Below are 72089 nucleotides of genomic sequence, written 5' to 3'. Positions count from 1 at the left end.
AATCGGGAGACAAATTATATCTAACATCTCGTCTTGCAAGAAGACTTCTCATAGCACTTGCATCTCTAGTAGCATGACATTCTTCAATGAAGTCATCATCAAGTTCAATATAAGTTTCTTCAAGATCATCACTAGGATTCCCCCTAGCTTGAGGTGAACTAACAGGTTTAATAATATTTTCAGCATTTTCAATTTGTTTAGCTCTAGCAATTGTAGTATCAAGGAAAGGACCTAGCGAACCACACTTATCAAGCACAGTAGAAGCATCATCAAAATCATCAGGGGCATTATCAGATTCAGCAGAAGTAGCAGTAGCATGTGGTGGAGTAAGAAGCTTATTCATAACAGATGGCGAATCAAGAGCGACGGAGGTGTTCAGAGTTGTACCTCTTCTTGTAGTGGATGGCAATATAGGAAACTTCGATTTGGGAGCTTTCCCCATAATGAATAAATTGCAGCGAACAATATCACCTTCAAGTGGGCTTGTAAATAAAGCTATGCTCCCCGGAAACGGCGCCAGAAAATAGTCTTGATGACCTACAAGTATAGGGGATCGCAACAGTCTTCGAGGGAAGTAAAACCCAAATTTATTGATTCGACACAAGGGGAGCCAAAGAATATTTATAAGGTTTAACAAGTGAGTTTTCAATTCACCTGTACCTAAAAATAGATTTGCTCACAACAGTTTATCAGTAGTAACATTTTTATGACAGTGGGAGTAGTGAAGTAGCAGCAGTAGCGAAATAAAAATAGCAGTAGCGATGATTGCAGTAGACAGCAGGATTAAAATAATGTAGGCACAGGGATTGATGAACGGGCGTTGCATGAATGAGAGAGTCCATGTAATATCAAGACATAGGCATTGCAAATAATAATGATAAAAGCATCCTAGCATAATATATCCATAGGCGTGTGTTCCTATTTCGTCGTGCGTGCTTGCAATGAGAAACTTGCACGACATATTTTGTCCTACCAGCCCGTTGCAGCGGGGCCTCTAGGGAAACTACTGGTAATTAAGATGCTCCTTTTAGTAGAGTACCGGAGAAAAACATTAACACTCCGTGAACACACGTGATCCTCACATCAGAGCCATCCCCTCCGGTTATCCCAATTCTTGGTCACTTTGGGGCCTCGGGTTCCGGACAACATTATGTGTATACAACTTGCAGATATGATCAAAAACAATAATTATCCTCATGAATCAATAACATGTTCAGATCTGAGATCATGGCACTCCGGTCCAAAGTGACAAGCACTACGCATAGCAAGTTGCAACAATGTCAAAATTACTAACAACAGATACTAGGCACTATGCCCATAACAATCTTATAGCTATTACATGACCAATCTCATCCAATCCCTACCATCCCCTACAGCCTACAGCGGGGAATTAATTGCTCACACATGGATGGAGGAAACATGGATGGTTGATGGAGAGGCGTCGGTGATGGTGATGGCGATGATCTCCTCCAAATTCTCGTCTCGGCAGGGTGCTAGAACGGAACTTCTGGTCCCCGGATTGGGTTTCTGGTGGCGGCGGAGCAGCGGAACTCTTTCTCGTGGCCCCCCTCCATCTCGTCTTCTGGCTCCGGGAGTCTTCAGGTGAAATATTATGTTTTCTATATTTTCTGGCATTTTTGCCGAAAGTTGGATTTCTGCACAAAAACAAGACACCAGAGCAATTCTGCTGAAAACAGTGTTAGCCCACGTTAGTTGTATTCAAAACACACAAGATATAGGGAAAACAACATCAAAAGTGTTCGGGAAAGTAGATACGTTTTGGACGTATCAGAGGTGTACTTATCGCTGAAGGTAGTGGTCATCTTTGGAGAGAAGGTGGAGAAGTGAAAGAGGAGGAGGGGAAGAAGGTGGAGAATGCAAAGAGGAGAATGTGGAAAAGTGGAAGAGATGAGGGGAAAAGGGGATAAAAGGAAGAGGAGGAGGGAGAAGGAGGAGAAGGGGTACAAGAGGATTGATTTTTTTTTGAAATTTTTCAGATTTGGAATCTTTTTGCAGCAAAATCTAAAAATCCCGAAAACTCTATTTTCATTTTCGATTTTTTGGATTCTAAAAAATCAGTAAACGGCCTAATTAAATAGGATGTAAATTTTTATGTAGCTGCATCATATAAAAAACATTTTCATCGGAGGTTGTATGAAAAATCTAGAGCCATTTTACTGAAAGATGCTGCTATTTTGCAAAATAGGTCGGAATTCATGTTTGTTAATTCTCTTAACAACTAGAACACATAACATCTGGCTATCTCGAATGATTTTGAAATTTCTATTATTTCCTATTATTACATTTTAAAAGTGAAAAGGTGACACCGATCCAAGGGGTGCAGATTTCTTTTATTAGTAGTAGGGTGCTGAAAAGAGTCACACTACCAATAAGGGTTAGTAGTAGCGTACGAAATTACACACTACCAATATTTTGGCTCCCCCACACACTGTCAACCAAATATATTAGAAGCGGACTAGCAAAGGGGCACGCGGCCGATATGGACATAGCAGTTGCATGCCTCCATTGGCGCTCGCTGCGGATACTTTCTGGACCCGAGTGCAGCTAGGGCCCACCTAGTATAGTAGTCGTGTGCTCTACTCTCCCTTACACTACCAGTACGAGCACACCAGTCGCGTGCGCGTTTCTGGTCCGCGACAAATAAAAGCAGTCACTTGCGTTCATATGGATGGGCTGCCAGTGAGCGTACCCCTATAACATTTTCCTTACTAGTGATCCCGCTTTGTGCCTCCGCAACTCCGCCTCTATTCCTCTCAAATCAGCCTCCCTTCCGCTCGCTGATAGAGATTGAGCTGCCACTGAGAAGCAGAGGAAGCAACAATTCAGTATGAGCAGCACCTGCAAGTAGTGCAAGGTATGATATTTGTGCCATGGCCTCTACAAAACATCAAATTGCTCTTTTATTTGTGTAATGTGAAAATGTTAATGGTATTGAATTAATTTCTACTAGGTCTAGTGTATATAATTGATAGGTTTTGTTTACAAATGGCAACCGGTTGTTCATATATATGTTTATATTGTACTTGTGGTGTTGATTATGAAGAGGCATGGTGATAGCATGGGGGATAGCCACATTGCGACAATTTTCTGGCAACTTGAAGCAAAGAAGTTGGTTCCTTCATCACCATTGGTGGTAGATGATGAACATAATGATGGCATTGGGCTTATATTGACGTGCATTGATTCCGCACCTGCGGGTCCATACCATCCAATCTGATACTGATAGTGAGATTGAAACTAAAGATGCAACACCACATTTACCATCACCCCAACAGCCATATGCAAGGTCATATGATCTCACTTCCTTCCATATGATCCAGAATAAGGGATTCCTATTTCGAGATATAATGCTAATGATCAAGCTGATGTTCGGAGAGGATATATATTAAAAGTTCCATGCCAACCATGTGAACATGGTTTCCCAACCAAAAAAGTACAGGGTAAAAATAGACACTTCACCCCTACTTGGTTGTATAAGTACAATTGGCTCAAATATACTATTGGAAAGGATGTATCTCAAGCGAGATCCAATGGGGGCCTAGGGGTGATCCCTTTGTTACAGATTGCTTTAGAGATTGGAAAATACCTAAAGCGTTTAAGAAACATGTGGGTGGTGTTAGTAGAATTCACAACGAAGTTCAAGAGAAGTACAACTTATTTGTTGCACACAACACAAAAATTGATAATGTTATTGTGAAGGTGTCTAACAAGGATCTACTTCTCTACAAGACTAGGGTAACCCATTCTCTTTGGTGCTTGAGATTTCTTTTGTACAAATGATTGGCATTCCCTGTGCATGATGAGAGTGAAGAATCAAACAATAGGGGGTATTTTATTGAACTTCTAAAATGTCTTGCGGACGGTATTGAAGAAGTCGGTAATCTTGTCTTGCAGTATGCTCCTGGAAATTGCATCTTTAATAGTCCAAGGATAAAACATGGAATTATTGAATGTTGTGAAACCGAAACTACTAAACTAATCATTGAAGGAATTGAACGTAACCACTATGCAGTTCTAGCTGACGAGTCTAGTGATATGTCTCACAAAGAACAACTTGATCTTTGCTTCCCTTATGTTGATAAATGGGGAAGAACATGTGAGAGGTTCCTTGGAGTAGTACATGTTTCTGATATTACTTCATTGTCTCTTAAGATTGCAATTATATCCTTGCGAGAAGATCATCATTTGTCTCCCACTCATATTCATGGACAAGGATATGATGGGCCTAGCAACACGAAAGGTGAGATTAAGGGGTTGAGAACATTGATCATGAAAGATTCCCCGTCTTATTATTATATCCATTTCTTTGCACATCAACTTCAATTGGTTCTTATTGCAGTGGCAAAGTAAAATGAAGCATGTGTGTGCGCTTTTTTATCATGTTTCTTACTTGTTCAATATTATTGGAGTTTCTTGCAAGCGTCATGACATGCTTTGAGATGTTATAGCTCAAAAGGTTTTAGAAGCAATTGATATGGGTGAAATAGAAAGTGAAAGTGGATTACATCAAGAAATGGGTTTATCAAGACCTGATGATACTCGATGGGGTTCTCATTTCAAAACCATTCTAGACATTGTTGATATGTACCCCACAATACTTGAGGTGCATGCTTGTAAGGATTGGAAAATATCCTTCACAAAAGAGTGAGTGGACAAAAATCCGAGGAGTTTTCGCGGCCTTTGAATCATTTGACTTTGTTTTCAATCTTCACTTGATGTGTGTTGTTCTTGGCTACACGAATGACTTTTCATGTTTGCAAAAGAGGGATCAAGATATTGTCAATGCAATGGGGCTTGTTGTATTGTCAAATAATAAAATGAAAGAATTGAGGTCTCCTGGATGAAAAGGATTTCTTGCAAAGGTTACATTATTTTGCAACAAATATGGCATTCAAGTTCCTTCAGCATATGAAAATTATGTGGCTCATGGAAGATCATAACGGTATCATGAAATACAAACAAATGATGGTCGTTATAGAAGATAAATGTATCTTGGTGTTTTTATCAAATTATTCAAGAGCGTAACAAACGGTTTTATGAGGTTAACATGAAGTTTCTTATTTGCATGGCGGCTTAAAATCCCGTGAAATCATTTGCTTCTTATGATGCACAAAAGGTAACGAGGCTTGCCCAATACGACCCCAATGACATATCAAACTCGGATTTTATAAGACTTGAACTCGAACTTAAAATCTTTATTGATTATCTTGATGAGTTCTCTATTATGCTTGTTGAAACGGAAAAAAAATCATGTTGTTTATGATTTAGTTTACATGCTTCTCAAATTGACATTGCTCTTACCGGTGGCAACGGCGAATGTTGAACGAGTATTTTCCGCAATAAGTCTAGTGAAAAACAAGTTGAGAAATAGTATGGGTGATGAGCTCTTGAACCATTGCTTAGTGAAATTTATCGAGCGAGAGGTGTTCGTGAAAGTGAATGAAGATGACATCGTTGAAACTTTCATGGCAATGCGACATCGTGGAGCGAAGAAATGATGTAATTTTCTATTTATGTTATATTCCATCATGTAACTATTTTTCATGTTTTGAACTACTTGTATTGTAATCGTGCATATTTGGTATTATCTATTGAACTTCAATATTGACAATCGATTGGTCTTATATTTTTTATTTGGCAAACTTTTATCACAATTAGGGAGCGGTAAAAAAATTTAAAGGTGTGCCCACCTTCCAATTTTTTCATCCATCAGCCAGTGTCTATAGGTTTGGGGTGCCTGAAGATATCTTTAAAGGCCTGACTTTAAAGAAAATGGTGTGGATATGAATCTAAATATCCACCAGCCGGTGTCCTTCATCGCCGTATATTGATGTTGTTGCAGATCATGTGAAATAAATGCTATCATGAAGCCTTGCAGAGTTGCGGTTGAATGATCTGGCTGAAGATGTACTCATTATAAGACAGCGTTCGAGGTGAGAAACTTCTCACGGCCGGCTAAAATGGTTGTTTAAAGGCTACAACAAAAACTAATTTACCGAGAGATGAGGTGCTGTGTTGGGTTCCAGTTCCGTGTGTTGGATTGGATACGTGTGGGCGTGGGAGGTACATGGGATTCGTGGTGTTTATCTTGTAGTATGATGTCGATGGTTGTTCCCAAGTGCTCGCTGAGGCTGTTGCTTCCATATTGTGTGATGCATTGTGCGACCCTGGGGCTTGCAGTTGCATTTCGATGATAGTGTGCAGTTTAGTTGTCTCGAGCAATCACGGCCTCTGTTAAGGACACCTGCTGTCCACAACGTTGTGGGACTCTGGATGGAATCGGATTGACGGCGTGGATGGGAGTGAGCTTATATCCTACAGTAGAAGTCATCGCTGTAAGGGATGCTTGAGCTTGAAGTGAAATAAATTAATTCTGAACTACTATCTCGTTTTCCCTCTACTTCCTGATCCCTAATTCTCTTAGCACGTACTAGAACCCTAGCTGGATTCAATGTCACGTCCTGGTGATCCCCGGCAGCAAGGGAGTGGTGCAGCCTCAGTTAACAGCAGCACCTTAGCGGTAAGCAGTTCGCGATGCAACTCATCATAGTCTCCCACCGTGAACTGGTTTACAAAGACAGTTAAGAAATACCCCATTGATACTGTTAGAGTATATATCTGTATATTGTAGTTTCCCCATATGTTAGGGGGCTTCCTACATATTTGCACCTGTACATGTACTATATATTGTGGCATTTGGCCCCCTGGTAATACAACACGCATATTCCTCTAACATGGTATCAGAGCCCCAGGTCTGAAGTTCAAATCCTGGTTTTCACATGGTTTTCGCAATTAAGCCTAAAAATTGCTGTTGCCCCCCTCTATAGCCACCGCTGTTTCGGTGTTCTCTTCTTCCTTCACGTGTTGACTTTCTCTTCTCCCGTCACACGCGAGTGGGGGTGTTGTGAAGTGTACAAGTAGATTGCCTAGCCCTTTCCATAAGTTCGGACTTTTGGTTCAAGTGGCTAGTGCATGAAGCTTAACATGGTATCAGAGCAAAATAATTGATCCTCTAGTCTAGTACGTGTTCCGGCCACGATCTTCTCCGTGCGTGGCCGCCGGCCGCCCGCCGGCCGTCGCCCCTCCTCCGGCCGCCTCCCGCTGCTGGCCGCCCGCTCGTCCCGCGCGTGGAGATCCCGGCTGCCGTCCTCCTGCTGCCTGCTGCAATCTCCCAGCTTCCCGTGCTCTTCCCTGCTTGGCCGCCCGATCCGCGCTCCAACCCGTGATCTCCCAAGGCAGGCAGTCCTGGTTCTGCTCCAGGCCCACCAGATCGCCCCGACGCAGCTTCGCTCCTGTCGTGATCTGAGATTGATCTGACTTCCGTCTGAGGCAAAAGCAAAAGCAAAAGCAAAAAAAAAAAAAAAGCAAAAAAAAAAAAGCTATGTCTTCCGCTGATCCCGCCCCTTTTTTGGGCCCACCTTCGGTACTTGGTATTTATCCGCTGCCTTCGTGCATGACTGCTAGCTATTCTTCGTCGCCGTTTGCGGCCTCTTCACGCGGCTCTGCCCGCGCTTCACCGACTTCGTATATGTCGGCTCGCCGCTCTTCACCGACTTTCGCGGCCTCTTCCCGCGGCTCTGGCCGTGCTTCGCTGATTTTGTCTCCCTCGGCCTGCCGCTCTACATCGACTTTTGCGGCCTCTTCACGCGGCTCTGCCCGCGCTTCGCCGACTTCCTCTATATCGGCCTGCCACTCTACATCGACTTTCGCGGTCTCTTCCCCCGGTTATGGCCGCGCTTCGTCGACTCCGTCTGCGTCGGCCTGCCGCTCTACATCGACTTTTGCGGCCTCTTCATGCGGCTCTGCTCGCGCTTCGCCGACTTCGTCTACGTCGGCCCGCCGCTCTACATCGACTTTTGCGGCCTCTTCCCGCGGTTATGACCGCGCTTCGTCGACTCTGTCTGCGTCGGCCTGCCGCTCTACATCGACTTTCGCGGCCTCTTCACGTGGTTATGACCGCGCTTTGCCGACTCTGTCTTCATCGGCGTGTTGCTCTCCGTCGCCCCCTTTGGTGGCCTCTGTGCGTGTGGATGATAGCTCCTCGTCGGCACCTGATTGTACGTCGACCTCTCCAGTCGCGCCCCTCTCTGCGCATGAGATAGCGCAGCTTCACTGCCTGCTGGATGCTTCGGATTCCAGTTTACGTCAGCAGCCTCGCGGTCCGAGTCTCCGCCGTCGTCCTCATTGCACCTACTGTGGCAAGGTTGGCCACACTTCCTCCACCTGCTGGACGCGGGATCCCAGTTTACGTCAGCAGTTCCAGGATCGTCAGCAGGCTGGCTCTTCAGGATCTTCTGCAGTTGCACTCTCTGATCAGGACATTCTCAGGGGTCTTCGTGGTCTGCTCGCTACTCCAGACTCTTCCTCGCCGGGTGCTGCTGGTTCTGTGACTGGCTCTTCTGGCACTGCGCGACCACCACTTTCTACACAGTCAGGTACGTCCCCGTGGTATCTGGATTCTGGAGCTTCCTTTCATATGACCTCTGAGTCTTCTATCCTGTCTGCTCTTCGGTCTCTTATTTCTCCTGTCCGTGTTGTCACGGCTGATGGTACCTCTATTCCCGTTTCTAGTACAGGCACCCTTTCTACTCCCTCTTTCTCTGTCCCTGATGTTTCTCATGTTCCTCGCCTTCAGATGAACCTTTTCTCTGCTAGCCAGCTCACCGATTCTGGTTGTCGCGTCATTCTTGATGCTGAGTCTTGTGCGGTTCAGGATCGTCGCACACAGGCCCTGGTTGGAGCTGGCCCTCGTAGCCGTCGGTCTCCGGGGCTTTGGGAGTTAGACTGGCTTCGTGTTCCTTCCGCTGCCACTTCATCTGCCAGTTCTCCTCCGGTTGTTGCCTCTGTCACCGGCTCTTTTCAGCAGTGGCATCATCGTCTTGGTCACCTTTGTGACTCTCGCCTGTCGTCTTTGGTTCATCGTGGCCTTCTGGGGTCTGTCTCTGGAGATGGGTCGTTACACTGTCAGGGTTGTAGGTTAGGCAAACAGATTCAGCTTCCTTATCCTACTAGTGTGTCTGTCTCTCAGCGACCGTTCGATTTAGTCCATTCAGATGTTTGGGGTCCGGCTCCCTTCGCTTCGAAAGGGGGCCATCGATACTATATCTTATTCATTGATGATTTTTCACGGTACACCTGGGTGTTTTTCATGCACTCTCGCAGTGAGGTGCTCTCTATTTATCAGCGTTTTGCGGCCATGGTCCGCACTCAGTATTCCTCACCCATTCGCGTGTTCCGTGCTGATTCTGCTGGTGAGTATATCTCTCAGCACCTTCGTGGTGTACTTGCTGAGGAGGGCACCCTCGCTCAGTTTTCTTGTCCCGGCGCGCATGCTCAAAATGGCGTCGCCGAGCGTAAGCATCGTCATCTTCTTGAGACCACCCGTGCTATGATGATTGCCTCTTCTCTTCCGCCACATTTCTGGGCTGAGGCTGTCGCTACGTCGGCCCACCTCATTAACATTCAGCCTTCCGCTGCTCTACAGGGTGGCATTCCTCTCGAGCGTCTCTCTGGTGTTTCTCCAGACTACTCGACTCTCCGTTCATTTGGTTGCGTCTGCTATGTCCTTCTGCCTCCTCGCGAACGCACCAAACTGACCGCTCAGTCTGTTGAGTGTGTTTTTCTCGGATACAGTGATGAGCATAAGGGCTATCGCTGTTGGGACCCCGTTGGTCGTCGGATGCGCATCTCTCGTGACGTCACATTTGATGAGACGCGTCCCTTCTATCCTCGCCCCACCTCGGGTACTTACCCGGTGGATGATATCTCTTTTCTTCTTTTTCCGGATGCACCCCCTGCTGTCCCTCCTTCCCTCCCTCCTACTTCTGATGCGCCCCCTTCGACGCCATCTTCTCGTTCGTCTAGTCCACCTAGTACTCCTCGTTCTCCGGCTTCGGCTCCTTCCGATTCTGTCCCTTCTTCCTCTTCTTCTGATGACTTGTCTTCTGCAGATGACCTTCCCCCTTCTCGGCCTGTTCGTCAGCGTCGTGCTCCAGTTCGTTACTCTCCTAGTCAGTATGGTCTCTCTGTCGTTTCCGAGCCGACTTCTTATCGGGATGCCGAGCGTCATCCTGAATGGCAGCTTGCCATGGCTGAGGAGATCGCTGCGCTTGAGCGCACTGGCACTTGGGATCTTGTTTCTCCCCCTTCTGGTGTTCGTCCCATCACGTGTAAGTGGGTCTATAAAATTAAGACTCGCTCTGATGGATCTCTTGAGCGTTATAAAGCGCGTCTTGTGGCTCGTGGTTTTCAGCAGGAGCACGGCCGTGACTATGATGAGACTTTTGCCCCTGTGGCTCATATGACTACTGTGCGTACCCTTCTTGCTGTTGCCTCTGTTCGCCGCTGGTCTGTCTCCCAGCTTGATGTTCAGAATGCTTTTCTTAATGGCGAGTTGAGTGAGGAGGTTTACATGCAGCCTCCTCCTGGGTATTCTGTTCCCGATGGGATGGTTTGTCGTCTTCGACGTTCTCTCTATGGTCTCAAACAGGCCCCTCGTGCCTGGTTTGAGCGCTTTGCCTCTGTGGTGACTGCTGCTGGTTTCTCTCCTAGTCTTCATGATCCAGCACTTTTCGTTCACACTTCTCCTCGTGGACGCACCCTTCTCCTTCTCTATGTTGATGATATGATCATTACTGGTGATGATCCTGAGTATATTGCCTTTGTAAAGGCTCGTCTTCGTGATTAGTTTCTCATGACTGATCTTGGTCCTCTTCGCTATTTTCTTGGGATTGAGGTTTCCTCCACTTCTGATGGCTTTTCTATCTCTCAGGAGAAGTACATTCAGGATCTTCTTGTTCGTGCTGCTCTTGGGGATGAGCGCACGGTTGATACTCCATGGAGCTTAATGTTAAGCTTCGTCCTACTGATGGTGATCCTCTTCCTGATCCCACACGTTATCGTCATCTTGTTGGGAGTCTTGTTTATCTTGCTGTCACTCGTCCTGATATTTCTTATCCTGTTCATATTCTGAGTCAGTTTGTCTCAGCTCCTACCACTGTTCACTACAGTCATCTCCTCCGTGTTCTTCGTTACCTTCGTGGCACGATCACTCGTCGCCTTTTCTTTCCTCGTTCTAACTCTCTCCAGCTCCAGTGCTACTCGGATGCTACGTGGGCGAGTGATCATATGGATCGTCGTTCACTTTCTGCTTACTGTGTGTTTCTTGGTGGTTCGCTTGTTGCTTGGAAGACGAAGAAACAGGTAGCGGTTTCTCGTTCGAGTGTTGAGGCTGAGCTGCGGGCTATGACTTTGTTGATTGCTGAGGTGACCTGGTTACGGTGGTTGCTTGCAGATTTTGGGGTCTCTATTACGACACCCACTCCACTTTTGTCTGACAGTACAGGTGCTATCAGTATTGCACGTGATCCGGTCAAGCATGAGCTGACCAAGCATATTGGTGTTGATGCTTTTTATACACGTGCTCAGGTGCAGGATGAGGTTGTTGCGGTTCATTATGTGCCTTCAGATTTGCAGTTGGCGGATTTCTTTACAAAGGCACAAACTCGAGCGCAGCATGACTTTTTACTCTCCAAACTCAGTGTTGTGGATCCACCATGAGTTTGCGGGGGGGTGTTAGAGTATATATCTGTATATTGTAGTTTCCCCATATGTTAGGGGGCTTCCTATATATTTGCACCTGTACATGTACTATATATTGTGGCCTTTGGCCCCCTGGTAATACAACACGCATATTCCTCTAACAGATACAATGAGCAAAGAATTGGATTAGTATAAAAATAATGTTTTCTTTGTATAAATGAAGCTTTTAATCACTTCTATGTGAAAAGAAAATAAAACGGAGCACTGCAATAGATGAAACTTGCATATAGTCACGGTACAACAATTAATGATGAACTCCAAGGAAAGACGATTTCTTTCTTTTATTTATCCATATATGTTCTGTTTGATTCAGTCGACCATGTCCCATCTTTACATACCTGTTCAAATCCCTCCCAGAGAACTCTAAGGAAAACTGATTTCTTCCTTTTATTTATCGACGTATGTTTTGTTTGATTCAGTTGACCACATCCCATCATTACATAAAATCCATTCCAGAGAGAAACTAGAGTGATGTATTTTGAGTAAATTCCATTTTTTACCCCCTAGTTTGATTTTTTTGACACTAATTACCCCATTTAGCATTTTTTCCATGGAATCACCCCATTTAGCAAAATCTGTGCCAATTTTTACTCCCTGTAAATGTTCTGGGCGTTTTGACAGGTGGGTCTCGGTCGTCAGGTACAAGTGGCGTGCCACGTTGGCGGTTTTTTTCCCTGGTTGGTTTTCCCTTCCTAATGTTCCCACAACAGGTGAAAAAATGTGGTTTTGTTGTGACGGACGATAAAGTACGTCCTATCCAGTACGTTTAGGCGCGAATCACGGCACTGAATAGTTCAATCGCACATTTTGGAAACCTCTCGCCCTACCCTGAAACGGCCCCGCCATTGTCGCAGAAATCTGAACATCAATTCGTTCGTTCGAAGATCGCGGGATAGACTCGGAAGGCGTGAAGCTGCAGGGGGTTCGGAGGTGATCCGCGGCGATCGTCAGAGCCGGAGGCAGCCGCGGGTATGAAAACGGAATCCAATTCCGTATGTATGATCTACTGCTGTGTTGGTTAGGTTAGTTTTGCTTCATGTCGTCAGTTACGATTCTTTTGAATACAACAACCTTGCCCTGATCCACGTCTAATCTGAAGTGATTGAACTGGATTGGAGTGCATCTGAATGATTCGTGTGCTGCTGCAAGGCGCTGCTTGTGTGTGTCCAATTAATTTTCCTTCCCATGTGTATTACACCTGTTGAATACAGAGTCTATTACGATTGGCACCAGTTGTGTAAAATATAGTAACCTGAAATTAGTAATATTAATACGAATATATTTTTTTCTTCATTGATGTATAACTGCCAAACATGAAAATGTAGAGTACATACTGGACAGCGCACTAAATCAGTTTATGCTCCATTAATTGCATTCAGGCTGCATAGGCAAATTGAGATTGTTGCCACTAACTGATGGTTGTTGTGCACAATACAGATGGCATTCGACATGTGGAGTGTTAGTTACATTTGTCATGACCGTGGACGTAGCAATCCAGAACCAGAGGTGATTGACAGGGACTACATCAGTTATATAGATATAAAGGAGAAGATGAAGCAATTGGGTTTCAACCCTTGGGACACTGTGGAAGGGGGCCAATGGGAACTGCATGGTTGAGCTGACAGATGATTCCTGCGTGATGATGATGCTAAAGGAGTTTGAGCCTTTTAAGGAGATTCATTTGCATTTTTTCAAGAGCATGGCTCCAGATACACTTCCAGTTTCAAAGAATGGTGTCAATTCTTATAAGCCAGTACTCGTGGTGCCCATTGAAGAGAATTATGAACATCAAAGTCAAAATGTTGAGTTGCTTTCAGATGTTGAGTATGATGATCCAGGGAAGTATTTGACGGAGATCTATGACTACTATCATGGAAGTGACAAGTGATGAAGACTTTGATGTTGTTGCTGAAACAGAGAAGATGAGAGCATTATATGCTAAGAAGAAAGAGCAGAGGATGAAGTAGAAGATTTGTTTGATGTCACGGAAGGCTTAGAAGGCGTTGATCTTGACGAAATTGCTCTTTCCCAAACACAAGTGGATAAGGAGATGGAATTTGCCAAGGCGGAAGAGGCAAGACAGAAAAAGGAAAAAGCTGATAAGAAGAAGGCACTGGCTGATAGAAGGGTTAAGAAAAAGAAATCAGTTGAAGATGGCATGGAGCTATCAGATCCTCCAAGTTTAGATGGTGGAAATGATCCTTTGGGAGAAGAAAGTGATGAAAATGATGGTTCAAATGCCGTTGTGTTATTCAAAGGAAGAAAAAGGAGAAGGCCTACGAGGTTGTTGGAGCCTAGATTGGAGTTTGATGATGCTTATCTGAATGACGCCGATGAGATGCCAAATCAACTTGTTAAAGGGATGTGTTTTAAGGACATCAAATTATTTAGGGCCGCACTTCAGTCATTTCACATATTGCAAGGTAGAAGCTTTGCTTTTCTGAAGAACAAGATGCATAAGGTGAAAGTGCATTGCACAGAGTCAAATTGTGGCTTTCATCTTTTTGCATCAAAGATAGCCGGTGAGCCAACGTTCATGATACGAGAGGATGTGGAGCCACACTCATGTGGCATTAATAGAGAGGATAGCAGGTTAAGTTCCAAATGGATTGCTACTCATTATGAGGCTGAATTTAGAGTTGATCCCAATTGGAAGATTGAGGCTTTCATGGATGCTGTGAAGAGGGATTTTAACTTTGAAATAACCAAGAGGATGGCATATAGAGCTAGATCTTATGCCCGAAGGACGGTTCTAGGAGATCAAGACAAGCAATATCTGAGAATTAGAGACTATTTGCAGACACTGTTGAACAAGAATCCAGGAAGCATAGCAGTAGTTCGCACTGAGCCACGGTTGGAGCCCCAACTTAATCCAAGATTCTATAGTCTTTTTGTGAGTTTCAATGCCCAAATTAAGGGTTTTTTATCAGGATGTAGGCCATTCTTTGGATTAGATGGTTGTTTCGTTAAGCTAGCTAATGGTGCACAAGTGTTAGCAGCTTCTGCAAGGGATGGAAATAACAACATGTTTCCTTTAGCTTTTGGAGTGGTCAACAAAGAGGACACAGAAAACTGGACATGGTTCTTACAGACACTTGAGTCAGCTATTGGACAAGGTGAAAATCATGGTGGATGGACAATCATGTCAGACAGGCAGAAGGTAATGATAAATATACCATTTACTTGTTTTTAATCCTCCATCTGAAGTTTTTATTCATCATGAACCTGCAATGTAAATGTTTTTGTCATAAATCTGCCATGCAAATGTTGTAAATGTTTCAGTACACGATCCAAGACGGATCTGGTTGTCAACAACCTCAGTGAGGTGTTCAACAGATACATCCTCAACTATAGAGACAAGCCTATTCGTACCATGTGTGAGCTAATCAGAACTAGACTTATGACTAGGTTTTATCTCAAGGGAAGTGCTGCACAGAAAGTTGGTTGGGACATCACACCTGTTATGGGTGAGAAGCTTGAGTCAGCTAAGAGCAAATCAAAGTATTGCACAGCTCGTCAATCTCGTGTTGGGCTTTGGCAAGTAGAGTACAATGAGAAGATATATGAAGTGAACCTTCTTAATATAACTTGCAGCTGTTTTAGGTTTCAGTTGTGTGGGGTTCCTTGTGAGCATGCTTGTGCAGCTATTTTTGGGGCAAAACAGAGGCCCGAGAACTATGTGGATGCTTTCTTCAAACTTGACACTTATAAGAAGGCTTATGCTCACACTATATTCCCTGTTCCACATGAAGATGAGTGGGTGAAGACTTCAAGTCCTGACATTGATCCACCAGCATACACTATACCTGTGGGACGACCAAAGAAAAATAGAAGAAAGGGGCTAGAGGAGGATGGGCCATCTAATTCTAGAGCTAGAAAGACAACAACCCAGTGTGGAAACTGCCATGGAACTGGCCACAACGTCAGGGGTTGCACTAAACCACTTAGATCATACCTTGCTCTCAGGGCTAGAAAACATGTGGTAAGTTACATTGCTAATTCTTCTCTCTTTAATTTACTTGTTAAATATAATACTAACTTATAAATTCTCTGAAATTATAGCCTTTGGCAACTAGCACACACGAGAACAATGCCAATCCACCTCCTAATCCAAGGCCTCATGCACCTGCATCTAATCCACAACCTACAGTGCCTAGAGCAACTCCTGCTTGTGCACCAATGGCTGGTAGGGGGAGAGGAAAGGGAGCAACAAACAAGGCATGTAATTCAATGCCAGCGGAACCTACAGCTACTCCATCAGGTGCTGCAAGAGAAACTGGTAGGGGAAAAGGAAGAGGAGCAACTAAAGCTACTTGTGCTACTGCTGCAACATCATCTAGTAGGGGCAGAGGAGCCAAAGTAACTGCTACATCAACTGGAAGAGGAAGAGGGGCAACTGGTATGGGAAGAGGAGCTTCAGTTCAACTAGATAATGGACATGCTAGAGCTTACGGAAGAAGTTCCAGTGGGAGAATCTACTCTAGGTTCACCATTGGTGGTAATGCATCTGCTAGGGATGGTGCTGCTAGAGAGGAGTAGCAATGATCTCAGCTTCGTTGATGGTGAATTAATGTTTTCATTTTATGATTTTTAAAGAACCAGGTTTCCTAGGAGTTTATATTTCAGGAACTACATGCCAGAATAGATGGTTCTCTCATATATTTTTCTGTCAGTTTTACATAACAATTCTGTAACAATCTCAAATTTAAGCAACAAAATTCATTTATGCGGTACATTATTCTCCAAGTACATGTAACAATATCACTCAATTTCTTTCATAATATTCAACACTTTGATTCGATTTATTCATAGCGTCCACAGCTATACACATCTTGTGGACCTTAAATACAACCATCCAAAGTTGTTTCTTACCTACCAACAGCACTAGCAGCTTCCTAACAACCAAAAGACCAAAACAACATAGCAGCTTCCGATCATTTGTTGTCGACTACTCTTTGTTGCCATCATACATAACAGCGTCAACAGATGCAAAATAAGCTGCATAAGAAGCAGGTCAAGCTTCTTCTCCATAAACTTGTTCATCTCCATCGCCGCCTCCTACGGCTAAGGCTTCAACGACACCTTCGTCCTTGCCAATGCCATCCTCCTCGAAGTAGTACAAGCGACCTGGAACTACACATATTCTTTGTGTGAGGCAACCAAGAACAAGAAGTACTCTGCTTTTTCAGGACGAAGAACTACTCTGCTTTGTAATGAAGCTAGGGAATTATAATGACGGCAACCTACAGTTATCAAAAAGGGAATAACACTATAACTATAGATGACTGCTCAAATGTGCTACAAAACGATAACCACAGTTCTTGAGATCATGTACTGTATTTAATTACACACCTGCATCCTAGCTAGCTGATGACACAGACTGAAATTGCAGTGCTCAATACTCACGCCAATATCATCGAGGATACAGAGAGCAGAAGCTACGAACAAACCAGCGAAGCACCCACTGCTGCCGCTGTGGCAAGGTCATCGCGACTGTCGCCGCTAGGTTGTTGTCCGCCATTGCTACGGCGTCACCAACGCCCTCGGCAGGTCTTCAACATTGCCGCTGCTGCAAGATCCTCAACGTTGCTGTGGCCCCCAACGGCGCGGTCGCTAGGTCCTCGAGTCGTCGTCGCCTCTACTGCCTCGAGCCCGCGATCGCTATGTCCTTGACACCACTGTCATCGCCGCCGCCGATTCCCTAACCCTAGGCGCGGTGCAGTTGGAGTTTGCTTACCCAGGTCGGCCGGATTGGGTGTACTATTCGGCTTGGCTCAGCCAGCTCGGTTGGGTCAGGCTTGGTGGCCAGATTCCAGAGTAAAAAAACAGATCCTCCATAAAAAGAACGACAACAAGAAAACCATTAAGAAAAACCGCCAACGTGGCACGCCACTTGTATCTGACGACCGAGACCCACCTGTCAAAACGCCCAGAACATTTAAAGGGAGTAAAAATTGGCACAGATTTTGCTAAATGGGGTAATTCCGCGGAAAAAATGCTAAATGGGGTAATTAGTGTCAAAAAAATCAAACTAGAGGGTAAAAAATGGAATTTACTCATTTTTTATTGAAAACTAGACTGCTGTAGTTGTAATAAAGCGCCCTTTATCGAAAAAAAAGTGGAAGTTGGCCAGTCAGTACCACAGCGAGAAGAACTCAGGGAGAGAATCCTCTCCCATATCTAGGGCCCAGTCACGCAGCCATTAGCCAGAAAGGCCCTCCTTCACCAAACAGGCCAAGGATCTCCTCTTCGAGACCATCTTAGCCATGTTCGGAGCAATCTCCGCCACTTTGGCTCCATCAATCCAGCGATCCGTCCAGAAACGAGCCCGTTCGCCATTGCCCACTATGTAACAGGTAGCCGCATCAAAGACCGAGTTGCAGAGGCTAGGAAGCTGAATGTTGAACTCAGCCCAAGCCTTAGACGGATCCACCTTTTGCATCCATGCCCACCGGCAACGGAGGGCAAGATTGAGCAAGCGGAGGTTCTGAATACCTAATTCGCTAAGGGCTTTAGGGGAGGCCACCTTGTCCCACGCGACCAAGCAGTGGCCACCCTCAATATGGCGATGCCCCTTCCAAAGAAAGGCTCGACAAAGCTTAAGAAACGCCTCAACCACCTTCAGAGGGATGTCGAGTGACATCATGGAGTGGACCGGAATCGCGGGGAGAGTGGTCTGGACTAGAATCGTCCTACCTCCACGGTTGAGGAGCTTGGCGCACCACAGTTGCAACCTACTTGTCGTACTGTCAACCATGGGCTACAACTGAGATACTGTCACCTTTCGAAGCCCAAGGGGGAGACCTAGGTACTAGAAAGGGAAAGAGGCCACTTCGTAGCCGAGGATAGAACTGGCCAAGGCCACCTGCTCCTACGAGCAGCGGATGGGGTGGAGCAACCTGATGAAGATGACCACATCATCGGCATACATCGACGTGCGATGCCGGAAACCACGATCCGAAAGCTCATAGAGCAAACCCACAGCCGCCGCCCTCTCAAACATGAGGTGTAGCACATTCATCACCGTGTCAAAGAGCAAAGGGGACAGAGGGTTACCCTGATGCGAAGATGAGATCCCCGGCCTCCCCGTTGACCAACACGCGAGTAGACGCTGAGCTAAGCAGCCCACCCACCATGGAAGTCCACTTACGGCCAAAGCCTAATTTGGCCCTAACCTGATATGAATTGACATATCCACCAGCGGATGTCTGAAGGACATCCGTGGGTGGTGGCCACTGATATCGTATATTGATTTTTTTTTTTTGCAAATCATGTGGAATAAAGGCTCTTCATGAAGTGTCACAGAGTTGCAGTTGCATGTTCTGGTTGATAGTGCTCATTATAAGATGGCTTTCGAGATGAGAAACTTCTCACTGCTAAAATAGTAGTATGTAAAGGCTACGAGAGAAAAGAAGGGTGAAGGGATGCAATACGCATGTTGTTACTTTACCGAGAGATGAGGTGTTGCATCGTGTGTTCATTTTCGTGTGTTGGATACGTGTGGGCATGGGAGGCACATGGGATTAGTGGTGTTTCACTTCCAGTATGACGTTGATGGTTGTTTCCAAGTGCCCGCCAATGTCTCTGAGTGATGCTTCCATAGTGCGACCTTGGGCACTACAATAGCATGCCATCAGAATGTACACTTGTGTTGGCTCGAACAATCACGGCCTCCATAGCACCCGCTCTCCAAGACGCTGAGAGAACAAGAAGGCGAAATGTAGAATGGCATTGTGCCATAGGAGGGAGACAGTAATCGATAGGGCAGCGTGGGTGTCTGTGTTGGGGTAAGTCTTCCTGGGTCGTTAGCGCGGGTAGAATTGTGGTGTGAGCTAGTAGGCCTAGAAGTTACTATCTCGTTCTCTGTCTACTTTCCCATCCCCAATCCTCGTAGCACGTACTCCAATCTCACGACCCGGTGATCCCCGGCAGCCAAGGGGTGTTACAGCCTCGGTTAACCGCCATCATCGAAAGACACGTTCATTAACATCAAACAGTCCGTGGTGCAACTTACTTGCCATATAGTCTCACCGTGAACTTGTTTACAAAGACACCTAATCATTTCTATATGAAAAGAATAAAACGGAGCACTGCAAAAGATGCAACTTACATATATATATAGTCACGGTACAAATTAAGGATAAACTACTATCTCGTTTTCTGTCTACTTTTGATCCCTAATTCTCGTAGCACAAGATGGTACCTCGATGTCAATGTCAGGTCCCCGTGATCCTGGCGGTAAGGGGGTGTTACAGACTGAGTTAACCGCAGCACATTAACAGTAAGCAGTTCGGCGCGGTGCAACTCATTATAGTCTCCCACCGTGAACTGGTCTACAAAGACAGTTTTTTTGGAGAAAATTACAAAAACCCACCACAATTGCGGCTAGGGTTTCAAAAAACCACCACCTTTCATATTTTTGACAGAAAACCACCGGTTTGATGTAACAGCATGACAAATACCCACCACTTCGTGAAATGAGGAAGGTTTAGCGGGTTAAGCACAAAATTGACAGGTAGGGCCCATTGTCAGGCTGACGTGGCAAGTGTCGGAGATGACAGAAAACCACCACTTTACAGTAGATGACAGAAAACCACCACTTTACAGTATAGTACAGAGATCTCCGACACTTGCCACGTCAGCCTGACAGTGAGCCCCACCTGTCAATTTGGTGCTTAACCCGCTAAACCATCCTCATTTCACGAAGTGGTGGGTATTTGTCACGCTGTTACACCAAACCGGTGGTTTTCTGTCAAAAATATGAAAGGTGGTGGTTTTTTAAAACCCTAGCCGCAATTGTGGTGGGTTTTTGTAATTTTCTCGTTTTTTTGCGGACCCGCAAAAAAACTGTCTTTGTAGACCCCCTTGATACAATGAGCAAAGAACTGAATCAGTCGAAATATAATGTTTGCTTCGTGTAAGTGAAGCATTTAATCACTTCTATGTGAAAATAAAAACCGCAATAGATGCAACTTAAATATAGTCACGGTACAACAATTAAGGATGAACTCTGAATAAAGCCATTCTTTTATTAATCGACATATTTCTGTTTGATTCAGTCAACAACATCCCATCTTCATATAACTGTTCAAATCCATCCCAGTGTGAAACTAGAGTGATGTTAGTGTTGACTAAGACATTGATAGTTGAAATGCATTGCACACCTATTTTTTTTCATTAGGAAAACCATTGTGAAGGGAACCTGCTGACTACATGTACATTACAAACCGGGTTATCTAACTACGCACTTGAGCTGGCGAATCTTGATAGGTGAATACAATATTTATCCTAGCGAAAGTGGAAATTTTGATGACCATGAGGAATGAACAATGTAGAAGCTAATCTTAATGTCACAGGCTACTAGTTTTTTTTTCGAAACATGCAGGAAAACTGCATGTGATATACTAAGAAAGAGGAGAAGCCATAAAGATGGCAAAAGTACAAACGACCACACAAAAAAAAACTACTAACTTTTCAACCAAACTCCACTAGAACCAACACTTTCAGTGAAAGAGCGAGCATTAAGAGGGGAGAACAAGGCGACCTCTGCTTGCAACTACCCACTGATTAGCCTCTGTTTTGATTTGATCAATTACTTGGTGGATCAACGTGTACTTCTTGTCAAAAACTCTTCTATTTCTCTCACACCAAATTGATCGAACGACCAACATGAAGATGGAGTTAAAGCTCAGTTTGTTGCTTCCCTGCAATCTTGTCTTTGCCGAGAGCCACCAGGATTTCAGAGGCGAGGAGGTCTTTGGTATTACCTGCGACATGCCTGCCCAGGCTAACACTGAACACCAGATGATGTGTACGACCGGGCAGCTCCTAAACAAGTGCTGAATTCTCGCTACTGATGTTGCAGAAAACACACTTGGGATTATGCTTATGCGGAAGACTCCTTTTTTGTAATGCACGATCATGAATCGTGTCCCTAGCTCAAATACCCACAATTTTTTTTAATATGAAAATGATTCTATCCAACTACCAGTGACAACATAAGTAAAAAACAAGACATCCATCCTACATTAGCAATTCCAGGTTAGAGTCAGGAGTCAGGACGACAGAAGCATCTTCTCTTTGACAAATAGGATTAGCTCACAACAACTAACCATAGGAAGTTCACCGACAGAAAACAGAAAGCCAGTTTCACTGACTGATTGAGAAGACCATATACTCCTGGAAATCTTGAACATCGCTGGCTCGCTGCTATCTACCCATCTTCCATATGCTCCATTTTGTTGTTGCGTGTCTACATTATATGGCCTTTACGAGGGGATATTTTGCTTCTGGCTTCCTGCAAAAGTTGGATTCTTTATGCTTTCCCTGTTCTACTGTTCTACAGTGTGTTCTTACAGAATTCAGAGGATTTCTTGCATATACACATAATCTTATGCTTCTCTATATATGAGGGTTCAAAGATGGGTGCGGCAACGCGTGCGTCCGAAGTTGTAGCTCATCAAACTTAATTTCCTTTTCATTTATTTTTTTCCAAAAAGATCAAAATGTCCTATTTATACGCCATATCTACCAACTTCTTAAATATGGGTGTGCGTGGCAACGGGCGTTTTCGTGGTCTACTGTGGATATAAATCGACATATCCACCAACAGGTGTCCTCCAGGCTTCGATGGTTGCTTAATGTTGCTGCAAATCATGTGAAATAAAGGCTCCTCGTGAAGCCTTGCACAGTTACAGTTGAACGAGCTGGCTGGAAAAGTATTCTTTATAAGACGGCTTTCAAGATGAGAAACTTCTCACGGCTAAAATATTTCTGTGAAGGCTACAAGAAAAGGATGCAATACACATTTGGTTATTTTACCGAGAGATGAGGTGTTGGGTCGTTTTTCCAGTTTCATGTGTTGGATACGTGTAGGCATGGGAGGCACATGGGATTTCTGGTGTTCCTCTTCCAGTATGATGTCGATGGTTGTTCCTAAGTGCTCGACGAGGTTTCGTGTGTTGCTTCCATATAGCATGATGCAGTGTGCAACCTTGGGAATTTCAACTGCATTGCGTTCAGCAACTGCTTTTCATGACCCTCAGGGAACGGGGAAGAAATTGGCATCGAACTAGAGTTCACATGCTTAGAGCATCTCTAGCAGAGCCTGTAAAAGTGTAAACCGAAAAATTCGAATTCTGTCTTCCGAAAACGTGTTTGCGGGTGGCAAAACGGCTGGGGCAGAATAGATCCCGTAAATTAAAACTGAAAAACGGAATATTCGGAAAATCATCTTCTTCTTCACAAGAATTGGATCTGCGTCGCTGGTACGTCTCCCCGCGCCCCTGACTACAGCCGCGAGATTGGGGGTTAGACAAGGATGGTCGCACACAGGGAAGAGCCGAGCGCGAGGAGCCGAAGGTTGGGCGGCGCGGCCGGATTGATGCGGCCGGACGCGGTTTGTGATTGATGCGGCCGGACGCCCGCGGCCGTGATGCTGCTAGGCAGCTCCCCGCGCGCATGGTGTGGAGCTGCTATTGCTTGGCTGCTAGCCAGCCAGCTGCCCGCGCGCGGCGCGCATGGTGTGGAGCTGCCAGCGGTTGGTGTTGACGCGCGCGGCCGTGATGCTGCCCGCTCGCCTGCCACCGCGGCGCGCTGGTGCCATGGCCTGCCGAGTCCGCTCTCCGCAAGCTCCGTCCGCAGCCGCGAGCTTGCCCGTGGTCGCATAATTTTACCAAAGCAGCCAGAAATCAGCGCCTGGAGAAGGTTGTACGCACGACAGCGCTGGAGGAGCGGTGAGAAATCCGTTCAGTTTTGGTCCTGTAAACCGCCATTCGGTCTGTATTAATAGAGGTCGATTGTGAAATTTTTCGGGCTGGGCAGCAAGTTCAGTCTCTGTTCTGCACCACTTTCAACATGAACCCGTAAATCCGCCGGAAAAATACGGTTCCGGCGTGATTACGGGCTTGTTAGAGATGCTCTTAGAGCATGTCTAGCACACCCCCTACTTTTTTGCCCCGTAAAACGTGAGTAGAGGGCCTTGTATCAAAAAATTCCGTCTAGCAGACCCCGTATTTCACCCTTTATATTTTAAAATTGCAAACCCCGGAAAATTTGTTCGATAGTTCATCATCAGTTCATAGCTAGATCATACATACGGGATCATACAGAATTGCGCGATCATAATGGATCGCGACTTCTACGAAACTAACTAGTAGTTGAGGACGACGACCGTGGCATTCTCCTCCGCCTCCCGCGCCTCCATCTCCTTCACGGCGGCGATGGCCTGCGCCTTCTCGTCTTCCTCCGCCCTCTTCTTGTCGGCTTCGTCCATCAGGGACGCGGCCACCGCCTGCAAGAAGAGGAGTCTTCCCCCTCCTCCGCCTCCTCGCCGGTGCGCGGCGCTCCTCCGCCGCTGGTGCTTGCCTCCCACGCCGACTTCGAGCGGCGGTGCATCTTCCAATCGGCGCGCTATTTCTCGAAGTCGGGGCCGCTCATCGGCTTGAGCGGCGGATCGGCCTTGTACCAGCGCCCGCCCGCCGCGAACTCGCGGAGCTTCGGCAGCACGTAAAGGGCGCCGGCGTACCTGCACGCCGCACGCCGACTCCCGGCGGCGAACAGCTTGCATTGGCGTCGTCACGCCTCCTCGAGCTTCTCCGGCGAGCGGGATCTCTTCGATCCGGAGGCGGGCGACGCGCTGGTGTTGCGGCGTGCGGACATGGCAAGCGGTTATGCTATTGCGGAGGCGAGCGGCGCGGAATTTTGAGCTTAGCGGGGAGGCGACGGCGCACGGCGGAGCTAGGGCTGCGAGTGAGAGGTTCGACCCCCACTCGCACCTTCGCCCTGTATTTGTAGGGGGCGGCGGTATGGTTTTCCTGAGCCCCGTATTCCACCGATACGGGCCAGCCCGAATACGGGGCCTGCTAGACGGCCCAAACTGTGCTCACCCCCTATCCCGCCAGAATTATACGGGTGAGCGCAGTTTGAGGTGCCTGTTAGACATGCTCTGCCTGTTAGACATGCTCTTATACTGCTGTACAGCTCTCTTTTTCATCTGGAAAACCAATGTGAAGGCATCCTGCTGCTTGCATGTACAATATTTCCCGCTACTGACAGCAATCTCTCTTAAAATCTAGCGAAAGTGGGAATTGTGATTTCCACGAGGAACAAAGAATTTAGCAGCAGTCCTTAATGTCAGGCTCCTACTTTGGAATGCACAACCGTATAAATCATCTCCATAGCTCAAAACAAATCTCCAGGTACAGTAGGTATGATGTGAAAATGGTTTAATCCAACCATCAGTGACAGCATAACTAAACACAGAAAATCCATCTTACGGTACCAAAAAAAATCCAGGTTAGAGCTACATACTCAGATCTCTTCAACAAATAGGATTAGCTCACAAAGAAAGTTCACTGGCAGAAAACAGCAAGCCAGTTACACTGACTGACTGAGAAGACCATGTACTTGGCGGATGCAACATGCATATATTACTTGTCCCAGCGTTAGTATCCGAGGATTCAAGAGCTCTGTTTCACGGCCTGAGCTTCAGCTGCAGCCATCGGATCTGCTTCATCCTTTTCCCCGTCTTTTTCTGCAGCTACTTTTTCCCTGTGAAGCTTTTCTGCTTCTTTCATTGCTGCGCTGTGCTCTGCCTGAAGGCGCTTCATTTCCTCTTCTTGCTGCTGCCTCTCAAACCAAGTATCTGCATCGGCCCAAACTGAACAGGGACAAATATACTAGTCAGAAACCAAAAGGTCATATATTCTGAGTAGATGACAACTTATCACAAATCTAAACCTCCAAAGCAGCGGATTCTAAATATCTGAAAACTACCAAACAGAAAGGGATACACCGCATAAAGTAAGAATAAACCACTCAATCAAATTTGCATCTTATTTAGCAGCTGTATCTGACGCACTAGTTACTGCAACAAAATAAGAGGGCTAACATGACTCGGGAGTGGATCTTGTGCCAGCGTGGCATCTTCCCTGGAAACCTTTACCATACATATTGCACCGATATTCTATAAGACAGAATACCACAGAAAGACCGGGCACATGCCATGCCGGGACTCCCAACTCACCACAGGACTTATGTGATTTTAGCTTAGGGGCTGTGTGCTGCCTTATCCTATCCTCTGATACTACAATGGAGGAGGTCCCACCAGAGTATGATGAATCATTTAAACTAAGCGGATGTATAAAGTATTCTGCCTTATCCCTATCCTCTGATATTGGATCATAACAATGCCCTTTGAACACATACAGCAAGATGAAAATCCCTAACACTGTTCCACAATTTAGAATTCCACGCTGTTCCAGACCTTATTGGTCCTTTCATACAAAATCATTCGTTGAGCAACATGAGGAGACCAACGATATAGGCATCAGATCAAATCAGAACCTTCAACATCTGAGTGGTCACCAATAATATCACCAGTATTTCAAACTACAGCTTGAATTGATATAATTTGAACTATAACTTGAACTAACTTTAATTTTCAGGCAAAGTAGGTTGTGCTCCATCCTCAGTTGGAGTGTGGCATCTGGTAAAAAGATTGTGCAGGACAATATCACTGCTTAGATTGGGGTGTGTTCTACAAGGGGATTTGCCAGTAAAAGGTGGTGAGTAATCCATCTAACTGTTCCAAACTGGGAATTACGTAAATTTGAAATGAATTTGAACAATGAATATAGGAAGCATGAGCACTGGAAGCATGCAATACTCCAATAATCTGCAAATAATATACCAAATAGAATACAAAATTTTAAAAGACTGGCAATTAAGATGACTTCGCTCGTATGATACGCTAAACATACAACTGTGTGCATCTACAATACCTTGGAGAAATTATCAATAGAAATAAATGTAGGACCTACACGTGTATACATAGATTTGCATCTCATTCGCTACAGATTTTGGCCAAACTTAGAAATGACTCGAGTTGTTTGAGATAGAAAGAAATTCTGCTAAACATTCAGTTATACCAATGACGGTTGCAGCTTTGCTGTCATCATTAAGTCACTGTGTGCATCTACAAGACTTGAGAGAAGTAAACAATAATAATAAATGTAGGATCTACAAGAGTATACATAGATATACACTTCACGTGATACAGAATTTTGCCAAACTAACAAAATACTTGAGTTGTTTGAGATCGAAAGAAATTCTGCTAAACGTTCAAATATACCAATGGCAGTTGCAGCAAACATTGCTCTCATCATTAAGTACAAACAACTAGAGTTAATACATGTTAATAAGGATTCAGTGGCAAGTTTGGAGAATACCTGTAGAGGAAACAGTGATTCACAAATTTATCTAAGACATTTTGATATTTTTACCAGCACCTTATATAGTGGTTATTTTCTTTAATATGTAACCAATCTACCAAGTTTAGTTCACTGTTTGCAACATTTAGTTCACATTTGAAACATAGGGATTTTGTAGAAAAGGAAACATCCAGTCTGGTATGGGGATCCTAAGAAATTCTTAAAAGAATCATGTGTATTACAGGCAGAGCCTAAGATTGCATATAATGTGCATGTTCTGAAGGTGCAAGATGGACAAACTCAGCTTGAGCACTCTAAATAGCAGTATAATATATGTCAAAGAAAAACATGGCAGTATAATTTGACTCTTCATACTGTGAATGCCAAGTCTACAAAAATAGCAGTTTCATAAAGTTTAGACCTATCTAGTCTTGTGTAAATCTGCTAGCCATGGTATGTTGCCCGAAACCCGAGCATAGTTAGTACGTATGCTCAATGAGGGGCTGTGCATGAAGCCATGACGCCCCAGAACATGGTGGTGTGAGGGTAAACAGAAAGGGATGGGGAAGCCAGACTGGTTTTCTTGTTTGATATGTTCTTCTGGCCAAGTCTCTTTATATATACATGGAGAGGCAACCAGATCAAATTCTAACAACCAAGATTCTATTTTATCCAAGCAAACTTAATTTAAAAGAAATAACAAGTTATGATAAGGTGGCTTAGGCACCCTGCTGCCGCACCCTCCTGGTGCCGTGCATAGGTGCATAACACCACTTGTAGTCCATATGACAGCCATGTTTTAAAATAATTCGTTGTTTTAACAAATAGAATAAGTCCAAAATCCACTCAAACCAGTTAAGTATCCTAGATAATTAATGAGAACATAAGAGGGGCAAAGTACTTGTCCGTGGCTCGGTACATTGTAATCAACCAAGGTCACATGTAGTTAAACTATGAAAACTCTAGTTTCATAGTTTGTCTTGGAGAGGGAATAGCTGTCAACAAAATCTAGGTGACTGAATAGGACACAATATTACCCAAGGCTGAGGAGACAGATGATCTGCCAGAAACATTGTATACAAGTATAAAGTTGTAGGGATGCTAACTGCATGATCTGCTGATGCTCCATGTACCATTGGTGCTACTGTATGATGTGTTTCCCTCAAAATAAAATCAAAACTGTCTGCCTAGTGCCTAGAGTAAAGGGGCACATTTGAAAAGTTTGACCTTATCTACTAGCTGTGTATTTCCTCGCTGTGACCCGTACATTTCATAGTTTAGTAAATGTTACAGAATTATGATCTATAAAAATATTTTTGATGACAAACTAATGATACTATTTTCACCTGGCCAATCTAAAAACGTTCTTATTACGAGCCAAAGGATGCCAGCTATTTCCAAACAGAGGTGGTAATAAAGATCAAACCTCTCAAATCGGAACAATTTCACACCAATATAATCCTAACTATATACAGCTTCAGACAGCCTGAGGAAATAAAGTCTTAGATCTTCCCTTCTGCAATAGTGAACACTACAACTAATTCAAGTATAAAATTATTTGGAACATTGACAGTACAAGTTTATAATTGACACATTGAATGCCCTGGTTTAAACAAAATAGGAAAGGGCTTAGATTTTAAATATGAAATCATTCATAGTGAATTAGATAGTCTAAGATTACCAGGCAACCTACAATGCTGACTACTAGAACTGAACCCGATTGAAACATTTCGAGTACTAAGATTATAGTCGAGTACTAAATTGTTCCCACCAGACAAGGTGTCATCCAACATTTTTCTAATACAGAAGGATCTCTGTAGAGAACCATTGCAGGCCACATTAAAATTAGAACAAATTCAACAATCTGAGACATGCAACTTCGTGATCAGCACAAATAATCAACCTACTGTGAACATTCCTTTTTTTTCTACTAATGTGAACTTCAGAAAATCCTTAAAACGAAAACACAAACTCAAAACATATTTCACTAGCATTGACCCCATATCAGATAATTAGGATTTTAGTCCAATCACAAGTTCTATAAAATTCTTCGCCCTAAATCTTCCAACCAGACATTAGGTCAGCGATTCGTCAGCCCTAGCCCCAGTGTACGGCAAGCAAGAAAGCAGGGTGTAATTGAACAGATGAGAAAACAGAGGAGGCGTGACATACTTGGCTGCGCAGCCCAGCCCTGCTCCCCTCCCTTGATGCGCTCGGGGAAGGCGTAGTTCACGGTGAGGACGCGGCCGAAGAGCTCGGCCCCGTCCATGTTGTCCATGGCAGCGGCGGCATCCTCGCGCTCGAGGAAGGTGACGAAGCCGAAGGAGCGGTGCTTCTGCGTGGCCTGGTCGAGCGGCGTCTTGACGTCCTTGACCTCCCCGAACGGCACGAACGCCGCGTGCAGGATCTTCTCGTCCACCTCCTCCGACAGCCCACCTGCATCCATCAAGGAAAACCAGGAACGAAGCTCAGCTTGGTCTCCGTCACACGGGGAACAAGAATAGGCGAGGTCCTTCCATGAACGGGGAAGGAACCATGCGTATCTCAGTAACGAATTTCGTCGAACAGGTGGTGAGCGCGGCCATTGGCGTGGGACAGGAGCACCGCGAGGAGGGCCGGTGTTAGCGCGTACCTACGTAGAGGGTGTTCTTCTGCACCGGCTGGTTCATGTCTCTGTCAGGGGCGGCGGGCGGCGGCGGGCGGCGGAAGCGAGGGGAGCGGCAGGAGCCGGGGATGGCTCGCGGGAGGAGTCGGCGACAAAGACTACAGAAACACGAGAGCGTGGAGTGCGTTTGGTTAGGTCTACTTTTTTTTTCCGGTTTTCCTTTGTCTCACTTTTTTTTTAGAAACACATTACATATACAGGTGCATACACCCACCCCTATGAACGCACACACCCTATCCCTGTGAACACCTCCGAAAAACTGAGCTGGCGGATTGGATCTTGAAATTGATGAAGTCACCATAGACGTCTCGTTGTCGAGGGAACGTCGCCTCCCACTGAATGAAAATTCCGCCTTTATGAGACACACATATATCAAACCTGGGGTTTGAACTCTCGTGGACAGGGGTACAACCATTCTTCTAACCACCCAACCTCAGGGGTTCTCTCCTTTGTCTCAATTGACAATCTCGCTCCACACCTCTTTATGAGAGAGAGAGACACTGAATATGTTGTCATTGTTCAATCTGGGAGACCCGATAGACGATAGCTGGCGATGTCATAGTAAAAGTAACACATAGATGCCACCATCACCCTCCATGACTAGTTTTAGGGCTCGGTTTTCACCGGCAGTCACGCCTCTCCTAACCCATTGTTGGGATTAGTTGTGGGATCGTGAGATCCGTCACAACCAGCCGCTCGGCCACCTCCAACGGAGGAGGAGGAGGCCACCACCGCCATGTCCCGGGCTGTTGCCCTAGGCGTCCTTGTGTTGTGGGTCTTTGCGCAAATTTAATCAAAGCGAAATTCACACGTGTCGCCAAGTCTTACAGTCACCTTCGATCTACTCAAACTCACAAAGGATTCGAGAGATCGAAGGCTCTGATACAAAATGTAACAGTTCTACCAGGTAATAGGACAAGGAACAAGCAAGGATTCGTGATCTACTCTATGATTTCACTAACAAACACTGATTCAAAGGCATGATCCAATTTTGGGAAGTGAGAGCGAGATATAAAAGAACACGACACCCAGGGTCCGCCCAATGCGATGATCTAATCCCAGATGGCCTCACCACACACTTATAGGTGGGTCCTACGTTACCTCACCACTCACAACATTTCATCTGGTCTAGTTTATCGCCTATGCTGCATGGATCCGATTTTTGACTAGTCTTGTGGTATTTTTGATTGGTGGATTGCTAGGTATCAGTGTCGAGGTAGTAGACTTGGGGAATTTTCGTGCAGAGGTTGTGATCACAACTTCTTGCTGCTTGCGGGTAGGGTGATCTCGATGTTGAATTCACTTGAGAATACGCCAGGTCGTTACAATGAGTGGCAGCTATTTGGCAATAGTTTGGCGGCGGTTGCACTATTCATGTTCTATTTCACTATTTGGATCATTGGTTGTTGAAAGAGCAAAGTCTCTCTATTTTTTTTGTGTGTTTGCTAATAACACTAGAATATATTTCACCGTGTGCATAGCTGCTTTGAAGATTTACAGGTACACGGTGTTCTCGTTGAACACCTCAAGATCGGAAGAATCAAGACAGTATTTGATAGGTTTTCTGGTTTTATGTGTGCGTGTCGCGAGTCAACGTGGTTGAAAAGGTGTAGAAAAGAAACAAGCTTCAGCTAAACCGGTAGTACCGGTGCTGGTTGCGGTAGTACCGCTACAGCTACCAGCACCAGGTACACGTCAGCATGGAACCTCGCTGGCGGTACTAACGCGACCTTTTGGGAAAAACACACAGAATACTTGTCGGTACCTTGAAGGTACCTCAACCGGCACTACCGCTTGAGTCACCTCTTGATGGTGAAACACGGTAGTTCCAACCAGATACCGGTCTGGTACCGGTTAAGAAAAACGTGCGGAGTTTCTAGCATGGTACCGCAACGGTACCGGTCTGGAGTCTAGGGCACACAGAACCCATGTTGGTACCTTGACGGTACTGACACCGGTTGTGCCCCACGTGTCCTTCACCGAAGGCTTGTGTTTACCCTAAGGCGGTAGTACCGCTTGAGAAAGCGATAGTACCGGGTGAGCGGAAACAGAAGATAACGGTCGGATTCGTGGACCCCTATAAAAAGGGGTCTTCTTTCCCATCTCGATTTAGATCTTTTCCACTCACTCTCTCCTCCATTGTTGCTGAGCTTAAATCTTGAGGATCTTCCTCCCCATCCAACCAATCAAGCCTAAATTTTGAGAAGTGGTGGAGGCGGTTCCGATCTATAGTTTCACCAAGAAAGATTTCGTCAATCCCACCTACTCCTTTCTGGATCTTGTAGCTAGGGTTCCTTTGTGGGATATCTTGGAGATGAGCCCCTATGGAGACTAGCTTGGTGTTGTGATAGTCCCATAGGATGTTGGGAGCCTCCGGTGTTGTGGAGCTCGCCCCAACCTCGTGTGAAGGAACCGCCGCCTCGACCGGCCTTGATAGTGGAGAGGTGAAAACTCCTTTGTGGGGTTTTCACGAGGAACAAGGTGAAGCCTTCGTGGCTGTTGGCACCTTATTGGTCCACACTTTCTCAACACAGACGTAGAGAAACTGCGGTAAACACATCACGTCTCGTTTTCACTACCGTATGTCTGGTTGTCTCGTTTCCTTTATACTTGATCTCTTTGTGTTCCTATTGTTTCACCTTGCATTGCATCATATTAGGATCACCGTAGTTGCTAAAGTTGCCACCTTTGCTTCCGCATCGCCTAAAACTGAAAAAACACTAAAATTGGTATAGTGCCTATTCACCCCCTCTAGTCGCGCCACGATACATTCAGTTGTCTTCGCATACTACTATATGTTTAGATTTGACTCAAATAATCAAAATTACAGATTCGAACCCAATAGTGTTGTCATTATGTTCAAAACATATGTTGGAGGCCCCGGCTACGACGAGGATCACCTTGTGGTTGGATGGTTAGGAGAGCAGTGGTACTACTAGCACACCGAAGTTTAAATCCTAGATTTGACACTCTCAATGAAAAGCAAAATATTATTTAGTCGGATCTCAAGACCCATCAAATCATTTCTTGAACACAACTTTCTCAAAGTTGGTTAGAGCATCTCTAGCAGAGCCCGTAAACGGGCCAAAACTAAAAAATAACCGCCAATTTACGGGTTCGGGCTAAAAAATGGCGCCGATCAGTTACCGTAAAAGGGCCAAAACCGAAAAACTTTTTTAGGGCCGAGACCGAAAACCCAAATCGGCATGTATTTGTAGGGGTCGCTCGAGCGAACCGAACGCTCGATCCCTATCTAGGGCGCGCTGAAATTTCAGCTGACGCAACCGCTCGCTCTCCCCCTTCCCGCGCCGCCACCACACTCCGCCGCCGCCACACCACCCGATTCGCCCGAGCCCCGCATCCCAGAGCTAGCGCAGGTCGCCCCGCACCCCACCCGCTGTTCCTCGCCCAACTCCGGGTGCCGCCCCTGCCACAGTCGCCGCTCTGTCCGAATCGAGGATGAGCTCGGGCGACGAGTTCGTCGATGTCGATTTGTCGGATTCGTCGAGCTCGGATGATTCCGACCTCAACGAGCTGCTCCAGGACGGCGAGATGGAGGCCACCATGCTCCTCCTCTCCGTCAAGGATCTGGAGGACCGCGTGAAGCTGCTGAATCGGAGGCGCGGGTCCGTGTTGGGCCGGAACCACATCTAGCGGAATCGCCTCCTCGGCCACGAGCAGCTGATGGAGGACTACTTCGCCGAGGTACCTACCTATCCTCCCCATCTATTCCGTAGGAGGTATCGCATGCGGCGTAGCTTGTTCGTCTGAATCGTCAAGGCCTGCGAAGCAAATTCGAATTACTTCAAACAACGTAGGAATGCCGTTGGGGTGACGGGGTTCGGCGCGTTCCAAAAAATCTCTGATGCCATGAGGGTAATTGCGTATGGCATCCATGCGGATTACACCGACGAGTATCTTCGAATTGGTGAAGATATTACATCGGAGTCGGTGCGCAGGTTTGCTCGCCTGATTATCAAGTTGTTTGGACCAACCTATCTCCGAGCTCCCAATGAGGATGACACCAAACGATTGATGGAGATAAATGAGAAAAGAGGTTGACTGGGCATGCTTGGTAGTCTTGATTGTATGCATTGGACATGGAAGAATTATCCCAAGGTATGGCATATTGGCATGGACAGTACTGTGGCAAGAGCAAAGATGCAACCATTGTACATGAGGCCGTTGCATCGCAAGATTTGTGGATTTGGCATTGTTTTTTTTTGGTTTGCCGGGGACACTCAATGACATCAACGTGCTGCAAAGGTCCCCTTTGTTTGCCAAATTGGCAAATGGGGAAGCACCCACTTGCAACTACAAGGTCATGAATGAGTACACAATGGGATATTACCTAGACGATGGCATCTATCCGGATTAAGGCAACTTTTGTTAAGTCTATCAAGGATCCCCAAGATAGAATAGAAGCTTAATTTGCCAAAGCGCTCAAGAAGCAGCTCGCAAGGACATTGAGAGAGCTTTTGGTGTTTTGCAAGCAAGGTTTTCCATTGTTCGTGACTCAGCCCGATTTTGGGATAAGAAAACCTTTGTCAACATCATGACATGTTGTGTGATTCTTCACAACATGATCATCGAGGATGAAAGAGAGTTGAGCTTGCTCTGCTTCTATGACAATGTTGGCACCCGAGTGGAACCCAAACGCAATCCGGATCGCATTGAAGCTTTCCTTGAAACTCATCGGCAGATTGAGAATGCCAGCACCCATGCCCAGCTCGTCTATGATCCGAAGATGCACCACTGACAGCGACATGGCTGTTGCATTTGATCCTACCATTCCATTCCTTTGTTTATCACATGTATCATTGTTGAGACATTTGTTCATTTGTCCAATTTTCCGAGAGTTGTTGTAATTTGGTTGAGACATTTTTCATTTGTTCAATTTTCCCAAAACTATTATAATAATTTGGTTCAGACTATTGTTTATGTGTTGTAATAATTTGGATGATTATTTAATTAATTATGATCGATTGTTGTATGTGTTGCATATGAATTCTATGAAAAACCCTACCTTTACGGGTCGTAAAATGGCTAGCGTAGAACAGAGCCCTCCTCCTTCCTCTACGCCCTCCCTGGCGCCACCCATTTTACGACCCGTAAACACAAGTTCAGTGCATTGCTTCGGGTTTTCGGTTAGCGAACCAATGGGCTCTGCTAGAGATGCTCTTATAAAGATAGGATGCGTGCCTATCTTTACTATTAAAGTGAAAGCTGCGTATGTCTGGTCTCACACATCAAGAAATTGCAAACTAAGTGCCACTCCCTGAAATACCCGGCTCACACGTCATGCTCGTTCCGCACGCCGTTTTTTTGTGGGAAAAATAGGACCAGATCGGTGCTACAAACCTTCCTTCTTCCACGTCAAAAAATCTTCATTTTTCGGATTACATTAATGCATGTAACAAAAAGTTTGCTTCTCTCTTTCCGTATTAGGGCACGTACAATGGGATGATGTCAGTCTTTCCTCAAAGGTGCCACATCAGATTTTTGCTTAGTTGGAGGGGAGAGAATAAAGAGAGAGAAGGCTGTCTTTCCTAAACTAAGGGATCATCTTAGAAAATAAGGGAAGACTATTTTCTCCATTGTATCACATATGTCTGCCCTTAGCAACAAATTACCTACCAAAATTTAATTATTAATAATAATTGCTAGAGATGGTTGTAAGAGATAATGCATTATATGAATTATATTTAATGCCTTCTCTAACTGATGTGGCGGAGTACGGGAAGACATATCTTCTCTACCATTGTACATGTCCTTACTCCCCCTTCCGATATCTTTGCTCGCCTGCTAAGGAAGCCACCAAAATCGCATAGTCGGCACCGGCCGGAGGAAGCGTCGATTGCCGAGGCGAGTTGTCGCATCGGCGGAAGCGACTACGAGGCCCATCGCATGCGGGTGCTACGAGCAAGGTACTTCCGTGGGCTTCCCAACCGTCAATGATCATTCCTCCTTGACATCGTAGCACTGTAGAAACCTTCCAGTGATGTTGATCTATATCTAAGCTGACCTCCTAGCTACACGGAATATGCCTTCTCTTTTTTGTTTCTCGATGTATGTTTCGAATTTTGATCTGAAATTTTTAGGGGTTATCTTAATATGTGCTGTGAACATGCATGATTTTTTTTAGAATTTTTTGCAATGTTTAAATTTTGTTTTAGGCCGCATGTCACACGGTGACATGCAAAAGGTGCATGTCACGTGATCTGTATCCGAGATATATGCCTCCTGGAAGGATGACCTTTGTGCGGCCATCTACTGACTTCTTGAGTCATGATGATGTCCTAAGATGGTAAGACACGGTTGACAACTTCGTTATTGGTACGGTGCAATACTAGTTAATTGTATGCTCCCACTAAGAGCATCTCCACCGGCACTCCCAATGGCGCTATTGAGATCCTAGTGAGAGAAAGTGCTCAAACCAAGGCTCTCCAAAAACGTCGGCATGTTTTAGAGCCCCATAAAATAGCTGGCACGCTAGAAAGGATCCCTATGTGAAGGGCAGGGGCCGCCGGCGCCTCTTCAAAACAACTCCACGTCATATTTGCCAAAAAGTGGCCCACCTAGCAGTGAAATAAACGCCCACTTTCCTCTGTCCTTTCCACCTACTATTCTTCTCTCTCCACTGCTCTCCTCTGCCGTATCTTCTCACAAAATTGCCGGTGCCTCGCCGGCTCTCCTCTGCCGTCATCGACGGTAGCGTTCCCGGCGACGCGTCCATCGTCCCCGCCCTTTTTTCCGCTGCTGAGAAGGGTCGCCGCGTTTGGATCCAAGGCGAACCGCGGAAGCAGAGCCCGCAACCTCCGGTGGACTGGAGGCCGTGCTCGCCGCTCTGCTCGGCGTGTTGATACGTCCCAAACGTATCTATAATTTCTTATGTTCCATGCTACTTTATTGATGATACTCACATGTTTTACACACATTATTTGTCATATTTATGCATTTTCCAGCACTAACCTATTGACGAGATGCCGAAGAGCCAGTTGCTGTTTTCTGCTGTTTTTGGTTTCAGAAATCCTAGTAAGGAAATATTCTCGGAATTGGACGAAATCAACGCCCAGGGGCTTATTTTTCCACGAAGCTTCCAGAAGACCGAGGGAGAAACGAAGTGGGGCCACGAGGCGACGCCACACTAGGGCGGCGCGGCCCAGGTCCTGGCCGCGCCGGCCTACTGTGTGGGCCCCTCGTGATGCCCCCTGACCTAAGTCTTCGCCTACTTAAAGTCTTTGTCGCGAAACCCCCAGTATCGAGAGCCACGATACGGAAAACCTTCCAGAGACGCAGCCGCCGCCAATCCCATCTCGGGGGATTCAGGAGATCGCCTCTGGCACCCTGCCGGAGAGGGGAATCATCTCCCGGAGGTCTATTCATCGCCATGATCGCCTCCGGATCGATGTGTGAGTAGTTCACCCCTGGACTATGGGTCCATAGCAGTAGCTAGATGGTTGTCTTCTCCTCATTGTGCTATCATGTTAGATCTTGTGAGCTGCCTATCGTGATCAAGATCATCTATTTGTAATGCTACATGTTGTGTTTGTTGGGATCCGATGAATATTGAATACTATGTCAAGTTGATTATCAATCTATCATATATGTTGTTTATGTTCTTGCATGCTCTCCGTTGCTAGTAGAGGCTCTGGCCAAGTTGATACTTGTAACTCCAAGAGGGAGTATTTATGCTCGATAGTGGGTTCATGCCTCCATTAAATCTGGGACAGTGACAGAAAGTTCTAAGGTTGTGGATGTGCTGTTACCACTAGGGATAAAACATCGATGCTTTGCCTAAGGATATTTGTGTTGATTACATTACGCACCATACTTAATGCAATTGTTTGTTGTTTACAACTTAATACCGGAAGGGGTTCGGATGATAACCTGAAAGTGGACTATTTAGGTATAGATGCATGCTGGATAGCGGTCTATGTACTTTGTCGTAATGCCCTGATTAAATCTCATAGTACTCATCATGATATATGTATGTGCATTGTTATGCCTTCTTTATTTGTCAATTGCCCAACTGTAATTTGCTCACCCAACATCTGTTTATCTTATGGGAGAGACACCACTAGTGAACTGTGGACCCCGGTCCTATTCTTTACATCTGAAATACAATCTACTGCAATTGTTCTTTACTGTTCTTCGCAAACAATCATCATCTTCCACACAATACGTTTAATCCTTTGTTTACAGCAAGCCGGTGAGATTGACAACCTCACTGTTACGTTGGGGCAAAGTACTTTGATTGTGTTGTGCAGGTTCCACGTTGGCGCCAGAATCCCTGGTGTTGCGCCGCACTACACTCCGCCGCCATCAACCTTCAACGTGCTTCTTGGCTCCTCCTGGTTCGATAAACCTTGGTTTCTTTCTGAGAGAAAACTTGCTACTGTACGCATCACACCTTCCTCTTGGGGTTCCCAACGGACGTGTGTTAACTGCACGCATCAAGCTCTTTTTCTGGCGCCGTTGCCGGGGAGATCAAGACACGCTGCAAGGGGAGTCTCCCACATCCAATCTCTTTACTTTGTTTTTGTCTTGCTTTAATTTACTTTATTTACTACTTTGTTTGCTGCACTAAAACAAAACACAAAAAAAATTAGTTGCTAGCTTTACTTTATTTACTGTCTTGTTCTCTATATCAAAAACACACAAAAATTAGTTATTTGCATTTACTTTATTTACCTTTTGTTTATTTCATCATGTTTCCTCCTAAGTACACTCTAAAAAACATACTGGTAGGCCGAGGGTCTATAATTGGAAGAGATAATATAGAAGATTTTTTCACTCATGTTAGTACATCTGAAGATTTTGAAGATAGACACTTGGTAGAACTCGCCCCTACTTATGAAATTGCTGCTGCCTCTTTAGTACACATGTTGGAAACTAAATTTGTTAATCTCAATCCTATAATTCAGCATATGTTTCTTACACTCTCTGATATGGAGGAAGGAGAAAAGAAAGATTTTGTCTTAGAAACCCTTCTTAAAGAATTTGGTGGTATAGCAAGAGAGGCTAGAAAGGTCTTTATTAAATATAAAATGCTTGGCTCTTACACTAACTTTGCTAGTACCCTTAAAAAGATGGACATTGATAGAATAAAGTACACTAATAATGTTAATGATGGAGGGGAGATTAGGACATCAATACCCTGCAAGCTCCTAGGAATGCATGAAGCTCTAGAAAATAACTATGGTTGGCTTGTTCCTGAAAATTTGTTTGATGAGAATAGTAAGCCTAAGAATAATGAAAAAGGAGCCTCTGAAACTTACATAGATAAGATAACATGTATAGTTGAGAAAACTTCAAACTCCTCTGTCGATGCTTCATCTCTTGATAATACTTGATCCACACTTTCTGCGCCTAGCTGAAAGGCGTTAAAGAAAAGCACTTATGGGAGACAACCCATTATTTTACTTCTGCACTTTGTTTTATATTTGAGTCTTGGAAGTTGTTACTACTGTAGCAACCTCTCCTTATCTTTATTTTATTGCATCGTTGTGCCAAGTAAAGTCTTTGATAGTAAAGTCAATACTAGATTTGGATTACTACGCAGAAACAGATTTCTTGCTGTCACGAATTTGGGTATGGTTCTCTGTAGGTAACTCAGAAAAATCTGCCAATTTACGTGCGTGGTCCTCAGATATGTACGCAACTTTCACTCAATTTGGGCATTTTTATCTGAGCAAGTCTGGTGCCTCAAAAAATTCGTCTTTACGGACTGTTCTGTTTTGACAGATTCTGCCTTTTATTTCGCATTGCCTGTTTTGCTATGTTTGATGGATTTCTTTGTTCCATTAACTTTCAGTAGCTTTGTGCAATATCCAGAAGTGTTAAGAATGATTATGTCACCTCTGAATATATGAATTATGCACTGACCCTCTAATGAGTTTGTTTTGAGTTTGGTGTGGAGGAAGTTTTCAAGGGTCAAGAGAGGAGGATGATACAATATGATCAAGAGGAGTGAAAAGTCTAAGCTTGGGGATGCCCCCGTTGTTCATCCCTGCATATTTTAAGAAGACTCAAGCATCTAAGCTTGGGGATGCCCAAGGCATCCCCTTCTTCATCGACAACTTATCAGGTCACTTCTAGTGAAACTATATTTTTATTCAGTCACATCTTATGTACTTTACTTGGAGCATCTGTTTGTTTTTGTTTTGTTTGAATAAAATCGGATCCTAGCATTCTTTATGTGGGAGAGAGACACGCTCCGCTGTTGCATATGAACACATGTGTTCTTAGCTTTATCTTTAATGTTCGTTGCGAAGGTTGAACTACTTCGTTCATTGATATATGGTTGGAAACGGAAAATGTTGCATGTGGTAAATGGTATAATGTCTTGAATAATTTGATACTTGGCAATTGTTGTGCTCATATAGATCATGTTTAAGCTCTTGCATCATGTACTTTGCACCTATTAATGAAGAACTACATAGAGCTTATTAAAATTTGGTTTGCATGATTGGTCTCTCTAAGTCTAGATATTTTCTGGTTGAGGTGTTTGAACAACAAGGAGACGATGTAAAGTCTTATAATGCTTACAATATGTTCATATGTGAGTCTTGCTGCACCATTTTATACTTGAGTTTGCTTCAAACAACCTTATTAGCCTAGCCTTGTATTGAGAAGGATTCTTCTCGTGCATCCAAATCCTTGAGCCAAAAACTATGCCATTTGTGTCCACCATACCTACCTACCACATGGTATTTCTCCGCCATTCCAAAGTACATTACTTGAGTGCTACCTTTAAAATTCTATTCTTTGTCTTTGCAATATATAGCTCATGGGAAAAGTAGCCTTAAAAACTATTGTGGTGAAGAATATGTACTTATGTGTCTTATTTCTTAATAAGTTGTTTGTTGAGCGGTAACCATGTTTCTGGGGACGCCATCAACTTTTACCTTTGTTGAATATCATGTGAGTTGCTATGCATGTTCGTCTTGTCTGAAGTAAGGGCGATTTTCATGATCAAATGGTTTGAGTATGCATATTGTTAGAGAAGAACATTGGGCCGCCAACTAAAGCCATGATTCATGGTGGAAGTTTCAGTTTGGACAACTAATCCTCAATCTCTTATGAGAAAATTAACTGTTGTCGAATGCTTATGCATTAAAGAGGAGTCCATTATCTGTTGTCTATGTTGTCCCGGTATGGGTGTCTAAGTTGAGAACGATCAAAAGCGAGAAATCCAATGTGAACCTTCTCCTTAGACCCTTGTACAGGCGGCATAGAGGTACCCCTTTGTGACACTTGGTTGAAACATATGCTATGCAATGATAATCCGTGTTAATCCAAGCTAATTAGGACAAGGTGCGAGCACTATTAGTATACTATGCATGAGGCTTGCAACTTATAGGATGTCTTATACATAACACATATGATTTATTACTACCGTTGACAAAATTGTTTCTTGTTTTCAAAATGAAAAGCTCTAGCACAAAAATAGTAATCCATGCTTCCCTCTGCGAAGGGCCATTCTTCTACTTTATTGTTGAGTCAGTTTACCTACTTCTTTCTATCTTAGAAGCAAACACTTGTGTAAACTGTGTGCATTGATTCTCACATGTTTACCTATTGCACTTGTTATATTACTTTGTGTTGACAATTATCCATGAGATAAACATGTTGAAGTTGAAAGCAACCGCTAAAACTTATATCTTCCTTTGCGTTGTTTCAAAGCTTTCTACTAAGAATTTATTGCTTATGAGTTAACTGTTATGCAAGTCTTATTGATGCTTGTCTTGAAAGTATTATTCATGAAAAGTCTTTGCTATATGATTCAGTTGTTTACTCATTATCTTCATCATTGCTTCGAATCGCTGCATTCATCTCATGTGCTTTATAATAGTATTGATCAAGATCTTTACTATTATATTGCAGTTGGTCGTACGTCATACAACGCGTTTGGTGAGGAGATTGGGAACATCTGGACCGTTCAATCGTATCCCTCCGTCCCGGACACACCCAGTCCGTCCGATCGCCCTTTCACATCGCGCTGCGACGGAACGATCTCACCCATCTCGTCTCCGTCATTCTCTCGCCTTAGGGTTCCTCACGCCTCGCTTTCCCTCCGCCACCGATTCTCCCCGTGAGTCCATCCTTCCTCTCAAGTTCCCCATGCAAGTATGAAGATGGCAGCGGCACGGGCGGTCCTCCAAGCGATAAGTGCGCCTGGGTACGAGGGGTTCGCTGTGGAGGCGGTGCAGGGTTCGCTTCTTGATCGAGCAGATTCCCGCTGGAGTGAGGCTCCCAACGATGGGAGCGCTGCCGCCCCCGATCTGAAGTGTCGACCTCCCCGAGATCCCGCTGGTGGTTGCTTGGCGGACCCCTTCTCGATCTGCTGTTGCCGCCCGTCCCACACGTTGACCGTCGTCCGTGCGCTGCCATCCAGCAGATCCCCTCGCGCCGCCCCATCGTCCGTCTGGTTCTGTATCTGCGGAGATCTAAAAAAGCGCAGTCTGATACTTGAGAGGTAAACAAAGCGCTCTACTCTCAATTAGATATATGTAAATATTGTCCAGCTAAGCTTTTGACTCAGAAGGACTACTATTCTGGAAAGCACGTGATGGTTCCTATCGGTAGATTGATTCATTGTCTGCAATCTGGAAAGCACGTGATTTGTTTTAGCACCGAATATTACAGGTTTGATTCGAACATGATATATCACTTGTCCACAGTAGATATATCACATGATATATTACAGGCATATTCAGTGATTAGTGTTATTGCAACCACTTTTGGCATTTGAAGGATTAGGTTTTGATGCTTGAGTTCTACAGTCTACAGGCCACTGCTTACTCGCTTGTCATGCCTGTGCAATGACATAGGTTTTGGAATAATTAATCTTGTAATATCAAAGAGTGCTTTGCTATTTAATTTTAATGTAAGTTATTCAGTAGACTTGGCATGCCTAGCTCAATCTTATTTGCACATCTTGCAGACAAAATCTTATTTACAAATCAATATGCAAGTATGTAAGAAGCAAAACATATGTTGTTCCCGTAGTTGCGTGAGGTCATCTTGTGGTATCGTCGAATGATCAAATCGAGTCTATCCCTAATTATTTTAAAGGATAAACTGAAGCCTTTGTAAATTTTGGACCGTTGCAAAATTTTGGACTACATGAGTAGTCAGATATTATCTTTTAGTAGGTTACTTCATTGAGCTTATTTTGTCAGAGATCATCTTTTAAGGTCTCAATGGACTCCCTCCTTAGCCGAGATTTTGATAGAAGGACGGCTAGGAGTTGGGGAGAAGGGCGTTCAAGGGAGGAGGATATGCGTGTCGCTGACTCCGATCAATGGTAAGTTTTCTTCCTTTTCATTTGATTTAGTGATGTGTGCAATTTGTGCTTGTTAAGTTTTCTACCTTTTCATTTTAATTGCTGAGCTGGGGGCATGTGTTGTTAGATCAACACAAATTCGCAGCACCAAGATAAGATGGTTCCATTTGTCTGAGTTTTCATTGATCCCAACCATGAACAAATTCAACCATGCTTCCAGTAAAGGCTACAATGTGTATCACAATCTTAGTGGCCTTCCATACAGGGTGATCAGTTTCTTATTAGACGTGTTTACCTGTATTTATATCGCTTTCCTGCATGATAGGTGATGATTGTGTCTGTAGCCTTTGAGGGGCCTGAATCTAAATATTCAGAGATTGTCATTTATAATATATCTTTGACCAGACATCCCATTGACGGTATTCAGACATCACAAGGTTTATTATACATCACCTTGCTGTGCCAATGCTATTATTAGCTTGCATGTCTATCAGGTTCCTTTCAGTTTAATCTTTTTGTTACCATGAAATACGTGGCAGCACAATTTACCAGTATCTTGAACTATCATATGTACTGAAGTGCACTTCTTACTTGTATTGTGCAAACAATGAAACTTTAGAGTTTGTGGGTAGCACCCAAGAGACCCAAAAGTAGAGTGTAACTCTTAAGGCCACATGACTGGTTTGATCCTGACCTAAAAGTATTGTCCAATCCCAATATGTTCTCTTATGTGTGACTTGTAGAAATGAATGTTTAGTTGTACAGACCATCTTTCTTTTTTTTCTCAATAAATGATAAACCTAATGAATATGTTTGAGGCTTTATTTAAAAAGCATTCATCCAAAACAAATTTGTGCCCTGTGTTACAACATTGCAGAGCTCTATCTTTCATGTTTATTTTTCAAAGATATATATTTTTTCAGCTTAATCCATATACATTAAAATTATGTATTTTGTGCGACATGGATGAAGTATAATTCACTTTTTGACACAAAATTTGAGTTTGAATATGGTGCAAAATTTCCTGGAGACCTCTATCTAGCAAAATCTGGTTAAGTCTTGGATACATGTAGAGAGAAGGAAGATATGAGTAATCAGCTGTAGATAGCAGTAACATCTATTTTTAAAGATTGCCCACATGGAGCTTACTTTCCGGTCCAGGGTTCATCAAGTAGCGCTTCTGAGCTATCCACTGTGGATGCATATTCAAGCTAAAATATCATATGTTTACAACAGAAATTTTGTACCATGGTAAAGTTTCTATCAGTTTTATTGGTCTGAAGAATATATGTAAAACAGAAAGTTTTCTGTACTTACTGTTCCTTTCCAAGTTTTTTCCAGAAAGTTTCTGTCAGTTTTGTTAGTCTGAATAATACGTGTAAACGGAAAGTTTGCTGCTACTTGTTGTTCATGCTGGGAAGGTTGACCTCTAACTAAACCTTTGTATACCCTTACCAAGTGAAGTTATCCCTTACCAAGTGAAGTTGTCGTTTCATCATAATTTTCCTATGTGAGTTTGCTGATAGATATAATATGGGAAAACTGGCATGAATTTTTGCACGTCACTCCTTTGAAAGTTAAACTTGGTTGTTTGCTTCTAACATGCACCTTGATTGTTGTGATTACCGTGGTTATCTGCCGGAAAAGCATGTCCGGTGCTAACATGAATATTTGAAGCTTGCGAGTGGATGCTCTTAATTATATAACTTGATTGTTGTGATTACTTTGGTTATCTGCTCGAATAGCACGTTCCTACTATAAGTTCGAACATGAATATTTGAAGCTTGTGAGTGGATGCTCTTGACTATATAAACCCATGTACTTTATCTTTGTGGCAAAAAATGTACTATATTGATTGGGCCTCTTAGTCATTCAGGAGATGATGTCCTTATTACTGAGTGCAGATAACCACATTGAGAATCATACATACGCCCCTTTGTTTGCAAATATTCTTTTGGACCGGCTTAATGCTCTCGTTATTGTTATCCTTTAGAAGAAACTGTTTACCAGCTTAATGCTCTCGTTATTCTTATCCACAGGAGGAATCGGTTTACCTGTCGATTCTTGGATTGGTCGCCCTGATTTTGTTGTTATCAAAGTAAAAGCTGTCAATACCTATATGTTATTTCTCTTGATGTTGTAACACCGAAGTATGATCTTTGGCAGTGTTGGATCTCCTAAGTGAGTTGGAAGCTACATAAAGATCTAATAGATGAAATGGTTAACTGAGAAAGTAAGCTGAAAGAAAGTAGTCTGCCCGCTAAAACAAGCTCATCATGGCTTGTTTCTTCCAAGAGCTCTTTCCTCTGATCCAAAGGATCAAAAAAGGTATTTACCTGATTATTTAGTGGAAAGATTAGTCGGGCAATGACATGAGAGATGGTATGCCTCACTTCCTCGGAAGTCAGTCCGCTAAATGATCGATAGAATTTCAATCTGATTAACTTTGTTGTTTGTAACACAGGGTCACGCTGAAGAGAATGAGGTGAAGGAAAATGTGAAGCGCTAATTATTCTGCTAATGCATAGATAATTGTCTTGGTAAGATTTATCTTCTATGAAAAGTATCCAGCTTCATGTTTTAGTATAGACCGTGGTCAATGATTTTGCATAGTTTCTAATGCCAATTAGAAGTTCCTCATTTCTGCACTTACATATTCAAAATCAGTATTTGTGTTATACTATATTCCAGTTAAATTTGAGAAATTTAAAAATTATACCTAACTTTCTTCTCTTGTTGGATTGTTCTTTCTATTTATACACATGCATCCATAGAAAGATGATAATAATTCGGCTAAGTAAACAAGGTTCATTGTATTTACCTCATCTGATATGCACATATGCTTTTATGTTCCTTTCATTGCATATAATAGGCGGAAATTTATAAATAAAATTGTATCTGATGATTGTACCGATCATATCGGACTCCCTCTATATTGTACTGTTCACTATGGTGGATTAATGCAATAGGAATGTTCCTTTTACTTGCTGAAGTTTTGCCAAGTATTGTTGATCATTTGTTTCTTCTGCCTATACAGGTTGACATGGAACTTTTGTCAATATTTTTTCTGCTTTAGATCGATATGGGGGTTATCATGGTACATGTAACTAAGCAAGCAATTAATATATTCCAGTTTGTTGAGGTGCAACACTAGCTACTGATGATTAAAAATTAATGTGTTGGTGTGACAAAATAAGAAAATTAAGGTAGAATTTTATTGTATTGAAATATTGTATTGCTATCTTTTTGAAACATGTGAGTTTTATGTACTCTCTCTGACTGTAAAAAAGCGGCTTAACTTTGTCATATGGGTATATATTTAGACATATTTTAGTTATAGATACATATGTATCTAGAAAAGGTTGAGCAATTTTTTAAAATAGGGAGTATATAATGTCTACATGTATGATAAGAAAATTACTTGGGCCGTAGCAACGCACGGGCATTCAACTAGTTATGATAGCATGTCACTTCAGAAATTATCTTTGTTATCGTTTACCTACTCGAGGGCGAGTAGGAACTAAGCTTGGGGATGCTTGATACGTCCCAAACGTATCTATAATTTCTTATATTCCATGCTACTTTATTGATGATACTCACATGTTTTACACACATTATATGTCATATTTATGTATTTTCCGGCACTAACCTATTGACGAGATGCCGAAGAGCCAGTTGCTGTTTTCTGCTGTTTTTGGTTTCAGAAACCCTAGTAAGGAAATATTCTCGGAATTGGACGAAATCAACGCCCAGGGGCTTATTTTTCCACGAAGCTTCCAGAAGACCAAGGGAGAAACAAAGTGGGGCCACGAGGCGACGCCACACTAGGGCGGCGCAGCCCAGGTCCTGGCCGCGCCGGCCTACAGTGTGGGCCCCTCGTGACGCCCCCTGACCTACCTCTTCGCCTACTTAAAGTCTTCGTCGCGAAACCCCCAGTACCGAGAGCCACGATACAGAAAATCTTCCAGAGACGCAGCCGCCGCCAATCCCATCTCGGGGGATTCAGGAGATCGCCTCCGGCACCCTGCCGGAGAGGGGAATCATCTCCCGGAGGTCTCTTCATCGCCATGATCGCCTCCGGATCGATGTGTGAGTAGTTCACCCCTGGACTATGGGTCCATAGCAGTAGCTAGATGGTTGTCTTCTCCTCATTGTGCTATCATGTTAGATCTTGTGAGCTGCCTATCATCAAGATCATCTATTTGTAATGCTATATGTTGTGTTTGTTGGGATCCGATGAATATTGAATACTATGTCAAGTTGATTATCAATCTATCATATATGTTGTTTATGTTCTTGCATGCTCTCCGTTGCTAGTAGAGGCTCTGGCCAAGTTGATACTTGTAACTCCAAGAGGGAGTATTTATGCTCGATAGTGGGTTCATGCCTCCATTAAATCTGGGACAGTGACAGAAAGTTCTAAGGTTGTGGATGTGCTGTTGCCACTAGGGATAAAACATCGTTGCTTTGTCTAAGGATATTTGTGTTGATTACATTACGCACCATACTTAATGCAATTGTTTGTTGTTTACAACTTAATACCGGAAGGGGTTCGGATGATAACCTGAAAGTGGACTATTTAGGCATAGATGCATGCTGGATAGCGCTCTATGTACTTTGTCGTAATGCCCTGATTAAATCTCATAGTACTCATCATGATATATGTATGTGCATTGTTATGCCTTCTTTATTTGTCAATTGCCCAACTGTAATTTGTTCACCCAACATCTGTTTATCTTATGGGAGAGACACCACTAGTGAACTGTGGACCCCGGTCCTATTCTTTACATCTGAAATACAATCTACTGCAATTGTTCTTTACTGTTCTTCGCAAACAATCATCATCTTCCACACAATACGTTTAATCCTTTGTTTACAGCAAGCCGGTGAGATTGACAACCTCACTCTTACGTTGGGGCAAAGTACTTTGATTGTGTTGTGCAGGTTCCATGTTGGCGCTAGAATCCCTGGTGTTGCGCCGCACTACACTCCGCCGCCATCAACCTTCAACGTGCTTCTTGGCTCCTCCTGGTTCGATAAACCTTGGTTTCTTTCTGAGGGAAAACTTGCTACTGTACGCATCACACCTTCCTCTTGGGGTTCCCAACGGACGTGTGTTAACTGCACGCATCACGTGTCCAGCGTCCAAACCCAGCGAAATGGCCTCCCACACAGCGCCGTGATACGTCTCAAACGTATCTATAATTTCTTATGTTCCATGCTACTTTTATGATGATACTCACATGTTTTATACACATTATATGTCATTATTATGCATTTTCCGGCACTAACCTATTGACGAGATGCCGAAGAGCCGATTCTTTGTTTTCTGCTGTTTTTGGTTTCAGAAATCCTACAAAGGAAATATTCTCGGAATTGAACGAAATCAACGCCCAGGGGCTTATTTTTCCACGAAGCTTCCAGAAGACCGAGGGAGAAACGAAGTGGGGCCACGGGGCGCCGCCACACTAGGGCGGCGCGGCCTAAGGGGGGCCCGCGTGGCCCTAGCGTGTGGGGCCCCCGTGACTCCTTCGACTCCGCCCTTCCGCCTACTTAAAGCCTTCGTCGCGAAACCCTCTGTACCGAGAGCCACGATACGGAAAACCTTCCAGAGACGCCGCCGCCGCCAATCCCATCTCGGGGGATTCAGGAGATCGCCTCCGGCACCCTGCCGGAGAGGGGAATCATCTCCCGGAGGGCTCTTCATCGCCATGATCGCCTCTAGATCGATGTGTGAGTAGTTCACCCCTGGACTATGGGTCCATAGCAGTAGCTAGATGGTTGTCTTCTCCTCATTGTGCTATCATGTTAGATCTTGTGAGCTGCCTATCATGATCAAGATCATCTATTTGTAATGCTACATGTTGTGTTTGTTGGGATCCGATGAATATTGAATACTATGTCAAGTTGATTATCAATCTATCATATATGTTGTTTATGTTCTTGCATGCTCTCCGTTGCTAGTAGAGGCTCTGGCCAAGTTGATACTTGTAACTCCAAGAGGGAGTATTTATGCTCGATAGTGGGTTCATGCCTCCATTGAATCTGGGACAGTGACAGAAAGTTCTAAGGTTGCGGATGTGCTGTTGCCACTAGGGATAAAACATCAATGCTTTGTCTAAGGATATTTGTGTTGATTACATTACGCACCATACTTAATGCAATTGTTTGTTGCTTGCAACTTAATACCGGAAGGGGTTCGGATGATAACCTGAAAGTGGACTTTTTAGGCATAGATGCATGCTGGATAGCGGTCTATGTACTTTGTCGTAATGCCCTGATTAAATCTCATAGTACTCATCATGATATATGTATGTGCATTGTTATGCCTTCTTTATTTGTCAATTGCCCAACTGTAATTTGTTCACCCAACATGCTATTTGTCTTATGGGAGAGACACCACTAGTGAACTGTGGACCCCGGTCCATTCTTTACATCTGAAATACAATCTACTGCAATACTTGTTCTTTACTGTTCTTCGCAAACAAACATCATCATCCACACTATACATCTAATCCTTTGTTTACAGCAAGCCGGTGAGATTGACAACCTCACTGTTACGTTGGGGAAAATTACTTTGATTGTGTTGTGCAGGTTCCACGTTGGCGCCGGAATCCCTGGTGTTGCGCCGCACTACACTCCGTCACCAACGACCTTCATGTGATCCTTGACTCCTACTGGTTCGATAAACCTTGGTTTCTTACTGAGGGAAACTTGCTTCTATACGCATCATACCTTCCACTTGGGGTTCCCAACGGACGTGTGCTTTACGCGTATCAAGCTAAATTTCTGGCGCCGTTGCCGGGGATATCAAGACACGCTGCAAGGGGAGTCTCCACTTCCAATCTCTTTACTTTGTTTTTGTCTTGCTTTATTTTATTTACTACTTTGTTTGCTGCACTAAAACAAAACACAAACAAATTAGTTGCTAGCTTTACTTTATTTACTATCTTGTTTGCGTTCTCCATATTAAAAACACAAAAAAATTAGTTACTTGCATTACCTTATTTACTGTCTTGTTTACTTCCTATATCAAAAGCACAAAAAAAATTAGCTACTTGCATTTAGTTTATTTTGTTATCATGTCTAGCTCTGAACCTGTTACTTCTCCACCTCATGAATTAATCTTTACTTTTAAACAAGGGAATGAGGAGAGTTTTAAAGATGCTTGGTCTAGAATTTTTGATTCTTATCGTAAAGCTGAACCTCAAAGGACTCTAAGTTTGCTCCTTAGTAACTTTTATTTTGAGCTTATGATTCGCTATAGATATGTCTTGGATGTTGTAGTGGGAGGAGATTTCCTTCATTGCGATGGGGATCGAGCTTTTAATGCCATAAAGAAATTGGTTGCATCACATAGTTCAGCTAATAATTTTGATTCATCTCTTATTAGTATTTATAATAGATTAAACACTCTTGAAACAAATACATCTTGCTTGAAAGAAAGGTATGGTCAGATTCGTGAGCGTCTTGATCATGTTTTAGTAAACTCTGAACCTTCAATGTGGGACCCTACCGTTAAAATTGCTATTGGTGGTGAAACTTTTTATGCTCATTGTGATATTATGTCTGAATTTTGCCTTATGCCTAAGAGTATTTATGAATCTTTGACACTCTGAGAACTTACTGAAGGTGGAGAAGGAATAACTCTTACTGATAACTCTGTTATAATTCCTAAGGGAATTGCCGAGGGTGTGTTCACAACCATTCTTGGAAGAACGATATCCACTGATTATCTTGTTATTGAATGTGTAGGAACAGGACAGATCACACTTGGAAGATCCCTGCTGAAACTATTGGGAGCAATCATAGATGTGGGAAAAGGCACCCTAAAATTCACCTCTACACCGGGAGGCGGACATGTATTCCCTAAACCAAAGAGTAAGAAAAAGAGTAAGAAGGGTGGGCGTAAAGCCCGAGGTAATAATGTTGATGCTTCATCTCTTGATAATACTTGATTCACACTTTCTGCGCCTAGCTGAAAGGCGTTAAAGAAAAACGCTTATGGGAGACAACCCATTATTTTACTTCTGCACTTTTGTTTTATATTTGAGTCTTGGAAGTTGTTACTACTGTAGCAACCTCTCCTTATCTTTATTTTATTGCATTGTTGTGCCAAGTAAAGTCTTCGATAGTAAAGTCAATACTAGATTTGGATTACTGCGCAGAAACAGATTTCTTGCTGTCACGAATTTGAGCAGTAGTCTCTGTACGTAACTCAGAAAAATCTGCCAATTTACGTGCGTGATCCTCAGATATGTAAGCAACTTTCATTCAATTTGAGAATTTTCATCTGAGCAAGTTAAGTGCCCCTGAAAAATTCGTCTTTACGGACTGTTCTGTTTTGACAGATTCTGCCTTTTATTTCGCATTGCCTGTTTTGCTATGTTTGTTGGATTTCTTTGCTCCATTAACTTTCAGTAGCTTTGTGCAATGTCCAGAAGTGTTAAGAATGATTATGTCACCTCTGAATATATGAATTTTCAATTATGCACTAACCCTCTAATGAGTTTGTTTTGAGTTTGGTGTGGAGGAAGTTTTCAAGGGTCAAGAGAGGAGGATGATACAATATGATCAAGAAGAGTGAAAAGTCTAAGCTTGGGGATGCCCCCGTGGTTCATCCCTGCATATTTTAAGAAGACTCAAGCATCTAAGCTTGGGGATGCCCAAGGCATCCCCTTCTTCATCGACAACTTATCAGGTCACCTCTAGTGAAACTATATTTTTATTCAGTCACATCTTATGCGCTTTACTTGGAGCGTCTGTTTGCTTTTGTTTTTGTTTTTGTTTGAATAAAATCGGATCCTAGCATTCTTTGTTTGGGAGAGAGACACGCTCCGCTGTTGCATATGAACACATGTGTTCTTAGCTTTATTCATAATGTTCATTGCGAAGGTTGAACTACTTCGTTCATTGATATATGGTTGGAAACGGAAAATGCTTCATGTGGTAAATGGTATAATGTCTTGAATAATTTGATACTTGGCAATTGTTGTGCTCATATAGATCATGTTTAAGCTCTTGCATCATGTACTTTGCACCTATTAATGAAGAACTACATAGAGCATGTTAAAATTTGGTTTGCATGATTGGTCTCTCTAAGTCTAGATATTTTTACGGATTTGAGGTGTTTGAACAACAAGGAGACGATGTAAAGTCTTATAATACTTACAATATGTTCATATGTGAGTCTTGCTGCACCATTTTATACTTGAGTTTGCTTCAAACAACCTTGCTAGCCTAGCCTTGTATTGAGAGGGATTCTTCTCGTGCATCCAAATCCTTGAGCCAAAAACTATGCCATTTGTGTCCACCATACCTACCTACCACATGATATTTCTCTGCCATTCCAAAGTACATTACTTGAGTGCTACCTTTAAACTTCTATACTTTGCCTTTACAATACATAGCTCATGGGAAAAGTAGCCTTAAAAACTATTGTGGTGAAGAATATGTACTTATGTATCTTATTTCTTAATAAGTTGCTTGTTGAGCGGTAACCATGTTTCTGGGGACGCCATCAACTTTTACCTTTGTTGAATATCACGTGAGTTGCTATGCATGTTCGTCTTGTCTGAAGTAAGGGCGATTTTCACGATCAAATGGTTTGAGTATGCATATTGTTAGAGAAGAACTTTGGGCCGCTAACTAAAGCCATGAATCATGGTGGAAGTTTCAGTTTGGACACAAATCCTCAATCTCTTATGAGAATATTATCTGTTGTTAAATGCTTATGCATTAAAGAGGAGTCCATTATCTGTTGTCTATGTTGTCCCGGTATGGATGTCTAAGTTGAGAATCATCAAAAGCGAGAAATCCAATGTGAACTTTCTCCTTAGACCTCTGTACAGGCGGCATAGAGGTACCCTTTTGTGACACTTGGTTGAAACATATGCTATGCAATGATAATCCGTGTTAATCCAAGCTAATTAGGACAAGGTGTGAGCACTATTAGTATTCTATGCATGAGGCTTGCAACTTATAGGATGTCTTATACATAACACATATGATTTATTACTACCGTTGACAAAATTGTTTCTATGTTTTCAAAATGAAAAGCTCTAGCACAAAAATAGTAATCCATGCTTCCCTCTGCGAAGGGTCATTCTTTTACTTTATTGTTGAGTCAGTTTACCTACTTCTTTCTATCTTAGAAGCAAACACTTGTGTCAACTGTGTGCATTGATTCTTACATGTTTACCTATTGCACTTGTTATATTACTTTGTGTTGACAATTATCCATGAGATAAACATGTTGAAGTTGAAAGCAACCGCTGAAACTTATATCTTCCTTTGTGTTGTTTCAAAACTTTCTACTAAGAACTTATTGCTTATGAGTTAACTGTTATGCAAGTCTTATTGATGCTTGTCTTGAGAGTATTATTCATGAAAAGTCTTTGCTATATGATTCAGTTGTTTACTCATTGTCTTCATCATTGCTTCGAATCGCTGCATTCATCTCATGTGCTTTACAATAGTATTGATCAAGGTTATGATAGCATGTCACTTCAGAAATTATCTTTGTTATCGTTTACCTACTCGAGGGCGAGTAGGAACTAAGCTTGGGGATGCTTGATACGTCTCAAACGTATCTATAATTTCTTATGTTCCATGCTACTTTTATGATGATACTCACATGTTTTATACACATTATATGTCATTATTATGCATTTTCCGGCACTAACCTATTGACGAGATGCCGAAGAGCCAGTTGCTGTTTTTGGTTTCAGAAACCCTAGTAAGGAAATATTCTCGGAATTGGACGAAATCAACGCCCATGGGCTTATTTTTCCACGAAGCTTCCAGAAGACCGAGGGAGAAACGAAGTGGGGCCACGGGGCGCCGCCACACTAGGGCGGCACGGCCTAAGGGAGGGTCCACGCGGCCCTAGCGTGTGGGCCCCCCCGTGACTCCTTCGACTCCGCCCTTCCGCCTATTTAAAGCCTTCGTCGCGAAACCCTCTGTACCGAGAGCCACGATACAGAAAACCTTCCAGAGACGCCGCCACCGCCAATCCCATCTCGGGGGATTCAGGAGATCGCCTCCGGCACCCTGCCGGAGAGGGGAATCATCTCCCGGAGGGCTCTTCATCGTCATGATCGCCTTCGGATCGATGTGTGAGTAGTTCACCCCTGGACTATGGGTCCATAGCAGTAGCTAGATGGTTGTCTTCTCCTCATTGTGCTATCATGTTAGATCTTGTGAGCTGCCTATTGATACGTCCAATTTGCATCACTATTTTATATCATAATTTGCTGTTATTCATTGATATATTTCATATTTGGATACAATACTTATGTTATTTCATCTATTTTGCATGTTTCATCTTTATTGGAGGATCAAGCACCGGAGCCATGATTCTGCTGGAAAAAGCACCGTCAGAACGCAATATTTCGGAAGATCAACTGTGGAAGGAAATTATACCAAAAATCCTATTTTTCAAGATGACGAAGGAAGCCAGCTGGACCCGAGGTGGGCCCAGACCATAGGGCGGCGCGGCCCATGGCCTGGCCGCGCCACCATGTGGTGTGGGGGCCCCACAGCCCCTTTCGCCTCCTTTCTTCGTGAAACCCTTCGTCCCGAAAACCTAAGCCACAGAGGGTACCTCACGAAGAGTTACAGCCGCCTCTGCGGGGCGGAGAACACCAGAGAGAAAAGAGCTCTCCGGCGGGCAGGAATCCGCCGGGGAAATTCCCTCCGGGAGGGGGAAATCGACGCCATCGTCACCATCATCGAGCTGGACATCATCTCCGTCACCATCATCATCATCTCCACCATCATCACCGCCGTCTCCACCGCAGCACCTCGTCACCGCTGTAGCAATTTGGGTTTGATCTTGATTGTTTGATAGGGGAAACTCTCCCGGTATCGATCTCTACTTGTTGTTGATGCTATTGAGTGAAACCATTGAACCAAGTTTATGTTCAGATTGTTATTCATCATCATAACATCTCTGATCATGTTCCATATGATGTCTCGTGAGTAGTTCGTTTAGTTCTTGAGGACATGGGTGAAGTCTAAATGTTAGTAGTGAACTATGGTTGAGTAATATTCAATGGTATGATATTTAAGTTGTGGTGTTATTCTTCTAGTGGTGTCATGTGAACGTCGACTACATGACACTTCACCATTTATGGGCCTAGGGGAATGCATCTTGTATTCGTTTGCCAATTGCGGGGTTGCCGGAGTGACAGAAACCTAAACCCCCGTTGGTATATCGATGCAGGAGGGATAGCAGGATCTCAGAGTTTAAGGCTGTGGTTAGATTTATCTTAATTACTTTCTTGTAGTTGCGGATGCTTGCAAGGGGTATAATCACAAGTATGTATTAGTCTTAGGAAGGGCGGTACATTAGCATAGGTTCACCCACACAACACTTATCATAACAATGAAGATTATTTAGCCGTATATAGCGAAAGCACTAGACTAAAATCCCGTGTGTCCTCGAGAACGTTTGGTCATTATAAGTAAACAAACCGGCTTGTCCTTTGTGCTAAAAAGGATTGGGCCACTCGCTGCAATTGTTACTCTCGCACTTTACTTACTCGTACTTTATTCAACTGTTACATCAAAACCCCCCTGAATACTTGTCTGTGAGCATTTACAGTGAATCCTTCATCGAAGCTGCTTGTCAACACCTTCTGCTCCTCGTTGGGATCGACATTCTTACTTATCGAAAATACTACGATACACCCCCTATACTTGTGGGTCATCAAGACTATTTTCTGGCGCCGTTGCCGGGGAGTGAAGCGCGATTGGTAAGTGGAATTGGTAAGGAAAACCTTTACTGTTTGTGCTGATTTTATTTCTGTCTGCTGCTATAAGTCATTATGGAGAGATCTTCTCTTCAATTTCTATTTGGGAAATCTACTACTACTGCAACGGTAGTGGATGAGGCGCCAGGTGAGGAAGTGATACCATATAAAATACCTATGAAAATTATTGAACGTGTTATGGATAACCGCTATGAAGGGGATGGAACTGTCCACCCTGGGGATCATTTATTGTTCTTACATGAATTATGCGGCTTATTCAAGTGTGCAGGTATTGCTATGGATGAAGTGAGGAAGAAACTATTCTCTTTATCGCTGTCTGGTAAGGTGGCGCATTGGTATAAATTACTGGATAATGGGGATTCTCTTGAATGGAATGATATTGTGCCCCGGTTTTATTCTAAGTTCTATCCTCCAAGTGAAATTCACAAGGATCGGAATCGCATATATAATTTTTGGCCTCATGATGGAGAGAGTATTGCCCAAGCTTGGGGGAGATTGAAGTCTTTAATGCTCAAATGCCCCATTCATGAGCTTCCTGGTAATGTTATTATTGATAATTTCTATGCAAGACTTTCTTTTCAAGACAAGACCTTGCTGGATACTTCTTGTTACGGATCATTTACACGCAACAAAGAAGAGTTTAAAAGGGACCTTCTTGATCGGATCCAAGAAAATACTGAAGGTTGGGAGAACGACAAGGATAGAGAATCAGGTATAATTTATGATTATAAATGCATTGAAGCTTTTATGGATACTGATAAATTTCGTAATATGAGTGCTACATATGGTCTTGATTCTCAAGTTGCTGCAAATCTTTATAAAGCTTTTGCCTCTCATTATGAATTGCCAAAGAAGAATTTTGATAAGTATCATGAACCTTATAAAGATAAAATTGATTCATCTATTAATAAATGCGTTGTAGTTGAAGCTGCTGATCATATTATTCCTGAAGCTTATATTGAAAAAACTCCTTTCCCCGCTAAAATGAAGGAGTACTCTGTTATAAATAGTGCGGTTCATAAAAGTGAAAAGAAACCTGTAGAACCTGAAGAACAAATAAAAGTTGAACCTGCTGTTGCAATAGTTAAAGATCTTGTGACTGAAAATGTGGAGGATGGTCATATTATTTTATGTGAAGATGCTTCTAATATTGTTTCACATCCTAATAAACCCAAACAAGTTAGTGTTCCTATGCTATCTGTTAGAATTGGTGATCATTGCTATTATGGATTATGTGATATTGGTGCAAGCGTTAGTGCTATTCCTTATGAGCTTTACACGGAGATTATGCACGAAATTGATTCTTGTGAACTTGAAGATATTGATGTGGTTATTCAGCTGGCTAATAGAGAAACTATTTCTCCAATTGGTATTGTTCGAGATGTGGAAGTTCTATGTGGTAAGATTAAATATCCTGCTGACTTTTTGGTACTTGGTTCTGCTGCTAGTGATTATTATCCTATTATTTTTGGTAGACCTTTTCTAAATACTTGTGGAGCTATTATAGATTGCAAGAAAGAGAAAATTTTGACTAAATTTGCTGGTGAATCTTATGAGTTTAACTTCTCTAAATTTACCAAAACTCCTTATAAAGCTGATTTGCCTAGTGATGATTTTAAAATGGAGCAATGTGCATCTATTGTTCTTGTTCCTAACAATCCTTTGCAGCAACATTTGGAGGATAGCGAGAGTGAAGTTTTTAGGAAAGAAAGAGATGAGCTTGAGGAAAATTTTCTTCGCCAACCTATTCTTAAGCATGATTTACCGGTGGAAGATCTGGGTACAACACCGCCACCAAAGGAAGATCCTGTTTTTGATTTAAAGCCTTTGCCTGATAATCTTAAATATGCTCATATTGATGATAAGAAAATATATCCTGTTATTATTAGCTCTAAGCTTACAGAGTTTGAAGAAGAAAGGTTATTGGAAATATTGAAGAAACACCGAGGAGCTATTGGCTACACTCTTGATGATTTGAAGGGGATTTCTCCTTCTATTTGCCAACATGCTATTAATATGGAAGATGATGCGAAGCCTGTTGTTGAACCTCAGCGTCGTCTAATTCCGAAGATGAAGGAAGTGGTAAGGAATGAGGTATTAAGACTTATTGAAGCTGGTATTATATATCCTATTGCTGATAGTAGATGGGTTAGTCCTGTGCATTGCGTTCCCAAGAAAGGAGGAATGACTGTTGTGCCTAATGATAATGATGAGCTCATCCCTCAAAGAGTAGTTGTAGGGTATAGAATGTGCATTGATTTTCGAAAAGTTAATAAAGTTACTAAGAAAGATCATTACCCTTTACCATTTATTGATCAAATGCTAGAAAGATTGTCTAAAAATACTCATTTTTGCTTTCTTGATGGTTATTCTGGATTTTCACAAATTGCTGTTAAAACTAAAGATCAAGAGAAAACCACTTTTACTTGTCCCTATGGAACTTATGCTTATAGACGTATGCCTTTTGGTTTATGTAATGCTCCTGCTACTTTTCAAAGATGCATGTCTGCTATTTTTCATGGTTTTTGCGAGAGTATTGTAGAGGTATTCATGGATGATTTTTCCGTCTATGGGAATTCTTTTGATAGTTGCTTGCGAAACCTTGATAAAGTTTTGCAGAGATGTGAAGAAACTAACCTTGTTCTTAATTGGGAGAAATGCCACTTTATGGTTAATGAAGGAATTGTATTGGGACATAAAATTTCCGAGAGAGGTATTGAAGTTGATAGAGCTAAAGTTGAAGCAATTGAGAAGATGCCCTATCCGAGGGATGTTAAAGGTATTCGTAGTGTTCTTGGTCATGCTGGGTTTTATAGGAGATTTATTAAAGATTTCTCCAAGATTTCAAAGCCTCTTACTAATCTTCTTCAAAAAGACGTACCTTTTGTTTTTGATGACGATTGTAAGGAAGCTTTTGAAAATCTTAAGAAAGCCTTAACAACTGCTCCTATAGTTGAACCTCCTGATTGGAATTTGCCTTTTGAAATTATGTGTGATGCTAGTGATTTTGCTGTAGGCGCTGTTCTTGGACAGCGAGTAAACAAAAAACTGAATGTTATTCATTATGCTAGTAAAACTCTTGATGCTGCTCAAAGAAATTATGCTACTACTGAAAAGGAATTGTTAGCTGTAGTCTTTGCTTGTGATAAGTTTAGATCTTATATTGTTGATTCAAAAGTTACGATTCATACTGATCATGCTGCAATTAGATACCTTATGACAAAGAAAGATGCTAAGCCGAGGCTTATTAGATGGGTACTCCTTTTGCAAGAATTTGATTTACATATTGTAGATAGGAAAGGTGCTGATAATCCTGTTGCTGATAATTTGTCTAGATTGGAAAATATTGCTTATGATCCTGTTCCTGTTAATGATAGTTTTCCAAATGAACAATTGGCTGTAATAAAGGTGAGCTCGCGAGACAGTCCTTGGTATGCTGATTATGCTAACTTTATTGTTTCCAAGTACTTGCCTCCAACCTTTTCAGCTCAGCAAAGGAGGAAATTCTTTTATGACTTGAGGCATTATTTCTGGGATGACCCACACTTATATAAAGAAGGAGTGGATGGTATTATGCGAAGATGTGTTCCCGAATATGAACAACAAGAGATATTGAGTAAATGTCATGGTAGTGCTTATGGAGGACATCACGCCGGAGAAAGAACCGCGCAAAAGGTTCTACAATCAGGTTTTTATTGGCCAACTCTCTTCAAGGATGCGAGAAAGTTTATTTTATCTTGTGATGAATGCCAATGGGTTGGTAATATCTCCAGACGTAATGAAATGCCTATGAATTATACTCTTGTTATTGAACTGTTTGATTGTTGGGGATTTGACTTCATGGGACCTTTTCCGTCTTCAGAAGGTAACACTCATATACTTGTTGCTGTTGATTATGTTACTAAATGGGTGGAAGCCATACCTACAAAAAGTGCTGATGGTGAGACCTCTTTAAGAATGCTTTTAGACATTATTTTTCCTAGATTTAGAGTGCCTAGATATATTATGACTGATGGAGGTTCTCATTTTATTCATGGAGGTTTTAGAAAAACTCTTGCTAGGTATGGTATTAATCATAGAATTGCTTCCGCTTATCATCCTCAAACTAGTGGTCAAGTAGAATTATCAAATAGAGAGATTAAATCTATTTTGGGAAAGACTGTTAATAAAACTAGAAAGAATTGGGCTAGTAAATTGAAGGATGCACTATGGGCTTATAGAACTGCTTATAAAAATCCCATGGGAATGTCACCTTATAAAATGGTTTATGGGAAAGCTTGTCATTTACCTATAGAACTAGAGCACAAAGCTTATTGGGCAGTTAGAGAATTAAATAAAGATCCTAAACTTGCCGGTGATAAGAGGTTGTTGCAATTAAGTTCTCTAGATGAATGGAGAAGTGAAGCTTATGAAAATGCTAAACTCTTTAAAGAGAAAGTTAAAAAATGGCATGACAGGAGGATTATTAAAAGAGAATTTAATGTTGGGGATAAAGTCCTATTGTATTGGTCTCGTCTCAGACTCTTTGCAGGGAAATTACTCTCGAAATGGGAAGGACCATATGTTGTCGAGGAGGTGTATCGTTCAGGAGCAATCAAAATTAGCTCTCTCCAAGGCAATGCCACGCAAGTGGTGAATGGACAAAGACTCAAGCATTATATCTCAGGTGATTCCTATAATGTTGATGTTGATATTATTCAAGTGGAAACACCGGAGGCTTTCATCAAAGGGCAAATTGACAGGCCGCCAGAACTCGACTTTGAATAGGTAACAGTACTGGTAATGAAAAGTACGCAATTTACTTTCCGAACAATATTTTCGCTGTTTTTGGAAAATATGAAAAATTACGAGTTCGAAACGGAGTGGAAAGGACGCACGAGGGCGTGCCACCATAGGCCGGCGCGGCCTGACATGGGCCCGCGCCGACCTATGGTCTGGCCGCCTCGTCGCCCCTTTCCGACTCTGGTTCGACCTGGTACTTTCCGTTTGTCGTGAAAATTTTTGCTATATAATCCCCCGGACCCCTGGAGGTCCGTATATCGTTTTCTCGACGTGTTTTGTTTCAAGCTGTTTCTGCCAGGATCTGTTTTCGATTTAGAAGCACCATGGCCTCCAACAACAAGGGCAAGGGGCTTTCAGAGGAAGAAGTGAAGAGGGTGCCATCAAGACAAGAGCAGCAAGCCGTTGGGAGCAAGCAAATCTTGGTGGGATCTGTTGACACTCGACGTTCTTTTTCTCATAACTTGCAGGGACCTTTACCACCCGCTCTTAGCCTCGACTCCTTCCCTGTGTTGGAAGAAGCTCTACGAACTACCGATGTGTTTTGTGATCAATATCGGGCTCTAAGAAGAGAAGTGGAGATACTCCAGGAGGAGAATTGCCGTCTCCGAAGAATGCTGGAATACCACTCGATTCACATCACAAGGTCATCATCGCCAACTTCAAATAACAATGAATCTCTTCGAGTCTTAGTGCAGAATTGCCAAGCTGAGAAACTGAAGCTGAAGGAGATCTGTAAGAAGCGCGGGAGGAGTTCATCACCATCATTGCCAAAGGAGTAATTCATCATCGGTATTGGCATCCCCTTGGTTTGTCCCAAGCTTGGGGGAGTGCCGCGGTATCACATCATCACTATCTTTTACTTTTTATTGTCAAGTAGTGTCATATCATGAGTAGGGAAGTTATCATATAAGATGGGTTGCAGTTTGGAAGTATCTCTCCTTTAGTTGGTTGTCTATGTATCCCTTGGTGTGAGTTATCGTTATGGAATATTAATGAGAAGTCTTATCATTTACATTTTGCACATCTTATTTTAGTTTGCAATCTCTATTATATGATTTATCTTGTCATTAGTATTGGTATCACTTTGGGAGCATTGAATAAATCTATTTGGTTTTGGCAAACTTAGCATTGGTCAATAGCAACAACACTTTGAGGTTTAAGTAGAAAAGAGAAATACATGTAGTTGTTTCATTGTCTTTCTTTCTTGTTAGCTCATAGCTTACCATTCTGAAGTTAAAATTATTTGTGCTTACAAGGAAGATGCATGATTGTTTCTATCACATGTATATTTGTTTGTTTCCCTCGACTCTTATGCTTGCTAATTAACCTTGCTAGCCAAAAACTTGTACTGAGAGGGAATACTTCTCGTGCGTCCAAACCTTAGCCCAAACCTATGCCATTTGTGTCCACCATACCTACCTACTACATGGTAATTTCTGCCATTCCAAGTAAATACTTCATGTGCTACCTTTAAACAATTCAAAACTTAGCAATCCTTATTTGTGTCAATGTTTTATAGCTCATGAGGAAGTATGTGGTGTTTTATCTTTCAATCTTGTTGGGCAACTTTCACCAATGGACTAGTGGCTTCATCCGCTTATCCAATAATTTTGCAAAAAGAGCTGGCAATGGGATTCCCAGTCCCAAATTAATTAAACTAAATAGACACTCCTCCATGGTACGTGATTGATGGAAGGCACCCGAAGGATTCGGTTAGCCATGGCTTGTGTAAGCAAAGGTTGGGGGGAGTGTCATCATCATAATAAAACTAAAATAAAAAGGCACTCCTTCATGGTATGAGATTGTTGGCAGGCACCCGAGGACTCGGTTAGCCATGGTTTGTGAAAGAAAGGTTGGAAGGAGTGCCACACAAAATAAAAATTAAATGGGAGCCGCTCTTTGAAGTTTGTCTGGCAAGGGGGTTAGAGTACCCGCTACCAGTTGTTGACAACAACAAACACCTCTCAAAATGTTACTTTTATTATCTTTATATGATTTCAAAATTGAAAAAGCTCTAGCACATGATTTAATCCCTGCTTCCCTCTGCGAAGGGCCTGTCTTTTACTTTATGTTGAGTCAGTAAACCTATTTCCCTCCATCTCAAGCAAGCATTTGAGTAGTTGTGATCAAACCATTATATTGTGATTTGCTTCATCATGTCTTTTATTCTTCTTTGTTTAGTACAAGTTTTATCTGAATGAATATAACTTTGCAAGTTATCAATGATTATGAGGAGACCATTATGATTGAGTATGCAGGTTGTGCCATATAAACTTTAACATGAGAGCGCTGCTCAATGAGATAAATATAATCTGTTAATTGTTCTCTGACCAAGAACGAAGTTTGCCATCACCAACTATGATTTCTTATGCACCTTTATTTGTGATTACCTTATACTTGTTTCAAGTTGAGTTATATGAAGAAGTTGTTTACTATAATGTCTTGTGTGAATGAATATGATGCTTCTTGTCCGTATTTTATTTATCGACTCTTCACTCCATAAACATGTGGTCCTGTTTACCGAGCTCAGTTTCGCTTGGGGACAAGCGAAGTCTAAGCTTGGGGGGAGTTGATACGTCCAATTTGCATCACTATTTTATATCATAATTTGCTGTTATTCATTGATATATTTCATATTTGGATACAATACTTATGTTATTTCATCTATTTTGCATGTTTCATCATTATTGGAGGATCAAGCACCGGAGCCGGGATTATAACTGGAAAAAGCACCGTCAGAACGCAATATTTCGGAAGATCAACTGTGGAAGGAAATTATACCAAAAATCCTATTTTTCAAGATGACGAAGGAAGCCAGAAGGAGGAGCCAGCTGGACCCGAGGTGGGCCCAGACCATAGGGCGGCGCGGCCCATGGCCTGGCCGCGCCACCATGTGGTGTGGGGGCCCCACAGCCCCTTTCGCCTCCTTTTCTTCGCGAAACCCTTCGTCCCGAAAACCTAAGCCACAGAGGGTACCTCACGAAGAGTTACAGCCGCCTCTGCGGGGCGGAGAACACCAGAGAGACAAGTGCTCTCCGGGCGGGCAGGAATCCGCCGGGAAATTCCCTCCGGGAGGGAAATCGACGCCATCGTCACCGTCATCGAGCTGGACATCATCTCCATCACCATCATCATCATCTCCACCATCATCACCGCCGTCTCCACCGCAGCACCTCGTCACCGCTGTAGCAATTTGGGTTTGATCTTGATTGTTTGATAGGGGAAACTCTCCCGGTATCGATCTCTACTTGTTGTTGATGCTATTGAGTGAAACCATTGAACCAAGTTTATGTTCAGATTGTTATTCATCATCATATCATCTCTGATCATGTTCCATATGATGTCTCGTGAGTAGTTCGTTTAGTTCTTGAGGACATGGGTGAAGTCTAAATGTTAGTAGTGAACTATGGTTGAGTAATATTCAATGGTATGATATTTAAGTTGTGGTGTTATTCTTCTAGTGGTGTCATGTGAACGTCGACTACATGACACTTCACCATTTATGGGCCTAGGGGAATGCATCTTGTATTCATTTGCCAATTGCGGGGTTGCCGGAGTGACAGAAACCTAAACCCCCGTTGGTATATCGATGCAGGAGGGATAGCAGGATCTCAGAGTTTAAGGCTGTGGTTAGATTTATCTTAATTACTTTCTTGTAGTTGCGGATGCTTGCAAGGGGTATAATCACAAGTATGTATTAGTCTTAGGAAGGGCGGTACATTAGCATAGGTTCACCCACACAACACTTATCATAACAATGAAGATTATTTAGCCGTATGTAGCAAAAGCACTAGACTAAAATCCCGTGTGTCCTCGAGAACGTTTGGTCATTATAAGTAAACAAACCGGCTTGTCCTTTGTGCTAAAAAGGATTGGGCCACTCGCTGCAATTGTTACTCTCGCACTTTACTTACTCGTACTTTATTCAACTGTTACATCAAAACCCCCCTGAATACTTGTCTGTGAGCATTTACAGTGAATCCTTCATCGAAGCTGCTTGTCAACACCATCTGCTCCTCGTTGGGATCGACATTCTTACTTATCGAAAATACTACGATACACCCCCTATACTTGTGGGTCATCACCTATCATGATCAAGATCATCTATTTGTAATGCTACATGTTGTGTTTGTTGGGATCCGATGAATATTGAATACTATGTCAAGTTGATTATCAATCTATCATATATGTTGTTTATGTTCTTGCATGCTCTCCGTTGCTAGTAGAGGCTCTGGCCAAGTTGATACTTGTAACTCCAAGAGGGAGTATTTATACTCGATAGTGGGTTCATGCCTCCATTGAATCTGGGACAGTGACAGAAAGTTCTAAGGTTGTGGATGTGTTGTTGCCACTAGGGATAAAACATCAATGTTTTGTCTATGGATATTTGTGTTGATTACATTACGCACCATACTTAATGCAATTGTTTGTTGCTTGCAACTTAATACCGGAAGGGGTTCGGATGATAACCTGAAAGTGGACTTTTTAGGCATAGATGCATGCTGGATAGCGGTCTATGTACTTTGTCATAATGCCCTGATTAAATCTCATAGTACTCATCATGATATATGTATGTGCATTGTTATGCCTTCTTTATTTGTCAATTGCCCAACTGTAATTTGTTCACCCAACATGCTATTTATCTTATGGGAGAGACACCACTAGTGAACTGTGGACCCCGGTCCATTCTTTACATCTGAAATACAATCTACTGCAATACTTGTTCTTTACTGTTCTTCGCAAACAAACATCATCATCCACACTATACATCTAATCCTTTGTTTACAGCAAGCCGGTGAGATTGACAACCTCACTGTTACGTTGGGGAAAAGTACTTTGATTGTGTTGTGCAGGTTCCAGGTTGGCGCCAGAATCCCTGGTGTTGCGCCGCACTACACTCCGTCACCAACGACCTTCACGTGATCCTTGACTCCTACTGGTTCGATAAACCTTGGTTTCTTACCGAGGGAAACTTGCTTCTATATGCATCATACCTTCCACTTGGGGTTCCCAACGGACGTGTGCTTTACGCGTATCACACCACGCCACATGGCGCTGCTGGTGCTCGTCCTGGCGGCAGCCTCCGCGGCCGACGCGTGCACGGCGGAGAAGTTCCCAGCGGGGAAGACGTACGCGATGTGCTCGCCTCGCTCGAGCCGAAGGCCGTCTCCCGCGGCAGGGGAGGAGGGGGCGCGTAGGGAGCGGGTGGCGGCGGCATGGGGCTGGGCATCATCACCTCGTCTGCGTCAGTGCCTCCGCGGCGCGCGTGGAGGTCGTCATGGCCACCGCCACCACCGCCAGAGGGAGGCGACGACGCGGCGCCCGTCGCCGCGAGGCCGAGGACCTGCTTGTCCATGAACTGCGACGCGGACACCTCCGCGGCCATCTTCGGCCTGGGCCACGCGTCGGTGTAGGCAAAGGCGGCGCGGACACCTCCGCGGCCATCTCCGGCCTAGGCCGCGCGTCGATGGTGTGTGGCGGCGGCCTGGGGCTGTCGCAGCTGACCCGGCGGCCATCTCCGGCGGCATCGTCGGGCTCCGGGGAGCTTGCGGTGGCGGTGAGGAGGCCGGCCACGGTGGCGGACACGGACGCCGACGCGATGACCTGCGCGGACTCCTTCTACATCGTTTGGTCGCTTTTTCTTCGTTTGGGGAGTTTTTTACGGGCTACCGGTGTGGGAAGACAGAGAAATTGTGTCGGCACTCTCATCGGGCGATCCCAATAGGTAGCTGCCGGCGCATCTACCAGCATTTATTTGGGGAGCACCGGTGGAGATGCTCTAATTGTCACCGCTGCTCCGGCGCTGCGCTCTGTCCAGGAACCACGATGTCCAGAAAACAAACTACTCTAGGGAATTTGAGGGAGAAGGAAGAGTGATGGAACGTTGAGGGCGTGGACGGCGGCCCCACAATTGCACGCCTTTTCTAGGTCTAGAAGGTCGCGCTTGCGTTCTCCGCATCCTTGGGGAGATTTTCCGTCGAGTTTGTTTTTACATGTAGAGTAGTTTTTTGGTCCACCCTATGCTGAGAAAATTAAAGCAATTGAGTCGCTCCATCCAATTCAATTACACGATCAAGGTAGTTGTCGCCGGAATCGTGGATCTGGACAAGGCCGGGCCTGGAGGTGCACCTACGTTATAAGTGCATCTCTAACCGCGCGACTCATCCCGCGCCCGCGCGTCCGGATGGATCGAGCCGGACAAAATCCCGGCCCAACGCGGGGACGCACCGCAAAAGCGGACGGCCGCGTCGTCCGGAACGACGCAAACCCGGCCCAAATCTGGGCTAGGTTTGCGTGGCCGCGGATGGCACGCGCCGTCCGCTCGCGTCCGGGCGCTGGTCGCCTCGTCTCCTTTAGGCCCACCTGTCGGTGACCCGGGAGGGTATTAAATGGGGACTCTCGGGAGAAGGGAATCGACAACACAACACAACTGGAGCTGCCCTTTCTTTGGTTTAGTAAGAAGCTTCCTCAAGTATGTCGATTTGTAGTACGACCAGTTCACTCGAATCCACTTCATGCACGGGGACTCGACCATCAATCCTTTCTTGTGACGAGCTGTGACTGGGTGCTCTGAAACCTCCTTAAAAGGAGGGGTGGTGGGGTAAGGTAATTGAAGTAACTAGCCAGTATTAAGATTAGGTCCCCTCCAGCAGCGAAACCGCCGCCATGGCCCCGAAGCGACGGTTCGCTCCCGGAGCCAACGACGACGAGGCGAGCAGCAGTCGCCGTCGTCCGCCGGCGCTGCGGCCATCTTTCGGGAACCGAGGCGGCCTCCACATCGGAGAGGCCGCCCGCGGCGGCGCGGCATTGCCGCAACCGTCGCCGCTGCTGCTCGAGGCCAAGCCCGAGTCCTCGGAGGAGGACCCGGACCTTGATACGTCTCAAACGTATCTATAATTTCTTATGTTCCATGCTAGTTTTATGACATTACCTACATGTTTTGTTCACACTTTATATCGTTCTGATGCGTTTTCCGGAACTAACCTATTAACGAGATGCCGAAGTGCCAGTTCCTGTTTTCTGCTGTTTTTGGTTTCAGAAATCCTAGTAAGGAAATATTCTCAGAATTGGACGAAATCAACGCCCAACATCTTATAATTGCACGAAGCTTCCAGAACACCGGAGAGGCACCAGAGGGATGCCCTGGGGGGCCCACACGTGTGGGCGGCGCGGCCCAAGGGGGGGCGCCCCCTATTGTCTGGCGGCCTCGTCAGTCCTTCGACTCCGACTCTCCGCCTATAAAAGCCTTCCCGACCTAAAAACTTCGGACGAAAAAGCCACGGGACGAGAAAAGTTACGCAGCCGCCGCCATCGCGAAGCCAAGATTCGGGGGACAGGAGTCTCTGTTCCGGCACGCCGCCGGGATGGGGAAGTGCCCCCGGAAGGCATCTCCATCGACACTACCGCCATCTTCATCACCGCTGCTGTCTCCCATGAGGAGGGAGTAGTTCTCCCTCGAGGCTAAGGGCTGTACCGGTAGCTATGTGGTTAATCTCTCTCCTATGTACTTCAATACAATGATCTCATGAGGTGCCTTACATGATTGAGATTCTGATGTCTACGGGTGCTTCTATTCTTGTAGACAGTGTTGGGCCTCCAAGAGCAGAGGTTTGTAGAACAGCAGCAAGTTTCCCTTAAGTGGATCACCCAAGGTTTATCGAACTCAGGGAGGAAGAGGTCAAAGATATCCCTCTCATGCAACCCTGCAACCACAAAGCAAGAAGTCTCTTGTGTCCCCAACACACCTAATAGGTGCACTAGTTCGGCGAAGAGATAGTGAAATACAGGTGGTATGAATGAATATGAGCAGTAGTAACGGCGCCAGAAAAGTGCTTGCTGGCGTGCAGTTGATGGTAGTAATATTGCAGGAAGTAAAGATGCAGTAAAATAGTAAACAAGTAGCGATAGCAGTATTTAGGAACAAGGCCTAGGGATCATACTTTCACTAGTGGACACTCTCAACATTGATCACATAACAGAATAAATAGATAGATGCTAGACTCTACACCCTCTTGTTGGATGATGAACACCACTAACTGTGTAGGATTACACGAACCCTCAATGCCGGAGTTAACAAGCTCCACAATATTCAATGTTCATATTTAAATAACCTTAGAGTGCATAACAGATCAACATAACCAAACCAAGTACTAACATAGCATGCACACTGTCACCTTCACACTACGAAAGGAGGAATAGATCACATCAATACTATCATAGCAATAGTTAACTTCATAATCTACAAGAGATCACAATCATAGCCTACGCCAAGTACTACACGATGCACACACTGTCACCATTACACTGTGCAGGAGGAATAAACTACTTTAATAACATCACTAGAGTAGCACACAGATAAATTGTGATATAAAACACATTGCAATCATAAAGAGATATAAATAAGCAATTCACTATGCCATTCATAACAGTGAATAAGTATTCTGTGAAATATAGCCTAAGAGACCCACACGGTGCACACACTGTCACCTTTACACACGTGGGAAAAGGAGTCTCCGGAGATCACATAAGTAAAATCCACTTGACTAGCATAATGACATCTAGATTACAAGCATCATCATATGAATCTCAATCATGTAAGGCAGCTCATGAGATTATTGTATTGAAGTTCATAGGAGAGAGATGAACCACATAGCTACCGGTACAGCCCCGAGCCTCGATGGAGAACTACTCCCTCCTCATGGGAGACAACAGCGTTGATGAAGATGGCGGTGGTGTCGATGGAGAAGCCTTCCGGGGGCACTTCCCCGTCCCGGCGACGTGCCGGAACAGAGACTCCTGTCCCCCAGATCTTGGCTTCGCGATGGCGGCGGCTCTGGAAGGTTTTCTCTGGTTTCGTCGAACGTGTTAGGGTTTTCGCGACGGAGACCTTAAGTAGGCGGAAGGGCAGGTCAGGGGGCCACACGAGGGCCCCACACAGCAGGCCGGCGCGGCCAAGGCCCAGGCCGCGCCGCCCTAGTGTCTGGCCACCTCGTGGCCCCACTTCGTCTCCCCTCCGGTCTTCTGGAAGCTTCGTGTAAAAATAGGACCCTGGGCGTTGATTTCGTCCAATTCCGAGAATATTTCCTTACTAGGATTTCTGGAACCAAAAAAGCAGAAAACAAGAACTGGCACTTCGGCATCTCGTCAATAGGTTAGTTCCGGAAAACGCATAATAATGACATAAAGTATGCATAAAACATGTAGATATCATCAATAATGTGGCATGGAACATAAGAAATTATCGATACGTCGGAGACGTATCAGCATCCCCAAGCTTAGTTCCTGCTCGTCCCGAGCAGGTAAACGATAACAAAGATAATTTCTGGAGTGACATGCCATCATAACCTTGATCATACTATTGTAAGCATATGTAATGAATTCAGTGATCAAAACAATGGTAATGACATGAGTAAACAACTGAATCATAAAGCAAAGATTTTTCATGAATAGTACTTTCAAGACAAGCATCAATAAGTCTTGCATAAGAGTTAACTCATAAAGCAATAAATCAAAGTAAAGGTATTGAAGCAACACAAAGGAAGATTAAGTTTCAGCGGTTGCTTTCAACTTATAACATGTATATCTCATGGATAGTGTCAATGTAAAGTAATATAACAAGTGCAATACGCAAGTATGTAGGAATCAATGCACAGTTCACACAAGTGTTTGCTTCTTGAGATGGAGAGAAATAGGTGAACTGACTCAACATAAAAGTAAAAGAAAGGTCCTTCAAAGAGGAAAGCATCGATTGCTATATTTGTGCTAGAGCTTTTATTTTGAAAACATAAAGAGAGCATAAAAGTAAAATTTTGAGAGGTGTTTGTTGTTGTCAACGAATGGTAGTGGGCACTCTAACCCCCTTGCCAGACAAACCTTCAAAGAGCGGCTCCCATGAAGGACGTTATCTCTACCAGCAAGGTAGATCATCCCTCTTCTCTTTTGTTTACACATGTATTTTAGTTTTATTTATGGATGACACTCCTCCCAACCTTTTGCTTACACAAACCATGGCTAACCGAATCCTCGGGTGCCTTCCAACATTCACATACCATGAAGGAGTGTCTATTTGCAAAATTAAGTTGCTTACTGATGAATCAGAGCAAAACATGTGAAGAGAATTATTAATGAAGATTGATTAATTGGGGGCTGGGAACCCCGCGCCAGCTCTTTTTGCAGAATTATTGGATAAGCGGATGAAGCCACTAGTCCATTGGTGAAAGTTGCCCAACAAGAATGAAAGATAAACACCACATACTTCCTCATGAGCTATAAAACACTGACACAAATCAGAGGTGATAAATTTTGAATTATTTAAAGGTAGCACTTAAGCAATTTACTTTGAAATGGCGGAGAAATACCATGTAGTAGGTAGGTATGGTGGACACAAATGGCATAGTGGTTGGCTCAAGGATTTTGGATGCATGAGAAGTATTCCCTCTCGATACAAGGCTTAGGCTAGCAAGGTTATTTGAAACAAACACAAGGATGAACCGGTGCAGCAAAACTCACATAAAAGACATATTGTAAACATTATAAGACTCTACACCGTCTTCCTTGTTGTTCAAACTCTTTACTAGAAATTATCTAGACCTTAGAGAGACCAATTATGCAAACCAAATTTTAGCAAGCTCTATGTATTTCTTCATTAATAGGTGCAAAGTATATGATGCAAGAGCTTAAACATGAGCACAACAATTGCCAAGTATCACATTATCCAAGACATTTTACCAATTACTACATGTAGCATTTTCCGTTTCCAACCATATAACAATGAACGAAGCAGTTTCAACCTTCGCCATGAACATTAAAAGCTAAGAACACATGTGTTCATATGAACCAGCGGAGCGTGTCTCTCTCCCACACAAGCATTTATTCAAACAAAAACAAAAACAAAAGCACACAGACGCTCCAAGTAAAGTACATAAGATGTGACCGAATAAAAATATAGTTTCAAGAGAAGGAACCTGATAAGTTGTTGATGAAGAAGGGGATGCCTTGGGCATCCCCAAGCTTAGATGCTTGAGTCTTCTTGAAATATGCAGGGATGAACCACGGGGGCATCCCCAAGCTTAGACTTTTCACTCTTCTTGATCATAGTATATCATCCTCCTCTCTTGACCCTTGAAAACTTCCTCCACACCGAACTCAAAACAAACTCATTAGAGGGTTAGTGCATAATTAAAATTTCACATGTTCAGAGGTGACACAATCATTCTTAACACTTCTGGACATTGCCCAAAGCTACTGGAAGGTAATGGAACAAAGAAATCCACCCAACACAGCGAAAGAAGCAATGCGAAATAAAAGGCAGAATCTGTCAAAATAGAACAGTCCGTAAAGACGAATTTTAAAGTGGCACCAGACTTGCTCAGATGAAAATGCCCAAATTTAATGAAAGTTGCGTACATATCTGAGGATCAAGCACGTAAATTGGCAGATTTTTCTGAGTTACCTACAGAGAGGCAGGTCGAAATTCGTGACAGCAAGAAATCTGTTTCTGCGCAGTAATCCAAATCTAGTAATGACTTTACTATCAAAGACTTTACTTGGCACAACAATGCAATAAAATAAGATAAGGAGAGGTTGCTACAGTAGTAACAACTTCCAAGACACAAATATAAAATAGAGGTACTGTATCAAAATAAACATATGGGTTATCTCCCAAGAAGTGCTTTCTTTATAGCCATTAAGATGGGCTCAGCAGTTTTAATGATGCACTCGCAAGAAATAAGAGTTGAAGC

At 43.6% G+C, this 72089-nt stretch overlaps 1 protein-coding gene and 1 long non-coding RNA gene across 8 annotated transcripts; one reads left to right on the top strand and one right to left on the bottom strand.

The window, feature by feature from the left end:
- Positions 1-24833: 24833 nt before the first annotated feature.
- On the bottom strand, positions 24834-29625 carry LOC127318607 (uncharacterized). The gene is made up of 3 exons (XM_051349091.2): positions 29467-29625; positions 29007-29270; positions 24834-25282 (listed from the first exon to the last, which is right to left on the bottom strand). Exons 1-3 carry the CDS (start codon positions 29501-29503, stop codon positions 25083-25085), a joined length of 501 nt encoding a protein of 166 aa, XP_051205051.1. The 5' UTR covers positions 29504-29625; the 3' UTR covers positions 24834-25082.
- An 11911-nt stretch (positions 29626-41536) lies between these two features.
- LOC127318640 (uncharacterized) lies at positions 41537-46236 on the top strand. Of its 7 annotated transcripts, none has more exons than XR_007862040.2 (3): positions 41537-41980; positions 42687-45330; positions 45828-46236. It is a non-coding gene; the product is annotated as an uncharacterized lncRNA (long non-coding RNA). The 7 variants fall into 7 exon arrangements; XR_007862038.2 differs by having other exon boundaries at positions 41537-42150; positions 42702-45330; XR_007862037.2 differs by having other exon boundaries at positions 41537-42150.
- The last annotated feature ends 25853 nt before the right edge of the window (positions 46237-72089 follow it).

This window comes from Lolium perenne, chromosome 7, assembly GCF_019359855.2.
Source record: "Lolium perenne isolate Kyuss_39 chromosome 7, Kyuss_2.0, whole genome shotgun sequence".
Classification (NCBI taxonomy): Eukaryota; Viridiplantae; Streptophyta; class Magnoliopsida; order Poales; family Poaceae; genus Lolium; species Lolium perenne.
Note: the sequence above shows the minus strand (reverse complement) of the source record. Positions and strands in the feature narration are given on the sequence as shown.

Coding starts and splice junctions, on each gene's coding strand:
- LOC127318607 (XM_051349091.2), bottom strand. CDS start 29,503: ATGAACCAGCCGGTGCAGAAGAACACCCTCTACGTAG. Junction 29,271..29,466: donor GAAGAACACCCTCTACGTAG/GTACGCGCTAAC, acceptor TGATGGATGCAG/GTGGGCTGTCGGAGGAGGTG. Junction 25,283..29,006: donor GGGCTGGGCTGCGCAGCCAA/GTATGTCACGCC, acceptor GTCCCTGTTCAG/TTTGGGCCGATGCAGATACT.